Genomic DNA, 72089 nt, shown 5'->3' with positions numbered 1-72089 from the left:
CCACCTTGTTTAGACCAAAAGTCTTTTAAAATTTTAACCATCCCAGTGGTTATATAGTTAAATCTCATTGTGATTTTTTAATTGTTTTTTCCTGCCAACTAATGTTGAGCCTCTTTTCACATGCTTGTTGGCCATCTCTATATCTTCTTTGATGAAGTATCTTTGAATATTTTGCCCATTTTTCAGTTAGGATGAAATTAGGTTTTCATATTATTGAGTAGTAAAAGTTCCCTGTATATTTAGACACAAATGTCTATTTGATAAAAATACTGTCCTTACACCATTGAATTACTTTGGCGTTTTTGTTGAAAGTCAATTGAACAAATATGTGTAGATCTATTCATGGACTCTTCGGTTCTCTTGGTCTGTATGGTTATCATTATGCTAATACCACACTCTCCTGATTACTTTTATGGTAAATCCAATTTTTTTTCTTATTCAAAACTGTTTTGATTATCCTAAGTCTTTGGCATTTCCATGTAAATTTTCAAGTCACCTTGTTAATATCCACAAAAAATAGCCTCCTGGGATCTTGATTGAGATATCACTGAATCTATAGATAATTTTGAAAGAATTGACATTAAGAATTTGAAGTCCTCTGATCCATGAAGACAATATATCAGTCTATCAGCAATGTTTTGTAGTTTTCAGTGCAAGAGTTGTTGCACGTATTTTGTTAAATTTGCCTCTCAGTATTTCAAGATTTTTTCTGATGGTTTTGTAAAATAGTGGGTTTTTTTAAAATTTCTTTTTCCAGTTGTTCGTTGCTAGTATATGGAAATAACATTATGTGTGTTTATTGACTTCGTTAAATTCGCTCATTATTTCTGATGGATATTTAGTAGTTTCCTAGAGATTTTCTATGTAGATGATTATGTCATCTATGAATAAAGTGAATATCTTCCTTTACAATCTATACATCTTTTACTACTTTTTCTAGCCTTATTGCACTGACTAGGGCCCTAAATATAATATTGAATAAGTTTTAAGAATGGAAATTTTTGCCTTATTATGAACCTTAGGGGGAAAGCCTTCAGTCTTTCTCCATTAACCGTGATGTTAGCTGTAGATCTTTTGTAGATGCGTTTAATCACATAGGGTGTTTCTTTCTATTCCTAGTTTGTGAAGAATTTTTGATCATGAATGAATGTTGAATTTTGTAAAATGATTTTTCTGCCCGTGCTGAGATGATCGTACAGTCAATTCTGAAATAAATCCTACTTGATCATGATGTATTATTCTCTTTATACATTGCTGGATTGGACTTGCATTTGTGTCTCTATTCATAGGGAATATAAGTCTGAAATCTTCTTTATTTGAAATATCTTTGACTGGTTTTGGTATGAGTAACACTGACTTCAGAAAAGTAGTAGAGAAGTTTTCTCCTCTATTTTATGGAAGAATATTTATGTAGAAATGGTATTTTTTTTATCTTAAGTGTTGGTATAATTTATCAGTGAAGTCATCTGAGCCTGAAGTTTTCTTTATTAAGAAAGTGTTTTACCATAAATACTTTTTAAAAAGAATAGATGTAAGGCTATTCAGGTTACCTATTTCTTGAGCTGTGGGTCTTTGAAGTAATTTTTCTATTTGACCTAAAATATCACCTTTATTGACCTAAAAGTGTTCCTAAATTCCCTTATTACCCTTTTCATATATCTGTAGGATATGTAGTGATGTCCTCTCTTTCACTTCTATATTGGTGACTTGTGTCTTCCCTCCTTTTCCTTTATCATCCAGGCTAGATGTTTGTCAATTTTATTGATATTTCAAAGTACCAGCTTTTTTTTTTTCTTTTGAGAAAGATGAGCTAACATCTGCTGCCAATCCTCCTCTGGAAGACTGTCCCTGAGCTAACATCCATGACCATCTTCTTCTACTTTATATGTGGGACACCTGCCACAGCATGGCTTGTTGAGCGGTGCCATGTCCACACCCAGGATCTGAACCTGTGAAACCCCAGGTTGCTGAATGTGCAAACTTAACCACTGCACAACCAGGCCAGCGCCCAAAATATCAGCTTTTGATTTTACTGATTTTCTTTCATTTTCTGTCTTCAGTTTCATTGAGTTCTGCTCTTTCTTTATTATTTCCTTCTTTCTGCTAACTTTGGATTTAATTTGATTTTCTTTTTCTAGTTTCTTAAGGTGGGAGATGAGATGAGGAGTCAGCAAACTACAGCCAGGAGGCCAAACACAGTCCTCTGCCTGTTTCTGTAAATAAAGCTTTATTGGAACATAGCCACAGCTATCTTCTACAGAATCTTTATGGCTGCTCTCACTCTACAAAAATATAGTTGAGTAGTCGCAACAGGGATTGTATGACCTGTTAAGCCAAAATTATTTACTGTCTTGCCATTTATAGAAAAAATTTATGTTAGAATATTTGAGATCTTCCTTCTTTCCTAATATAATAATTTAATGCTATAAATTTCCCTCTAAGCACTGCTTTAACTACATTCTACAAATGGCATATTGTTTTTCATTTGCATTTAGTTAAAAATATTTTTTAATTACCCTCTAATTTCTCTTTTTTTGGTGAGGAAGATTGGCCCTGAGCTAACATCTGTTGCCAATCCTCCTCTTTTTGCTTGAGGAAGATTGTCACTAACATCTGTCCCAATCTTCCTCTAATTTGTATGTGGGATGCCACCACAGCATGGCTTGGTGAGCAGGGGGTAGGTCCGGGCCCAGGATCCAAACCAGTGAACCCTGGGCCACCGAAGCAGGGTGCCCAAACTTAACTACTATGCCACTGGGCTGGCCTCTGATTTCTCTTTTTGACCCGTGTTATTTATAAATGTATTGTTTGTTTTCTAAATATTTGGGTATTACTTCAAATATTTTCTGGAAAGATGTGTTTTGGTTAATAATTTCTAGTTACTCCATGGCATTAGGGAACATACTCTATATAAATTTCTTCAGTCTTTTTAAATTTGTTGAGGTTTGTTTTATGGCCCAGAATGTATCTATCTATCTTGGTAATGTTCCATGTGCAATTGAAAAAAATACTTATTATGCTGTTGTTGGATGAAGTGTTATATATGTGCCAATTATGTCAATTTGATTAAGTGTTTTTCAGCTCCCTCTTACATTTTCTTGTTTACTTGTTCTATCAATCAGTGAGGGGAGTTCTAAAGTCTTTAATTATAGTTGTGGTTAAGTGTCTTTCTCCTTTCATATCTTTCAGATTTTGCTTAAGAATTTAGAATCGTTGTGCCTTCTTGATGAATTGAACCCTTTGTCTTTATTCAATGTACTCCTTTATCTTTGGCAAAATTCCTTATTCTGAAGTCTCTTTTGTCTGATATTAGTGCAGCCTCTACAACTTTCTTAAAGTCTTTTTTCCTGGTATATCTTTTTCCATCCTTTTACTTTTAACCTATTTATTTCTTTATAAATAGGGTTCCTTGTACATAATATGCAGTTGGTTCTTACTTTTTATCCAGTCAACAATCTCTGCCTTCCAGTTGGAATATTTATGCCATTTCCATTTAATATAGTTGTTGATATGATCGAGTTTAAGTCTACCATCTTGCTATTTGTTTTTTGTTCGTCTCATCTGTTCTTTGTCCCTTTATTCTCTCTTTTCCTGTTTTGTTTTGGAGTAAGTATTATTTTTTGGTTCCATGTTATCCTAGCTCTTGGCTTATTATTTATAGATCTTTATTTTATTTTTTTGTGATTGCTCTCGGATCTCCCGTACACATCATTAGCTTATAACTGTGTTCCTTCAGATAAAAGTACACTTTACATATGGCTTAAGAACCTTACAATAATATATTTCGGTTTTGTCTTTCCTACACTTTGTGTTATTAGTGTCATATATTTTATGTCTACATATGACATAAACCCCACAATGCATTGTTAACATTTTTGCTCTAGACACTCAACTATTTTTAAAGGTATAAAAATAAGAAAAAACCCTTTATATTTACCCATTTTTTTTACCATTTCTAGCACTCTTCATTTCTTTGTTTTCAGGTCAAGTTTTCCATCCACTATCATATCTCTTCTGCTCAAGAATTCCTTTAACAATTCTTATAGCCCATGTCTACTGGTGATGATTTCTTTCACCTTTTATTTGTTTGAAATGTTACCTCACTTTTATTTTTGAAAGATGTTTTCCCTGAGTATATAATCTTGTGTTGATTTTTTTCTTTCAGTACATTAAAGATGAGCACATTGTCCTCTGGTCTGCAAAGTTTCTGGTGGGACAAAAGCTGTCATTCTTTGTTTGTATTTAATTCCTCCTCAGACTTCCCCCGGGCACCCCTCCCCTGCAACCTCTGGCTAACTTCAAGATTTACTTTTCATGTATGATTTTTAGTAGTTTAGTTAGAATGTCTCTAAATGTCTTTTTCTTTGTTACCCTGCTTGGAACCTTCTTAGCTTTTTGCTTATATGGTTTGTTTTTTTCCATTACTTTTGGAAAATTCTTGTCTTATATTATCTTCAAATTTGTTCTGCCCCCTTTCCTCTCTCTCTTCTCCTTTTGAAACTACAATTACATATATATTAGACTGTTCAATGTTGTACCAGAATTTGATCCTCTGTCCTGTGGTTTTGTTTTTGCTATTTTTATTCCTGTTTGTTTATAATTTGGATAATTTCTATTGAACCATCTTCAAGTTCATTAACTCTTTTTTTTTTTTTTTGAGGAAGATTAGCCCTGTGCTAACTGCTGCCAATCCTCCTCTTTTCGCTGAGGAAGACTGGCCCTGAGCTAACATCCATGCCCATCTTCCTCTACTTTATATGTGGGATGCCTACCACAGCATGGCTTGCCAAGTGGTGCCATGTCCACACTCGGGATCTGAACTGGTGAACCCTGGGCTGCCGAAGCAGAATGTGTGCATTTAACTGCTGCGCCACTGGGCCGGCCCCTCATTAACTCTTTCTTATGCTGTGTACAGTCTGTTGGTAATCCTGTTGAAAGAATTCTTCATTTCTAATTATCATGCTTTTTATTTCAAGAGAATCTTATATGTTTTTATTAAAATTATGAAATTTCAAGTTGCAAATTAGCTTGAATGTTTTATATTCTATTCACTTAGCTTCACGATAAGGGTAATCATTTTACAGATGAGACACCCAAAGTTTGCAGTGCGGTTTCGGTGCTTCATCTAATAGCATGCAGTAGATGAGTGAAAAAGCCGGATGTGAACCCCCACAGTCTAACTTTGGCGCCTACAATACTAAACGCTGTGACTCTACTGTCTTTCTGTGAATGAAAAGTAGCTCTATCTTTATGTATTATGAGATACCCAAATGCTAGGTGAAAGGATTCTCTAGACCTAAGATTCTAGCAACTACCAAAAATACTTGATAAATACACCATTGTGGCGAAAATAATATTGTATTTTAGGTTTTCTCAGTGTATTAAGCTAAAATTCTTAGTAAATAATTCTTTAAAATCTTGCTTGCTGCAAGCTATTTAAAATTTCCTAAAGATTCCAGTCACTTATCTGATTATCTTTACTCCACACTGTGAACCTAATTGTAACCTCTGTAAAAACACTCACATTTAAATCTGCTTTTTAATAATATGCTGTGTTAAAAACAACAGTATATAATTTGGGGGGTGAAACTTTAAGGAATATCTGTGGACTCACTCAAAAGATTATCAGTGATAAGTTATGAGGAGTTAGATGTGTATCCAATATTAACAGATTCTAAAGTTTTGACTATTGTCACCACACTTAAACTATTTTTTAAAATGTTAAGGTAGGCTATGGCAGGGCATAATAATAATTGTAACATGAAAACAGGTGGCACAGCAAGAAATTCCTTATACTGAAATAGACCACTGAATGTGGGTGTGGCTCTCTTCCAGACCAGTATTGTGAAAGGTGATTGTGCAGCTCTGAGCTCCTCTGACAGTGCAAGTCCCCTACTCCCTGTGGTTACACAGACCACCTCGTCATGCCTCTCCGTGAGGGGATGGCTGCTGGGTATTCATGTCCATTCACATCTTTGATCTTGAGTACATCCAGAACTGCTTATCGACTGATTTAGTAATAAATCTAAGTGATAGCAATGATAAACTGAGGCGATTCATCATTCTTGTCAGTCTTTTAACCATGACTAGCCTTTGTGATCTAGCCTAGCTCAATAGTTTAGGACTTGGAGCATTTTGTTTATTTGCACATTGCCTTGAGTATGAACTCTTTCTCTTAAGAATTTCAGGATGGATTTTACATGGACACAAGATACCGTTATTACATATGACATTAATTTTGTTCATCAACTGGGCTAAGCTATAGTGCCTAGTTGTTTGGCCAAACATCAGTCTAGATGTTCTTGTGAAGGTAGTTTTTAGATGAGATTAACATTTAAATGAATGGAGTTTCAGTAAAGCAGATTACCCCCCATAACATGGGTGGGCCTCATCCAATCAGTTGAAAGCCTTAAGAGAAAACGACTGAGGTTCTCCAGAGGGAGAATTTCTGCCTCCAGACTGCTTGTGGACTTGAGCCGCAACATCACTCTTTCTTAGTCTTCCACCATGCTGGCCTGATCCGCAGAATTCAGACTTGCCAGCCCCCACAATCATATGAGCCAATTTATTAAAATATCTCTGTGTCTCTGTATATGTATATACATATATATGAATAAGATATATATATCTTATACATTGTTTCTCTAGAGAACCCTGACTAATACAGTAAATTCTTTTTTAAAAAATTGAGAACATGAGAAAGAAGGAGATAAATTAACCATAAGAAATAAGAGAAGTTCTTACTAACATTACATTTTTATCAGAATTTCCAGGCAGGCAGCATCAAAAAGGATAATATAAATTGAATTCTGTAATTGTCTTCACCTTGATAAATTATATATGAAGAGAAGCCACATGTTAACTATATATGCATGAGTGTTCAACTCAATACATGGAGCTCACGAAGTAACACATGGTATGTGTATGCACAAAACACACATCCAACATGAGAATCTATTCACTAGGTATGATAATAACAGGTCAAACTCATACACCCACTCACAAATCATTAGCATTCAAGGAGATTCAAATTATTTTGAGAAACTAGTTGTTTTCCTCCAAATAAATGGAAAACCCAATTTCATTTAGAGGAAACTTCTAATATAATACTACAACTCGATGGTGTAAAATCTTTACAAGGATGTATAACAGAATGGTATGCTGTCATTGCCAAAGAAATGACAGTTTTCAAGATATTTTTCTATAGAGTTTCAAGACTTTTCCATTGAAGTTATTTTCTTATTTCTATAATTGTGAGACTTGTTTTCAACAAAAGGTGCACACCCTTACTAGGGTGGCACCTGTTTGTTCTTCTCTGTGATTTGTAGTGGGGACAAGAAGCATTGCATCTATGTGTATCTTTTATATCTAAATGTAAACTTCCTGGGTCTGAAAATCATGTTTATTGTGAAGGTAGACGTTAAAATAAACCATGCAATTTTACGAGATTTGATAGTGATTTAATAATTTCATTAGCAGATTTCAGTAGGTAAAGAAACAATAAACACAAACGCTCTTGTATACGTGTCAAAAAATCAAAGTAAATATTGTAACTGTGATTAATTCTCATAGGGAAAGGCAATTTATGCATTTCCAAGTACTTACTAAAAATGTCTACCCGCATATTCTAAAAACACTGTAAATTCAGTATATCCAAAGCTAAAGCCATCAACTTCCCCTCCACCCACAGTCCTCTTCTTAACTCGTCTGTGCATCAGTAGAGTTTTCCATTCTGCTTCAAAGAAGTGAGAACTGGGTATTGTGGGTGATGCTGTATGCGTGCGGCTTATGCCTGAACGAGGACAGGAAAGTCCCATCAGGGAGTGCTTACTGGTAGAAGAGCGTCTGGTCCTTCCTCAAGAAATTAGCCCAGGGATGCCTTGTTGTATACTTTAAGTTAAAATACAATGTTTTGTGACTAAAATTTTAAATAATCAACCCAATATTTTGATTAGAAAACCAAATCTGCATCCTAGTTGACTCAGTAAGAGGGCCTCTACTTTACAATTCACCCTCCCAGGCACGTAGGTTTAAAACCCCAAAGTAACGTTACTGTACTTTGTTTCAAATTGTGTTAATAGGTCTAAAATAGATGTTTATGTTACACTGGGCTTCATAAGTGCTGCCTGCTGTTCTTCTCTCTTGGACAATCATAATGCACGTTATCATATTAAAGGCTCTGAGAGGTCCTTCAGGAAAAAACAAAATAATTTAACTTTGTATATACTAGTGTTTTTTCAAAAAAAACATTTGATGATAGAATGCCCTCCTCCCTACTTTTTAAAAGAATGCCTGGTAAAACACCGGTTAGAGAATACATCCCAAGGGCTGGTTGGGAGTCATAGTGCTTAAGATCGTGCACTCTACTTCAGCAGCCCAGGGTTTGCCCATTCAAATTCGGGGCATAGACCTACACAGCGCTCATCAATCTGTGTTGTGGCAGCATCCCACATAGAAGAACTGGAAGGACTGACAACTAGGATATACAACTATGTACTGGGGCTTGGGGAGGAAAAAAAAGAGGAAGACTGGCAACAAATGTTAGCTTAGGGCCAATCTTCTTCACACACACACACCAAAAGCAAGCAAGAGAGAAAATACATCCCAGAGTCACCTTGCTTCTCTTCACTGCTCACATTGAGATAATTGTAGCCTGTGGGTGCTGAATTCTGCATTTCTGGTGTTCCTATTCTCTCCCCTGCCTGCTTCCCCCATCCTTGTTTAGGGCCTTGCCTGGTCTCCTAGAACCCCTGTCAACCACACAGTCCTCTCCTCTGTGCGCCTTCCGCAGCCCTACAACTGCCAGCAGATCAATTTTCTAAAAGCACGGCTCTCATCACGTCCCAGACCCTTCATCCAGCCTTCAGTCTTTCTCCTCTGTGGTCTGTCCTTCACGTAGCCACCAATTATCTTTTCAGAACAGTGCTAGGATGATGGTCAACTCCCAGCTCTCAACCTTCAATAGCTCTCCTTTCTTACAGAATGGTACAGTTAATGCCTGGCACAAGAAGCTGTCCACAGACACTCTTTGCCCTATCTTTCCAGCTGCTGCTTCTTCCATTTCCTCTACCGCTCCCCCTCCACCGGGCATGCACCAGACCCTCTGCTCCCCAGCCCCCAGAGACATAGTTGCTATTGCTAGAACACCTCATGCTCCTTCACAGCTGTATATCTCTGCTCCCATTGATCTTTGTCTCCATTTTCCCACCAGAGAGCACTTCTTTTTAATGACTGTTGTATTTGATATCACTCTTTCATGCCTCTTTTTCTGCCTTATGCTTAACACATCGTCTCTTTTTCTCCCACTGCAATCTTATTTTAGATAGGAATTGAGTCTTACTCATCTTTGTATCTATTGGATTGTCTTGTACATAGTACGTGTTCAATTACTATTCTTTTTATTGTACTTACTTTTCATTCAGAAGCAGCTGCACAGTAGTGAGAAATATTTAAATTCTGCTATTTTAGGCCACTTGTTAAAACATCCTCTCGGCTTAACCAAGCTCAAAGAGGGATCGAACAGCATATATTTTCTTATCCCTGCTTTCCCATCTGTTCTATTCACTCAGTTTGTATTAAATATAACAGAAAAACAAACCAATTATTCATTACTCATTCGTTTGAACATATGTGGTTGACTGCTTGATTGCTTTTAGCCGATAACCTGACCTGACCCCTTTGTATTAGAGACAATTAAGGTGAACTCACTTGATTCTTTTAAGAAGAACTTAGTAGCTGTCACTAAAGTCAAGAAAACATATTCATTTGTCTTTTAATTATCCAGCAAGCATGAAAAACCAGTAGTTTTCAGGGATACAAAAAGAGTGAATGCAGGCTGTCAGACCCATGCCACATCACAAACATATCACTTTCCTGGGAGATGAACCCTTTCTCTGAGAATCCGCCATCCTAAGTTCTTCTGGTGCAATAACAATAAGCATCTGATCTGAGACCTGGTAATAACTCATTTGATACAAATTTTGATAGACACTGAAATGGAAATAGTTGGATCCGTGGGGCAAATAGACAATTAAAAATGAAATAAAATTGGTAAAATCGGGGCCAGCCTGGTGGCATAGTGGTTAAGTCCACAAGCTCTGCTTCAGTGGCCCAGGGTCCGCCAGTTTGGATCCAGGGCGTGGACTTACACACCCCTCATCAAACCATACTGTGGCAGCATCCCACAGACAAAATAGAGGAAGATTGGCAAGAGATGTTAGCTCAGGGCCAATCTTTCTCATACACATACACAAATTGGTGAAATAAAAGAAGAAAATGTGTACTGGGATGAAAAATAAAATGTGATCTTAAAAAAAAAAAATAGGGGCTCTAAAAGAGAAAGCAAGACGAGATGACAAAAATCAATCAATGAAGAGTATGATTTTGGCTTATTTTAAAGCTCTGGACTATATCTCATATGATTTGTGCGAAAAGAATACTCTTTCATTAAACTATGAATTAAATTCTATTCATACATTTGTTATTTCATTTACATTTCTCTCACATTACTTTTTTTATGTAACTGTAATCATGTTTACTTTCTAGTTAAATTCTTACCTAATAAAGAACGATTTTTAGTGTTGATTGAAAATTGACAATTCATTTGTCATATTGATACTAACTGAAAACTATTAGATTGGCCTCATTTAAATACAAAGAGAACTTCGCTTATCTCCTCATTCCCTTGGGTTCTAACGATTTTAATCTCTTCTTGGACTATTATTTTTGACCAATAAATGCAGATATTTCTGTGCCAGCAAGTTTCCATTGGAAGTGAGATTCATTTATTTAGTCAATAAATATTTATGGAATAATTAATATCTACTAGTCACCATAATAGAAAGTGATAAACAAAAAAAGCAAAGTTTCTACCCATAAAAGATTTATATTTAAGTCTCTTTTCCAAGAAAAAGTAGAAATGTGTTATAGAATAGAATCAGAGCGTAAACTCCATGAGAGAAGAGACATTTCTCTTTTGTTCACAGCCACAGTCCCAGCAGTTCTTGGTATAAAGAAGGTGCTCAGTAAATATTAGTTAAATTAATGAATAAATGCTTTAAAATAGGTTTGAAACAAGAGAGGAGATCTACAAAATCTAGAAGTTTAGGGTGTTTTATGGTTTTTATTTATGTGTCTAATAGCGTCTGGTTTCTAGTCCCCAAACTGTAGAGAAGCACAGCCATGCTCTATGAAAAGGCAACCCCAACATGCATAAAGCACAAGATGACTGTCGGGTACTAGACTAGATTGGCTGATAATGCCAGAATTCTTTGGTTGAAGGAAACAGAAATGACCTGTAGCCAAAGGAAGTGTATTTGGGGATATAGATAGCTCACAAAATTCATGGGAAATGTGAGGAAACTGGCCTGGACATAGGCAGAGTTCAAGTTATCTATAGATTCTAGAAAAAGGACGTGCAAAAATAGCAGGAAATATTTGTTTAAGAAGCTGAGATGAATGAACGCCAATCATTTTCATTGTCTCTGTCATTCTGTTTAAGTTCCAGGGAGGTTAGCTTGGGTCATGCCCCCATCTCTTAGCTAAGACAGGACAGAACATCTCCTTACATCCCTGAGATAGTATCCAATAGGGAATCAGAGTATAATTAGGAAAGGGAAATATATGCTTGGAAACTCCAGGTAGAAAATGCCAGCTGTACTGCTTATGTTAACTGAGGATATCAAGAACTGTGACAGCTCTGATTCTACCTCACTTACAAGCTCACAGGTCTGCCTGCCACAGTTTCATAGACGCCAGCAGAAGACACAAGACTTTTGAGTCAGAGGCAAGGACTTTATTACTCATAGTGCAACAGGCAGCATGAGCTTCATATTTGCATTGATTCTCCTGTTCCCAAGCTCTACAGGGATGATGCAGAGGCAGGCCCAGAAGGATGCTACATGTGCAGTTGTTGAGTATCACAACTACGGAACCCTGAGCCTGGGGAACTCTCAATCTTGTAAAGGGCTGCTGGCAAACTTGCCTGACCTTTGCCCTGGAGAGAACCATTTGTCTATTTTCTTGGACAGCACAGAAACCTGCCCTCTGCGCTGAAAGGAGGTATCGTATTTCTAAGGTTATTTGCTACACAAACATCCTTGAAAAGACAGTCCAGAACAAAAGATGTCACAAGATGGGCAGATACATGGGAGACCTTTGGAGAACTGTCTACCAACAAGGCCAGAGGATGAGCTGAGAGGGGCAAAGAGATATTGATAGAAGAATGTCCGATTCAAACCAAAGATGAACAGAAAGCCAACCAATGTCCGAAACATTAGAACTCAGTTTCAAAGGGACTAGAGGATAAGATTAGGGACACATAGTTGAGAGATTTGGGTTTTGGAAGTTCAGAGAGAACGTAGGGTGGTGCTGGTGCTGGTGTTGGAGGTGTCCTCAAACTCCGATTGTAATCTCCCGCTGGTATGGTCAGGCAGGCTTACTACACCAAGAACAGGGCAGATGTTTTGTCAGTTTGTGCCTCCATTTGTTTGGTAGAACTTGAAGAATTATATAAACGCGTTTATGAAAAAGATGCAGGAATATGTGGAGATCAGGCAGAGCTCAGTTTGGGATTCAACCAAGAGATCAGCTTCATGCTTAGCGACGGAGGACTTACACTGCACTCAGTGGGCAGTTCTCTGGTGTCAGTCCCCAGAGTAGCATCTGGGCCTTTCACAGTTTCCTAAAAGGAAAGAAGACTGTGGCCATCCTGCTTTGAAATATTTTCCCCATGAAACCTTAGTATATATGATACAGGCATCTTCTCTGTCCAAGCTCACAGGTACTTCCTGGGAGGAAAGAAGCCAAACTCTGCCAGTGTAGGTCCCAGCCCTTCCCTCAGGGCAGTGATGAGAGTACAAGTGTGGGACTTGAGCCGAGAGTGACACCCTAGAACCTTAATGGAGAAGATGGGCAAGTGTGGGCAATGTCCCCAGTGATCCTGCCTGCATCTATTTCTCTTGCAATATACCTCTCAAGAACATTCGAAGAAACAGTTCTTGGTTTCTGCTTTAAAAACGTATCAATGGCTTAAGGGTAAAAATTAGCGTTAAAGAAAAAAATAGTCTGAAAATAAACTTTTTTTTTTTAAACTGAAGCACATGGTAATATAGAATGAAGTGAGAGTCAGAACTACAGGCAATTAGTCCCATGTGGATAGATGCTTCTATCTAAACGCTTTAAAATTGTTCTACTTAATTTAAAAAATATATTTTAAGAGAAAGAAAAACAGCCAGTTGTTGAAAATTAAGCAATGAAAAGCTAGTGAGAATATAAAATTTACATCAAGCAAGAAATGTGTTATCTCTGTAAAGTCACACAGAAGCTTTATCTGAAGTATTCCCTCCCTTTTTTGCAGTGGCCCAATTCAAATCGTGAATTATGAATTACTGACTACTGACGAAATACTTCATAACATCTCAAAGGAAATTTTGACTTCATTGCACTAAAGCTGCTATTTAGGATATATTTCAGTCAAACATACTGTCAAAGGGATGCTTAAGAATGAAGAATTGAAGGTAATCCAGAATTTCCAATGGATAAAAAGCAATTTTAAATAAGAATAACTATTTCTCTGAGGTCTGAAAATGCATCTATGCACTGGTTTAAGAACTCTCAATTTTTCAATCAATCAGTTGTTAGTTGGGAATATCATTTATCTCCTCAGTGGATGTTGTTATAGTCCTGCTTAAAACAATAATTTTTGATGTAAAATGTATCTTGGATCAGTGGACTTCCAAACCCAGCTCGCCATCCAAAGCACTTTAGCAGCTTCCTAGAATTTTCTGAAAATCAGTCATGCATGGGAAGGACTGCCTTGGGTCATCTAGCTCAACTTCCTTCTTGAACAGAATGACTCAGAAAACTTCGTCTCAATCATAAGTCAGATCTTAATCCAAGCTGAATGACTTCCCATCCCTGCCTCACCCTCTAAAATTTTACGTTTCACTTTTCACATTCATTATTCCGACTTTCTTCCTTCCCAATGAGGGAGTCCACAATAGCAGTGTATATCCCGGTTGTGAGCAATCTTTTATCCAATTTTTCAAGTGGAAAAATATGATCACGCTATATGAAAATACAACCATGAGATACATGAAACACATATGAATCTTGGATGTGCACAAACTAATCAATATTATTGAGTTTCCTACTATCTATAAGTATATCTAAATATCTAAAAGGTCTAATTTCTTTATGAAGAAATTGATCTAAGAATTAGAGCAAGAATTTGCTCAAGTGCAAGATTTATAGCTTGCAAAAATTATTTAGAGTTCTTTTGGATTCTTTACTTGGATTCTCCCAATAATAACATATTACATCACCATGGGAGATATACTAAAACCAGGAAATTGACATTGGAACAATACTATAAAAAACTATAAATCTTATTTGTATTTCCCCAGTTTTTACATGCACTGTTTTTTCTTTTTTTCTTATAGTTCTATGAAATTTTATCACACACATAGATTCATATAACCATGGCTACAATCAGGATGCAGAACTGTTCCATCACCCCCAAAAAAACCCCCTCACGCTCTCCTTTTATAACCACACTTTCCCCCAAACCAAGCCCCTGGCAGCTACAATGACAAAGAATTCACAAATAATTTGGTTTTAAAAACTCAACTCTATTGAGCTAAATGTATACATTAAATGACAAAATTGTTTAGCTTTGTGCTGAAAAGCCAGTGATTACTTCTAGTATAGACATGAAAAGCAAGGCAGCAGTTTCCCTTTTCTCTCTCTGGATATTATGCAAAAGTAACAAGACGAACACTAACAAAACCTGCTGCCGCCTTTTCAGTGAAATTAGAAGACAAACACAATTCGCAGACTCTTATCAAAGGCTAGGGTTTGCCATGAGCAAGGAAGAGTGTCTCTGGAGCTTGTTGGGATGAAAAGCAGCAAATGTTGTTTCAGGGGAAAGAGCTAACAAGATGACCCAATGGCAGCAGAACTCAGAAAATGAAAAGATGCAGCAAAAATACTTTTTCTTAAGTTTAAGGATTTACCTGAGTTGACCAACCTTTATCTGATGCACACCTCAAGAGCTGTTTAATGTTACTCAAATAAATCTGAAAACCTGCATGAAATGAATAATTTTCATGGAAAATATAATTTGCCATTACTGACCCCAGAAAAATTTTTTAAAAATCTAAAATATATTATTTCCATAGAAGGAACAGAGCTACGTTGGAGAAAACAAAAAGGAAGTAAGAGTAGACGGTTTCACAGGGGAATTCTATCTGACACAGAGCAGAAAATTCTAATGTTTTTAAAACTTTTCTAAAACATCGTGGAAAAAGAACACTTTCAAATACTTTGTATGCAGTCTTCATATTGCGTGGTTCTGATATGCGTGAATTTTAGTTATTATAATTTAGTTAAATAACACTAGTCCCTCAACAATGGGGTTCAAATTCCGGTCACTAAGATACATTAACCATGAATAATTGTGTAAGGTAAAAACTTCACTGCCAGCTCTTCGGTCCACAAATCACTATGTACATAGCAGATACACTTTATGATCTATGACCATAATGTCACCGATTTCCAAGTCTGCTACTGATTTGTCACTGAGGATCTGTTACTCATTTCATGCACAGACAGCAAAACATGCAATGCTGTTACTTCCTTGTCTCCTGGTGATAACCCCCTGTGACGTAACAAAAAAATGGATAATTGAAAGAGGAAATTGGCCAACAAAGATTAAAGTGTAGCAAAGACATGAAAATTGATGATGCTGGATTAAAATTGGATGTCTTTAGAAGATTTGAGAATGACAAAGCAAAGAAAGATAGGTTGTGATGCAGGCCTGTGTGAAGCTATGGTACAAACCGTGTTAAAAATGTTTGATGAATATAAAAAAAAGCTCAAGTTGCTCTAACATCTTTTAGTTTAAAATGTACTAAGGACAGGAAACCGCTATAGTTGAACTCATATACAGTGATTATGAGGAGACTGAAGAAAAAATCTTTTACTGTCAGTAAAGGTTGATTTCGTTGTCTCAAGGTTGCCATGAATTGATTAATCTTAAGCTATCTGATGAAACTGTTAGCACAAATAAGGACGCTGCTGTGCAATTTGCACCCAGATTCCAAGGATTATTAAGATTGCTTTGCATGATTTCAATAGGCATGGCCATTTTTTTCAGTTTCACACTACAGTGCAAAGCGAGGAATGCCTGTGTAAATTGACACCAAAACATGTTAAAGATTACATAAAAAAGAAAATAAGAGACCAATAGACTGATCTCACTTATGATTTTTGATACAAAAAATCCTAAGGAAATCTCAGCAACCAGAAGCCCACACCACATTAAAAAATATTTTATTATGACCAATGGGGTTAGTCCAGGAATTCAAGCATGGTTTAACATTGGAAAAGCTATTAATATAGTAGTTCTTTTCATTACATATCTGAAGAGAAAAGCATAGATACTTTCACTTCACGGATGCTGAAAAGACATTTGACAAACTACAACAATAGTTCTTGATAAAAACACCACAGAAAAAGGAAAAAATTTACATTTCTCGGCATAAAAGTCAGCTTTATGCTTAAGGAAGAAATATGTGATAGATCCCACTAAAGTCAAGAATAAGTCAAGAAAATTTAGTATCACCACTATTATTTAATATTGTTCTGAAGTTAGTAGCCAATGCAGTTAGAAAAAGAAAAAAAAAGGCGAGTTTGTAAAGAAGGAGGTAAAGTTATCACGCTGTGCAGACACTGTCATCGTAAACTTGGAAAAGTCCAACTGCATCAACTGAAAACCATCAGCAATGAGAAATCTCAATAAAGCAGTGAGCACACAATTAATACGTATTTCTAGCAGTTTTCACATATACAAACAATAACAAAGTGAACATACAACGGAAGAAATACATAAAAATGGCATTTCTTTTGGTCTATCAGAATGGAAAAAAACTAAAATCTCTTTTTTGAAAATCTGTGAGAAAATTGGCATGCTCATACACCACAGGTGGGAGCACCAGCTGCTACAATCCCCATGGAAAGCAATTTACTTACTATGTAAGAAAACTGCAAATTCATTTACTCTTTGATCCAGAAATCCCACTTTGATAGCTTACCTACAGATATGCCTATCTATACATGTTTAAAATGATGAAGGGACAAGTTTATTCATTGAAAGAGAGAATTACCCAGCACAAACAAAAATACAGTAAAGAAACAAAAATCGGAATGGCAAGAAATTTGAAAAAACATGTCCATCAGTAGGACGTTGATTAACTAAATTATTGTTTATTTATATAATGGAACACCACCATTGTTAAAGTAAGAATGAGGAAGCGCTCTATGTACTAACACTAGGATCTCCAAGATATTTTGTCATGTGAGAAAAAAGCTTGGTGCAGAACAATGTGTATCTTATGCTATTTTTTGCATAAGAATGATGACAATAAGATCTGCAGGAAACAATGGGTTACATGTGGAGGGGGAGGATGGGAGCTGACCCACTGGGCCAAGGTGCAGGCAGACTTTTTCACTGGGTATTTCTTATTTATTTACCACGTGAACTGAATTTATTCCCAGTTCAAAAAGAAATGCCAATGAAATGGAATAATTTGACTTTTTAAATTTACTTTTCTGCTCAATATTTTAAAACATGATTTATTCGTTAGGGGCCCATTGAATCTTTTTCCTGCCCATAAGTTGGCCCCATCTGCAAATTTGTACACAGGCGGGAGCCATGCCAAGATGACTCATGGCAGCGCCTCCTTCTCGGACTTTGGTTGCAACTCCATGAATTAGCTAAGGATATGAAACTGTTTCCTGCCTGGGCAGCAGGCCTCCGGGAAGGTGTGAAATTTTTTAGTCAGACTTAATTTCAAATCGAGTATCTACCATTTCCTAACACTCTGACCTTAGGCAAATTACTTACCCTCTCTTAGCTTCAGTTTCCTTTTGGAACAATGAATGTAATAATACCTTCACTGCAAGGTTGCGAAGATGAAAGGACTGAACGTGTACAACACCTGTTGAGGCACAGAGCAGATGTTAGTTGCCTTTTCTTTTTTTCCCACATGACTTGCTAAGTTTAGCAAGTGATATTTTAAATTAACTGATGCATCAAATATCTGTCCCTTATTCATTCATTAATGACTTTCATGGCCATTGATGATCTGAGTAAGTGTGAATAGTTCTGATTTCACTCTTTAGTCATAGAAGTTTTTTACCGTTTCTGGTATTGTGACTAAGACTACAGACACAGCCTAAGTACGTTCAATCTACGGAATGGATGTTTAAAGGAACAGCATATTCCTTCATAAAATGCTGACATTGCTGGTTTGTGGATTTCTTGGAACAAGTTAATTGCATCAAAACAGTTAAATGGATTTTTGTGTCCCGACAACATTTTTTCCTGACTAATCAGGATTAATTGTAGTGTATACAGCTATAAGCTTTGATTTAGCAACTAGAGGTAGCACAGTTTTATACCTGATCAATGCCATGTCAGTAAGAAAGGTAAAGCAGAGATAAATAAGAAATGGATAAAGCAGACTAAAAGCCAAATTAGCGTCAGCAATAAGCTTTCTCTTCAGACTAATAAATACTCTGAAACGTTCTATTTAGGAAAATAGACTGCAGGTTAGGTCCTCTGGTGGGAACCGTGGATTTGTTTGGGATTTCCCATGAAGAGATTGCTGAACTTGTAGAAACTAGTCATGAACTTTATAGCTGAAAGTCAAGGTTTACAGGTGAGACATCTGTACACACTTCTTCAAAGTGAGAACGTTTGGTCTCCCAATAAATTTCTGAAGAAGTCTTCTGAAATTTCATGTCATAAGCAAAACAGTTACCTTTGAGAACAATCTATAATGGAAATAGTATTGCAAGATTTGTAGTTGTGTTTGATTTACCACAGTATTCCAATTTGCAAAAGAGTCAGAGGAAAACAAAAATTGGAATATGGACCAAATGAACAAAGCTAGCTTCTTTCTCTTCTTCTTCTCATCTTGCCTTTATTGGATGAAGGCACTTTTCACCAAGCTCTGAGAAAGAAGATGTCTTGAGAACCACATGGATCAATATAACATCACAAATGGTCCCTGTCATTGTCCCTAAAAAATTATTTAAAAAATAGAATGGGTGCTGGCCCGGTGGCACAGTGGTTAAGTTTGCACGTTCTGCTTTGGCAGCCTCGGGTTGCCCAGGTTGGATCCTGGGTGCAGACATGGCACCGCTTGGCATGTTGTGATAGGTGTCCCACGTATAAAGTAGAGGAAGATGGGCACGGATGCTAGCTCAGAGCCAGTCTTCCTCAGCAAAAAGAGGAAGATTGGCAGCGGATGTTAGCTCAGGGCTAATCTTCCTCAATAAAAAAAAAAAGTTATAGATGGAAAGGTAAGAAGAAAAAGAGAAAGATTGGCATATAGTTTCTTACAGAGCACACTGTTGAAAGTGTAACCTGTATTTGTATTCTCTTTCAGTCCACAGGCAAAAATTTCCCTCTACCTTCCCGGATTAATGTATCAACTCTTTGGAACTGCTGGGAAGAAAGTTAGACAGAACCTATCAGTTTTCTACAACAAGGAACTGAGAATTTTTCTTTTTTCTTGTTCATCTTCCCAAATTTTAATATTTTTCCCACGAAAAGGAGACTTCCTTTAATACCCAGAGTTGATTATACTGGGAATCTGAGGGGATGATCAGCAGGAGCTGGCACCCTCACTGCGCCTCTCTTTGTGGGAAGTTAACCCTGTAATGGCTTGAGGGGGTGGAGCCATCTGGTTTTACAGTTCCTTACCCTTTCACTCTCAAGAGCAACACACTCTGTAAGGCGTTGCTCTTTGCTTGCTGAGCGGGTTAGAATAGAAACTAACAATGGGATTAAATTTATTCTGCTGCCCCGCAGGTTTTCCTCCTCAGGGTGCCCTCAATTTGAAGAAGAGCAACATCAGTTCAGGAGTTGGGGAAATGAGAACAGCAGGCAGAACACAGCGCTGTAAACCAATCAAAGGCTAAGTTTGCAAAGAAATAGCCCACTTAGGCCGAGGCCAATGGGCAAAGGCAGAAACAGGGCCTGTCCCAGCTAACACCTTCACAGTGGGTCGTTAAAGGACAGGCAGCACTTGTGAACGGACCAGACTGGAGAGAATACCCTTTCCTGGGGAGTCCATGAATTTTGGTAAAAGGCTCATTTAGTGGTTTTCTTTCTTTCTTTTTTTTTTTTTTAAAGATTTTATTTTTTCCTTTTTCTCCCCAAAGCCCCCCGGTACATAGTTGTGTATTCTTCGTTGTGGGTTCCTCTAGTTGTGGCATGTGGGACGCTGCCTCGACGTGGTCTGACGAGCAGTGCCACGTCCGCGCCCAGGATTCGAACCGACGAAACACTGGGCCGCCTGCAGCGGAGCGCACGAACTTAACCACTCGGCCACGGGGCCAGCCCCTTCTTTCTTTTTTTAAAGGGAAATATCTGGGAAGTTATAGACCTTCCTGATGCTCCCCTCCGCCTCGTCCCGGGAGCTGCCAGGAGTCTAGCCGTATGCCGGGCGCCGTGCTAAGGGCATTATATACAATTCTTTTTGCATTTAATCCTTACAAAACTTTATGAAATAAGTTTTACTACACAGATTTTATGAATTAAGGAAATAGCTTTAGCGAGGTTACAGTAACTTGTTCATTGTCTACAAAGTAAGTAAAAAGACTGAGCCAAGATTCTGTATTTGTCATTATTGCGTATTAAGTTGAAGGAAAAGCTGAAGAAATAGGTGGCAATTTAGGGTCTATGGACAAGAGTCAAGCAAACTGAGACTGTAAAATGTGGAAAATAAAAGGCGAAGCGTGACTCAATATTACCTCCAAATTTATAAAATCTGTAAGGAAAATGTTAAAGAGTTATTCTGTACCTTGCATATAGAAGAAGAAAAAAAAGAGGACAACTTACGTTAAAAACAATATTTAGTATTAACGAACAATTTTTGTAATAGGAAGAATTTAAGTTAAGGATGACAACCCTCAAAAAATTTTAAAAATAAAAACTCACATGTTGATGGAAAAGATCTGCCTGTAGGAAGGATTTGGAAAGAAATGATGTCTCCGTTATTATCTCTTATTATCTTTTGGTTATGAGATGGGAAAAGTTTACTAAGCCTGAAGATGCACTAGTGGAAGAGAAAGAAGGACCAGATGATCATGTGAGTTTCTTGTTTTCTGAAATTTGTGTGCAGAGACCTTCGGTGGCCAGGAAACCCTCCAGGAGGATTCCCAACATATTTCAGAAAGTGAGACGCTGGCTTGTTGTCAACAAAGCTTTGAATACGTAGCAAGAGGAACTGTTGCCTCAGGCATTTGGTTATCTTTGAATGTAGGAAAGAACTAAGATGAAAATATGATAAACTATTATATATAAACTGATTTGGGAACAGGGCCATGATACAAACTCGATATCTTTACCAAAACAAAACAAGACAAAGCAAAACAAACACAACAAAACACCTCTACAAACCAATCCACAACTGAAAGTGTTTTTATTCATTAAAACTACAACAAAAAAAATGTGTTCCTCCCTTTTTTCAGTGATCCATCAATTAGCAAGGCTAAATAAGGTATTGCTAGTAGTTGCCTTGTAGTGAAACTTGAGGATTAATGGCATTGTGCTTTCTGTTGGCATGAAACATAAATTCCATCCACTAAGGATTCAAATACTAAATTGGAAAACCTCTTGCACCTACACGTATGCTTTACTTCTGGCAAAATTATCTTTAGCATCAATATTAATGTATGTAGAACTCTTGAAAAATCAAAACAACGAAAACTTCATTTCATAGCTTTCTATAGGGACCATAGCCTTGGCAGCTTAATTTTTGGAGAAATTTTTTTAAATGGTGTTTGATAAGTTGTTACCACACAAGAGGGGATTCTCTTCCTGATGCAAATAAAAAAAGCCAATTATTGGGGCCAGGCCAGTGGCATAGTGGTTAAGTTCACGCACTCTGCTTCGGCAGCCCGGGGTTCGCAGGTTCAGATCCTGGGCTCAGACCTACAGACCATTCATCAAGCCGTGCTGTGGCAGGAATCCCACATATAAAATAGAGGAAGATGGGCACAGATGCCAGCTCAGGGCCAATCTTCCCCAGCAAAAAGAGTAGGATTGGAGGCAGATGTTAGCGCAGGGCTACTCTTCCTCAAAACAAACAAACAAACCAAAAAGCCAATTATTGCAGCATCAGCTTCTTTTTTTAAAAAAATTAGTTTACTAATTTATTTATTTTTGGTGAGGAAGATTGTCCCTGAGCTAACATCTGGCCAGTCTTCCCCTATTGTGTATGGGGATGCCACCACAGCTTGGCTTGATGAGCAGTCTGGAGGTCTGTGCAAGGATTTGAACCTACAAACCTTAGGCTACCAAAGTGGAGTGCGTGAACTTAACCACTACACCACATGGGGCCGGCCCCATAGCAGTAGCTTTTGAGAAGAGAATAGGCTTTATTTCGAGGTAGACCTGCAAGGAGACTGGAGGCAAAAGGTGTCAGATCTGTTTTCCTAATCCAGGGCTTGGGGCACAATTTATGGGATGAGGGGCAGGGAGGTCTGAAGTGTAGAGGTAGATGATTGGAGGTAATGTTACTGAACCTGAAGTGAGTTCGCTCACCCGTTGCACAGCAAGCCAATCTCTGACACCGGGTGTGGTGGAAGAAAGTAGGAATTTTATTTTTGCACAGCACTGAGCAAGGAGAGAGGGCAGCTAACGCTGAAATCCCAAACTCCCCGAAAAGCTAAAAGGAAGGATTTTTATTTGGGGCTTTAGGTAGGGGAGGGGGCATATGCTATATGGCCTTACTGGTCGGAGCTTTCCCACCAGCCTGTCTTTGGCCTTGAGACACTTGCAGAGAGGAGGAAGCCTGTGACCTTGCTTGTCAGCAGCTTTCCCACCAGTCTGTATCTCTTTGTGGGGAGGAGATAATCCAGGTGCTTGTCCTTGACGGTGTCTGTCTCCATGGAGGATAGTGGATTCTGGAGCCAGGAAGCCAGAGAGTAAGGAGGGAATGAGTGTTTTGGTTCTAACCCCATATATGCTGGTTTAATGTGGGGAAACTGATATCAGGGTTGATATCAGTAAGGAGAAGTGAGGTAATTGATGATCTGTGCAAGCATAGTCAGGCTTCATGGCTCTTCATAGGACTTGTTCACAAAATTAACATGATCTGAGGGTGGAGTTTTCGGTGCCTTGACGTCAAAAGGGTCACTTATCGGGCATTTGTGCAGGCCCGCTTGATGAGTTGGTGGTCTCAACCAGCCTGAGCTCCAGTTCAGGGGTCAACTCTCAGTTCCTGAAAAACAGCTCTTAATTACTCTGTTGATAAGATGGGGTCAGTTGAACTAGTCCTTTTGGGCCCGTGGTTATGGTAGTGGAAAGAGCTCGGAATTTCCAGGAGACCTGAAAAGTCACCTATCTTTTCTGTTCTTTGTTCCACATCACTTCCTGAGCCACTATTCTATCTCTAAATCAGAAACAATAATTCCTGTTCTTCTAGCTTTTCACAGGATTTTATGAAAATATTTTACAAAGCATAAAATGGGAAATATTGTATCTAGATTTGAAATACTGGCAATTGTTAATACTCGAGACTCAATTTAAAATTATCCCTAAATTTTAATAAAATTAAAATGTTCAGAATTAAATTTGGGTAGTCATCAATTCCAGCATATTCCCAATAACCAGGTGACTTGAAATCTCAAACATTTACAAAGAAGAAAGCAAGCAGGCCACAATGAAGAGAGAAAGTTTAAAAAACATTTGCAAATGTTGAAAGGGAATTTAATTTAATGACAGTAGTCGATACCCTGTTTGCATTCTGTTCAGGTCAGCCTCCCTATAGCCCTGGACCGTGGCAATAGTGCCTTGTGTTTTCCGTTCTGTAACTCAGTCTTTTCTCGACCTTTTGGAAGCCTGCATGATCATTTGGATCGAAGTCCACACCCACCCTTCACATTGTACCAGGCACCACCAAATACTTTCAAAACCCTCCCTAATTTTGATAAGACTGGAAAAGAGCATATGTTTCCAGAAGCAGCTCAGTCCAAACAGGAACAGGCAAAATCTTTAAATATAATCTTTTCCTCCAAAACTGCTTGTATCTCCTTTGCTATGAAATAGTATATTTTGATTAGCAACTGACACAGGACTCAAGAATATATGCCCCCAAAGAAGGTTCCAATGACATTTTCAATTTGTGAATAAAAGGGTGAGAGGAAAGTTGAATTTCTAGAACCTCATAGTCTTGTTTTTAATCCCCCCAATAAGCTTTTTCACATTGGTGAGGTTCTCTTTAGAGTAAATACATTGCAGGCAGCACAGAGGGAAAGTACATTAAAGGGAGAGAGACACATTTTGCCCCGGGCACTTTAATTGATCTAAACAAAGGCTGGGCTCCAAGCAAGTGTAACTTTGGAGATCAGAAGACTGCAGCTGCTGGCAAATAAGTAGGTTTTGGGAATTCACACTTGGGGAGGCCTGCTGTGGCTGCTCAGCCCCCTTGCATTTTGTCCAGCAATCAAAACGTTTAGAATTCTCATGGCAATTTGCCTGAAGCAGCCATGAACATACTGAGGTGTAAAGTAATTATTAGTTCATGACTAGAGGTGTTGCCCTGGGTTTTTTTGGTCTGTTTTGGCTTACCCTTAATGGGAGCAAAGAATACAAAAGATTTTCTCAACACATACAGAGTTGTATTTCTCCCACAACATTTGAACCATCTCCTTAAGTCAGAATCAGGGCAGGGGCTAGGCGGTGAGGCTGGAGCTCTGTGAAGTGAGCTGCTCAAAGTCCCTGGGTTGTAGACTCATTGCAAACTTCACATTCGAATTTACTTGGATATATGACTTGTTTACAGAACTGTCCCGTGCTCTGCCCTACCACTCACAGACATGCGTTCACCTTAAAGTTAATAATGAGACCAAAATGGCCCCTGTGCCTCAAACCCACTCTCATCCTACAGTTCTGAAACCATCCCTTTAAGAATGCGCTCTTATCTTTACCCTTATGCCCCAGGCTGATCTGAATAGAAGTCCTCTTCAATGAGGGCCCAAATTCAGATCAACTCTCAGGGACCTGGAAGAAGATGAGAGGTAAGGCCACTCACACCAGACCTAAAATGAACTCGCTGTTTGGCTGAGAGGATAAGGGTAACGTACATAGGTTCTTCATCAGAAATTCTGAGTACAGACATGTGTAAGGCCTTCTAAACTGGATGATAAAGGGCCAATTTTAGTTACAAATACCTTCTGAAAGGAAAAATTATTGTCTTGAAATTTCATCTTTGAAAACCTACTTCCTAGGAGACATTTTCACAGGACAACTGTGCTATATTTGCTTCAGGTGATTTCAGTAAAGCCTTGTAGTAAAGTCACGCTAAGCAAAGAGAAGCTGAGGCCTGACCAGGCCAGAATTAGGATCTCAGGAAAGGAAGGTGGTTCAATGGTCACAGGTGATGAATATATTAATCACGAGTCTTGGTTTGCAAGTAATAGAAATCCATTCAAATTACTTCCAGCAAAGAGGGGACTTTATTGAAAGGCTGGATTGCCTAACCACAGAATGGCAGCTTGCAGCTTAGCCTCATGGGTACTGAACTCAGGAACTGGACCCCTTCTGACTGTCTCTCTTCTGTTGGTAGATTAGCTTCTTTCACAGGTTGGGGTCTTCCAATCTCATAAAACTGCCACTAGAGAGGGACTTCCTCTCTTCCTAGGGAAGAATTCAGATTGGCCCTCTCTTGGATAAATCAACTTTGACCAGGAAGGTAGGATACTATCACTGTCAGTAGTCATTAGAAATTCAAGTTAAAGTAGAGAAAGATAGCCTTTGAAAATAAAAGGGGTACAATTCCCGGAAAAAGGGACTAGGACTGTGGAGCAAACAAAAGTAGAGGTAGATAATGCAACTTAGGATGCGAAGAGAAATGATCAGCTGTGCTCAAACTGAGACTCCTTGGCAGGAGGGACCAGGGCAAGGAAGAGAATGCAGACACTGGAATGTGGGAAGAGAGTTGGGACTGATTTTTCTGCTAGAGAAGAATCAAGCAGTATCCTGTTCAAGTGATCACAACAAAAGCCTAGGAAATTATCAGGCTACTGAGGTAAGAGCAAACAAGACTGATCTTTGGAAATCAAGGTAAGGCCAGTGAGCCATTCAGGCTTTGAAACTGAGGTGACTCAGGACTTCCCTGAAACCTCTCGTGGTCTTCAAAGGACCACAGCCTCAGGGCTAGTGGGGCCCTCTGCTGGTCCTAAAGTACTCAAGGCTGTGGTATTACTACTTACTGCTTAGCCACCTCTGTGACCCACCCCTGGCAAAGGGTGCTAGAATTTCCTCATCCATCATACCTAGGTCCATGTGATTTTTTTTCAGCTTTATTTTCAGCAAACAAAATTGAATGACCAATGCACAATTATTCTTCTTTTCTTTTATTAACCAGTTAGTTCTGAAGACAAACTAAAAGGCAAAACAAAGTTTGCTGTGAACTATTTCATGAATTCTTTGTATTTTGACACTAAACCTTACTAAACTTGGTGGGTTTTTTGAAGAATTTCTTCCATCTTTTGTTGAGAAATGTAGTGAATATATGAGACTGATAAAAAATTTATCTCTAAGCCAAGGACTTAGACATTTCTTGAAAGATGATATACAAATGGCTGATAAGCATGTGAAAAGATGCTCAACATCACCAATAATTAAGGAAATGCAAAACAAAACAATATCACCTCATACCCATTAGGATGGCTGCTATCAAAAAAGACCCAGAAAATAACAGCGTTGTCGAGGATGCAGAGAAATCAAAACCTTTGTGCATTGTGAGTGGGAATGTAAAATGGCACAGTCACTATGGAAAACAGTATGGTGGTTCTCCAAATAAATAAAAATAGGATTACCATATAATCTAGCAATTCCATTTCTGGGTATATATCCAAAAGAATTGAAAGCAGAATCTTGAGGAGTTATTTGCACACCCATGTTCATAGCAGCATGATTCACAATAGCCAAGAGGTGGGAACAGCCCAAAAGTCCATCAGTGGATGAACGCATCAACAAAATGTGATATATATATATATATATATATATATATATATACATACGTATATATATAAACAGACACAATAGAATATTATTCAGCCTTAAAAAAGAAGGAAATTCTGACACATACTACAACATGGATGAACCTGGAGAACACTATGCTAAGTAAAGTAAGACAATCACAAAAAGACAAATATTTATGATTCCACTTATATGAGGTATCTAGTTAGATTCATAAACAGAAAGTAGAATGGTGGGTGCCAGGGGCTGGGTGGGGAGGGGAGATAGGGAAGCGAGTTGTTGTTTAGTGGGAATAGAGCTTTGGTTTTGCAAGATGAAAAGGCTCTGGAGATTCGCTGCACAATAATGTGAATGTACTTGATGCTACTGACCTGTACACCTAGAAATGGTTAAGATGGTATATTTTTTGGTTTTATGTTATATGTTTTTTTATCACAATAAACTTGCAAATTATTATTAGAATTTGTTGATTTTAAAAATATTTGGATTATTTATCTAAATAGGAATGTTTCTATTATGAGTTGATTTGATATAAACAGGCCTTTAAATTTCTTGTAATTTATATTCCTTTATATTGTCTGATGTTTTCTTTATAAAATTACATTTGGGCAATTGCTGCTATCTTTATAATTATTGCATTTTAAAATTGAATTTTTCCTCTAATTCAGCTTTTAGGAAATGAAGAATAATGCATTTTAAGCAATATTTAATAAACTATAATTAATTATATTTCTAGATACCTAGGCTAAGCTGGGCCTTACAATTATAGAGGTAATTATGCTGGAAATACAATTCCACTATCCCCCTAGGCTTGTTTAGTCATTTCTGTGCACTAATTTAGACATGCGAGTGTTTATTTGCCGCTAGGCAACACCTGATAAAAATATTTAAGTACATGCAAAGACAATTATATACCTATGAAGACATGCAAAAAATAGTTTTATGTGAGAAAGATGATTATCTAGTTGAAATTTTGAATATCTTCTTTGATTTTTATATGTCTCTATTACAACCAGGCAATATAGCCCTTCCCACAAGTCTAGACTGCTGGAGACACTAGGTTTTGACAAAGTGAGGTTACGGTCAAGCTTTCCTGTAGAACCTCTGTGCCAAAGCAGAGAGAGATAGGGGCTAGGTGGCTGCCACTGATTAGGTTGAGAAGTTAAGACATCCGATTAGAATACTTAATGCTACACAGAATTAAGTAGCGTCAATAGCTAATTCTTACGGAGAAGAGGAATGCACTGGGTGTGATCCAGAACAAGTAGATCTTCCAGGAGCTGGCTTCATGTCTCTGATTTTGATTCTGTGACAACAAATCAGAGAAGTTCTTTAACTTTTTTGAATTCTAGTTTCTTCAAGCATTAAGTAGAGCCAACACCTGCTCCATATGTTCTTCCAGGGACACTAAATAGTGACAACAATGACAACAGCAACAACTCTCAAACAAGACCCTTTTGTGTATCTTCTTAGAAAAAAGCAGTTATTTTAGGAATATTTAGGATTTCTTTTTATTAGCTCAGAGGCAGTGATCTACTGTGCAGAGCCATCCTTTCAATGGAATGGCAAGAATTGTTTCTTTTACAGTGTATTACAAAGAGGCAGGCTGTTAAGAAATTACAGGCAAAAAGAACTTCTTCATAGCACGTGTGTAAATTGAATTTTTGTACATTCATTTCTGAAAATCGGGACCTCTCATAATTGTATTTATGTATCTTTGATAGAAGTGGACTTATACCAAGTAAAGCAATATGGAGAAATATGATAAAAACACAAAGAAAGTATATATACTAAAGAGACTAGAAATGAATTTGAGATGAGTCAATTCTTTTTGATTAAATGTAGAGCCATAGAATCAACAATAATTACATTTCTGTGATAAACATTTCATATACCAAAGCATTGTTATAACTGCTGGTGCCAAAATGTCCCCTAGGATACTCTCCATAGAATTATTAATTCCAAACAGGTTGAAAATCTTGAATGTTATACTTCAGAAAAACAGAGATATTAGGTCAATAAAATAGTCTGTATTTTTTCTAATTCCTTTGGAATTATAATCAACTTTATCAAAAGATATAGATATTGAAAATATATTAGTATATTGGATTACAAAAGTCAAATGAGCCACTCATTGTTTAGACTTCTAATAAACCAAAGAAAGCTTATTGGTAATCTTATTAGTTTATTCACATCCATTGATTATTTCTGCTCTCTCAACACTGAGAAGGCTAGGAATTATTTTTAGATATAGTGACAATTATAATATTTGAAAAATTATGTTCTTTGATTGTTTATGTTTTTCTACTGAAAGTAATCTTCCAGGCCCAAATGTGTTAGTGAAAAAAATGTCACTTACTTGGATGTTTACAGAGTTCTAATTGAAAACAGAATATGGACAATCCATTTTTCCCTTTTCCCTCTCTCTTTAAATCTATTCTCATGTACTCGGTTCTATTTTCTTCATCTCTAAGCTATTTTGTCAGGTATATGGAAGAACAATGGAAGCAAAACTCTTCTCTGGTCATTCTGGGCCCAATTCTGCTGTGAAGTTCTCATCAATGATAGCAACGATGAGAAACAAACAGCAAGATGTGGCCAAGGACACAAGAGTCTAGTCCTAGAGCAACAACTTACAGAGACGTACTCTTGTGTTAATTGTTTTATCTCCTGGTCGCTGGCTTGTTGTCACCAATTCTACATTCTTTATCCTCCACCACTCTACTCCTCAAAACTAAGGGAGATCTGATCCCCCTTGTGCCTAATTAATGAAGCTTTATTTAAAAAAGTATATCATTACGGTAGATATATATTCAGATAAAATTCATTTATATTATTCTGAGAATTTACAATCAGCCCCTGCTGATTATAAACACAAGAAGAAAGGCCATAAATAACAGGAATTTTGAATAGTTTTGCTGTAGTGCCAAGAGATTTAGCTTTTGAAGGACAAGTGATATATTCAGGAATTTTGAATAGTTTTGCTGTAGTGCCAAGAGATTTAGCCTTTGAAGGACAAGTGATATATTCATGCTTAGAAAACACATCTCATTTCACTGACAGCTATACAATATATATTTAATTAATTTAATATATCTTTATTGAGCACCTAATATAGCCATAATACCATTACACATATTGTTATAAATACCTTTTGCTATACAAGAAAATATGATTTTCAGTTTAAATCTTAGTGTGATATAAACACATGGGATATTTAGTAATATGCTGGAAGTAAATAAAAACTCATGATTGCAAAGAAAACTGCATATTGAATCTCCCAAGAAAGTATATCATTACATTCTGAATGAGTGGAATGGCAACGGCCCCTGAGAGAAAGAAAAAGAGCATTATGGGTTGAGTGGTTTCTCTTGGAAGCGACAAACCTTGAGAGGCATGAAGGCCATGGCCTCAACGCACCAGCTCACGATGCTTTCTCTTGCTCCCTTTTCTCCAATCAATGGCCTGCTTTCTATTCTCTTCTGCAACCCTTTTTCCTCCCCACTTCTCTGAGTTAACTACTATTTCCCTTTCATACCTCAGCTCAGTCATGGCTTCCTCAGGGAATGTTTCCCTTGCTCTCACTCACCATGGTAAGCTAATAGGGCAAGATGATGATGGGCTTTTATTTTTGTTATCTATTGCTGCAAAACAAACCACCTCAAAGTTTAGTGGCTTGAAACAACAATTTATTCTTCTCTCTTATGGTTGTGTAAGTTTTCTGGGCTCAGCAGGGCGGTTCTCTCATACCATCTGAAGGTTTGATGGGTAGATATCTAAGATGACTTTGCTCACACATCTGGAGCCTCAGTCCTCCTTGGCCTCTTGGGCTCTCTTCATGATGTTTTATCCTCCAGGGTCTCTCCGGGTAGCTGGGACTATCACAGAATAATCATTTCACTTCCTGTGGCAGCTAGCTTCTAAGAGTTAAGAAACAGAAGTTGTCATGGCAGTTAAAGGCTGCCCCCAGAAGAGGCACAGTGTCATTTCTGTGATATTATATCAGTCAAAGCAGTCCCAGGATTTAAGGGGTGTGGAAATACACTCTACTATTTGATGGGTATGTGGAGAAGTCACATTACAAGAAAGTGCATAGGGCAGGAATTCTTGTTACAGTCACCTTTGGAAAATCTGATATGACACGAATTTAAGGTAAAAATATCAGCCACATATATTTTAGATTAAAGAGTAACATACAAGCATGCTGCTTGGAGAGAAGGGATTGATAAAGACGAAAGGAAGCTCTGGTGAAAATGTGAGGGCAAAGCGGATTGTACCATTTGGTTATTACAGAACAGGAAGTCAGAACAAAGAGAGTCAAGAATGAGTTAAGGGCTAATAAAAATGCCTGTGAGAAAAAATTGAAAATACAGGAGAAAATAAGGGGTAGAAAACAGGATTCTTGAGCAATAGCACTTTACGGCACTCACTGAAGTAGCGAGAGAAGCCATGTGTTCATCAAAAGTCACAAAGAAAACCTATTTCACTGGCTCCTCGTGTGACTAAGATGTAAGAACAGTCCTGGGCTGGAGGATGGACTGTAAGGATAACAGAGCAAGTACAACTGCTTTTCTCAAAGAAAGGCCTAGAACGACTTATGGACTAAAAGCATTGCCAATCCAGGGTTGAAAGGGACAGTTAAAGGCTTTAATCACCTATCTTGGTTTGAAATGTATTGCAATTGTGTACAGTTTGGATTCTCATAAGTCTTTGTTTTAGCCCCCAAAGTCAGATGTTTAAGAAATAGATTTTTAAATATTTTCTCCAACTCACATATCTAACATGAACTCTAATCACACTAGGTGGCCATTCCTCCACCCACCCAAAAAATTACCCGCTCTCCTTTCTCTGAGGTTGAATCTATAATATTTCAAGGAGTCTACATAGCGCCAGGTGGTTAAGGATGGTGTCTGTTCCAGGTTGCTGCTCTCTCCACCCTGGCATCTCCTGCAGCAGGCTTGTTTAGTCTGGCTTTCAGTGCTTACCCAGGCAGACTGCACCTGTGACACCCTTTAACCTTATCCAGAGATTAATCTTGTCCATGTTATGACTTAGTTAATGCTTGAGCCCCTCTTGGGTGCACAGAAATCACTCTGCTCTTCTTGTCTATGCTGAGACCACAGAAACCCAATGAGGCTTCCCATGGACTCTCCACCGGTTCCTGATTACTAGGGAGAAAGGAAACAATTTACTCCTGATGTAAAGAGTTTGTGTGAGGCTTCCCGGACATATTTGAAACCAGTCCCATTCTGAAGACTTTTCTCTTTCTTCATCTCTACCAGGAAAAATGAGGCAAAGAATCCTTCTATACTCATTTCCCACAAAATATCTGGGGTCCTTCTGTTCCTTAAGACAGAAGTCCCTGAAGACTTTCCTCAGCCGAGCATGAGTGTCTGCACCTCAGAACTCACCTGTCTCCTCCCTCCTAGAGCTCCTTCCCACTGTTTTCTTCCCCCCAGCTTTTGGTGCTACTTTTCATCTTGGGGCAGAAGGAGTAAAATTTCACTTGAGACAACTAGTATCTTTGTGCCTTGAGTTCCCTTGTTGGCTAGATTTTGCCCATAGGAAATGTAGGCTTCTGATCTTCAATAAAGTAGTCTCTGATTCTATGAGTGCATTTCTTCCAGGAGCCAATAGTTTAACTGCCCTCATGCCAAGGGATCCAGGGGGGCATAAAATGTAGAGGATACACATTGGTTAATACTTCAAAATATTATTCCACCACAAGACTGAATTCCCCTACCCATGGGTGACATAATTTTATGCTTTAATATAATAAATAGGGCAGGAAAAATATTAGTTTGAATCATATGAAATTGCTACTAGTTGACCATTTTAGCCAGAAGAATAGAAAAAGATTTCAACTGAGAAGCATGATGTCTAGTGCATTTTTCCTCAGAGTCTGCTCCATGTTCTAAGTGCTTCAGAATTACATGTGGTAGATGTAATGGGTGTAACAAAGTTATTACAGTTGTGTTAACCCCATCCTACCCCAGGCTTTCTGATCAGAAACTCTAGAGGTCAGCTTTGTGAATTTGTATTTAAAACCAGCATGCCAGATGACTGGTTATTCTGCACACATACCAGCCCCTCCTTGGGAGTTTCCATTTTTGGGTAGTGCCAGTTGGATGGTTGAATAATCAACTGAAGTCAGCAGCAGATGAGATGTTGGATCTTTTTGAGGGAGCCATCCTTCTGTATCATTGGCCTCAGCCATGATGGGCTTTTGTCACTTTGTCACATATGCTAACTAAAAACTTAATCTATATTTTTGTGTCATATTCATTTTGCTTGCAGAGAAAGGGACACTGTTATTCCTTAGTAAAGCATATTTTACACCAAAATACATAGCAGAATGGAGTAAAGAGAAACTCAAGACTATTTTCTTAACCATTGTTTATTTAAATACATAGCGATTGTGTCTACATTTAGCCAAGGGAGACAAAGGAAAAGAAAAATTGGAAATTGTACGTTGTACTTATGTAAAATAATACTAGCTTTGGAATTTCTGTCCCTAAAGCTGAAATGACTTATATGGTATAAAGCGAAAGCTATAACTATTGATAAAAGGATTTGAGTTTACATTAAATGTGTCGTCTGACAAATTAGACCTTTAGGAATGGATGGCTAACTTTATTTTTTATATTAAGACTTTAAAAATATAGAAAAATAACTAATGGAAAATTTCATATACTTAACTGCTAATTATAAGCTATAGGTTGGGGGCTATATTTACTTGAATTTAATTACAAATGAGAGATAAAACCAACACATTACCTGAAACAGCAAACCAAGGTGCTATATAAGTTGGTCACATATCGGCAAACAACAAAATGCTGAAGAAATTGAAACTTACAATTAAAATAATATTGGCAAAGAGAACTGTCATTTTTTTCATGGATTGGTTATTTAACCACTGACTTGAATGCAATATATGGCTTCAAAAGAAACAAGTTAACCAAGTTTATGTGTGTCATTTCAAGAATTTTAGTTCCAGTACAGTCAATCCTGGTTAACTTTAACCCATCTAGCTGGAACCCTTAATTAACTATTTTTTTCTCAAAAAGCTGAAAAAATGAGGTGGGACACAAAAAATAAGCTTACATCAAAGTTTTACTTTAAGATCTTTACCAGAAACTTTTAGAGCATATGTTGATGTTATATCTATTCAGAAAAATCCTTTCCACCCTACTATTCTCTTTAGTTTATAATGATTACATACCTGCCCTAACTAGTGATACTAGATCATGTAAACTTCTCAAAAACAAGAGTCTATTTTGTTTAATATAGTCTACTTCCTAAGGCAGCAAAGTAAACTAACCTTCATTATATTATAAAAAATAGAGTGTCAAGAATTCTTTTATTTGCTGTTAATGAGAGCATTGAACCAATCTGGAATAATCCACTTGCTGAACTTTTTGATTTATTAAACTTAAACTTTAATAGCTGAGACAATTTATTGATAACTCTCAGATAGATGCCAAAGAGAACAATGAAAGATGATCAGACAATAGACACTTAAATTGGGTGTCAACAATCTCTGACCCTGAGCACACGTAGGGGCATTGAAGCCACCCATGTGTATTCTAGCCAAGCCAAGGTTTAGAAAGGGAGAAGAAATAAGGGGGCAATATTAATGAAAGATATTAAAAAACGGAAGCTGAAAAGGAGACGGATAAGCAGATGAGAGAGTGAACGTATGTGCTCAGAAATTGCCCTGGGTCCCATTCAGTGCTATCTGTGGGCATGGATGCTTAGATGTATTCCAAAAATACACTGGTTCCTAGTGAGAAGTTGTGATTTTAGGGCTGTCTGTGATACTTATTGTCATTATAATGCAGTGACTTATCTGGCCAAATGTTTTATTAAATCATTTAAAATATCCCTTTTTGTATTATAAACACACTAGGCAAGAAACTTGTTGCTTTTGTCATGGTTCCTACTACACTGTGATGTACCGTGGGTGGTATTAACTGAGAAAGGATGGGCAACTGACAGAATTTTAAACAGTCTGTCCTGTGAGCTACCACAATAATGTTAAACAATACAGCTATCTCTTCTCTGCTTCTAATAAAACTGATTTACATAGCTTCTAGGTAGGTCATTGAAATGTGTAGAAGAAAGGACCGTCTTCTAAATAACTTTGTTTTATTATTTATATAAATGAGACAAATATTTCTGCACTATCAATAAAAACCCTGGAAGAAATTAATTTCAATTTATTGAGCAACTGCTACTTTCAAACCCCTGAGGTAGGTATGTTGAAACCTAGAAAGATAAAGCTCCTCTCCACGTTCCACAAGAGCTCGTAGACCACTTCAATAAAACAGAGCACTCATACGTAAGATGGAATATAGTAAGAAATACAAAATAAGTAATACTAGAATTTGAGGAAGAGAGAGATTAATGGAAAAAAGCATTGCTTGGTTGCAAGAGATAGAGTTGAGGGGGGAGAATTCAACAGATGGAAATGGTGAAGGGGGAGGTGTCATTTTATGAAGAGAGAATAGATTAAGACAAGCCTGGAGGTACTGGAGTACATGCGAAAATGTTTGGCGTACGGTGAGTGATGACTGTGGCTGAAACTACAGAGGGCTAAGCCTCATCAGGTAAGTAGAGTTCAAAGAACAGAAGGTTTGATTGCTGTGAGCTCTCATGATCAGATTTGTGTTAACAGGAGAATTTAGTGGGATTGCTGAATCTGAGATGTTATTATCTGTTTAGGTAGAGAGATCGTGAGGTAATTAGGTATACAAATCTGGGGTGGGTACATGTTGGAGATATATAAATTTGGGAATCTTCATAATATAGATGGTGTTTAAAGTCACCATCTCAAACATGAGAGCACTAAGGAAGTGGGAATATTGATCGATACATTGATTGATTGATTTTTTTATGGTAACTCTAAGTTTAAATTTTCTCTTTATTTATTTTTTATTGAAGTAACATTGGTTTATAACATTCTATAAATTTCAGGTATACATCATTATATTTTATCTTCTATATAGACTATATCATGTTCACCACCGAAAGTCTAGTCGCCATCCATCACTGTTCAGATGTGCCCTTTTACCCCTTTTACCCTCCCCAATTCCCTTCCTCTCTGGTAAACACCAATCTCTTCTTGTATCTAGCTGTTTCTTTGTTGTTGTTGCTGTTTTATCTTCCACATATCAGTGAAATCATACAGTGTTTGGCTTTCTCTGTCTGACTTATTTCACCTAGCATAAATACCTTCAAGGTCCATCCATCCACAAATGGCAAGATTTCATCTTTTCTATGGCTGAGTAGAATTCTGTTGTGCATATGTATATATATACACCATTGTGTACATGTATATATACCACATCTTCTTTATCCATTCATCTGTTGATGGGCATGCAGGTTGCAGTGTACAAGCGTTGCCTTTTTTCCACATCCTCTCCAACACATCATTTCTTGTCTTTTTAACAAAAGCCATTCTGACAGACATAAGGTGATATCTCATTGTGGTTTTGATTTGCATTTCAAAGTGGGAGTATTTAGACAAGAGAAGAGACTCAAGAAATGAGCCACATTGCTCTTAGAGGTTAAAGAACTAGAAAGGAAACAACAAAAGAGAAAAACGAAGTGTAAAGTATGTCAGTCATGTCAAATATTGATGATAAGGCAAGTAAGATGTGAACAAAGATTGGACAATGGATTTAGTGACTTGCAGGTCACTGGTGAACCTGAAAAGAACTATGTCCATGGACTGGCACAGGGAATAAAGCCTGATTAGAATGAGGTTTGGGGGGAAGGAGAACAAAGAAATTGTAGAGAGAGGGAAAAGAAAACCCTTGAAGGGGTTATATTATAAAGAAGAACGGAGAAATGGAGTGGTAACTGAAGGGGAATCATGATCAAGGGGGTTGATATTTCAAGATAGGTAAAATATTTGTATATGGATGGGAATAATCCCCCCAAAATGGTAAAAATGATGATTCAGGAGAGGACAGGGAGAGGAAATGGAGTTGTGTCTTTGAGTAAGCATAATAGAATGCCTGGTGCTCTAGATAGAGTGATTTTAAATTAGAGTACGTAACTTTCTCAAAAGAAAGCCATATATTTAAGGAACTATTAAGTAGAACTCTGATAATATGTGTCTTGTGTATGTGTAGGTAAAATTGGATAAAACAATCTTAAAATTTGTGTGGAGAACAGATATTAAAGATTAGTCTAGAACATTTTGAAAATCAATAACAGAAAGACATGCCCTCCCAGACTTAGAACATACAAGAAAGTCACTATAAACAGATCAATATGGTATTCACCTGGTATTAGACTCAGCAGAATATAATAGAAAATCCAGAATTAGATCCAAGATATACGAGAATTTAAAGTATGACACGTGGTAGTTAAATTCATTGGGAAAAGATTTATTGTTTTATAATGAATGCTTGCAAAAGTAAATTTCCACTTGGATAAAAATACTATTAACTCTTATCTTACAATAAATGAAGATAAGTTGCAGAGGAATTAAAGAGGTAGGTGTAAAATTAACAGTATAAAAGCTTTATGAGAAAATGTAGTAGACTAGAGGTACAATTTAGAGATGAGGTTGAACTTCTTAAGCAAGACTAAAAACTGAGAGGCTAAAAGATAAAAAATAGACATATTTATTACATAAAAGGATCTTAGAATACTGTCAAGAGTCTTGTTGAAATGATGCACCATGGAATCCATGTGGAATGAGGAGGAACACGGGTTGTGAAAGAATAAAAGGATCAAAAAGCTGGAGGACTCAGTTCACACCCAATGCTCATGGTGGGCGTTGTTGGACAAGCAAGGAGAAGAAGAGGAAGATGTGGTCTTGGAAGTTTGTTTGAGTGAGGGATTTGGGGAGTGGAGCAGTTAGAGGTGACGATAAGATCCAAGGCGGCATCACCTGTACCTTGGGAAGGTGGGAAGAGTGAAGAAGGATGAATGAGAAAACCTCAAAACCTCTTCATATCAATCTGTTTTTAAGATTCATAAGCACTTACTTGGGCTTACACAAGCCTCCCCCACAAAGAAGGGCTTATGTGCACAGCCATGTATCCGGAGCTGATTAAGGGGTGGACGCAGCCTGGCAGCTCCCTACGCTTCCATCTATAAAAGTTGCTAAGTCGTTGTTGGAGCACTAATCATTGCTGGAAACATAAGGGTGTTAAGGATTTTCTGTTAAACATAATTCCTCTCAGAGAGAATGACAGTAGAGAGAGCCTCCTTCCCCCAACAGTTATGCTCTAGTAACCACAGCCAGTTGCCTGCCTCCAGAGGGAGCTGTGTCCGTTTAACTACAGGCCTTCATTTTGCTGAATGTCCAAATTTGGGGCCAGGATTTTTCAGAAAAATAGAGGAAATGATAATTGTTCCCAAAGAACTTCTACTCCTTTTGGGGTTTAAAATTATTAGTTTGAAAGATCACCAAACTCTCTATGCCTTACCCCCATCCGCCCCCACCCCTGCCCACATATATTTCATCCCAACAATGTTCCTGGATTTCATCTTCTTTTCTCTCAGTCACCCTCTGTGAAGAGTATTTAAATTGAGCTCTCAGTGAAGACAAGAGAAAACCTAATGATACCATGAGACCTAGTTTGTGAAGGCTTAGAGAAAATGAGAAATCCGGGACCACTCTGGCATCATCTCTGCCATCTTTCTAGGGCGGACAGAGAATGCACATTTACCAGGTAGTGCTTCATCCACCATCTTCAAAGGCAGCCAGCTGAGGCATTGGGGCCGATGGTGACAAAAACCGAAAGGGGTGTCTGGCAGTAATGGGCAGACTATGGTAGGACAGAGGTATCTGTTTTTAATCCACTCCTCCTTCTTATTTTCTAAGGAGGATTCACCTTTTAGTCTGATGTAAAACACCATTTTAACTTCTCTAATTTTGGATCTTTCCAATCCGTATATTTTTTTCTTTTTCTATGTTTGACTTCCTGTACATTTCTGGATTTGCTTTTTTAATGGCAGCCTACCTGTATGTGCCTCTTATCTAATCGTCTTACCACATCCTTGTTGGAGCAGCAAAATCTAAGGCACACTGTTTGTCTAAGATGTGTCATGAAACTATAACTCCGTCTTCTTTTGAGGTGGCTGTGATTACGATGGGGACACTTGAGCTTGGAGTAAAAAGAATAGGTTGGAATCTCAGCTCCTGCACCGAACCATCTGTATGATTGTGGGACACTTTGGTAACTTGTTTTAGACTCCATTTATGACCTGGAAAAGAATGAGGGTGAAATATTCTTCATGCTGTTGAAGAAGTTAATCATTTGAAAGTGCCCGTGACTTAGGAATGCTCCTTAAACTATATTTTTTATTTTCTTCATTTTAGACAGTGAATTTAGAGAAAACTTACTTGCTTTCCCAGTTGTATGTGATATTAATCACGTTGTGCATCTGTAATGGCCAGAGTCTCCAATCTGCTAGTAGACACTGCGATGACGTGACCGAGAGGAGAGAGTTCCTATGAGGGCTGTCCGGGAGAAGGCAAGATACTTCTTTCAGTGTCTATGTGAGGTGTGTCATCTTGTGGCTCTTACACAGAAAGTATCCAGTTTCCTGAGAATTAAGCAAAGTAATAGACCTTATTTTTCCAATAGGAGACTTTTCTTTTTTTCTGATGAACCATGTCAAATACCATATTCCTTCAATGTCCTCCTGATAGTGGAGAGTAATTCTATATTGAGGTGATGCAATCTCTGTTATAGAAAAAGTGGGGAAAATCGTGATAATCCTATGTACTGATTTGTTCATGCTCCCTGGATAAATTACTACACCAGGCAGAATGGGTGTGCTTCTGTGTGTGTGTGTGTGTATGTTTTGGGATGATGAGAAAAGAAAGAGAAGAGATCAAAAAGAAAGCATGAGTCGTGCATCTTTCAGAGCGTATGCCTAAGAAAATAACAGAGAGAACAAGAACAACACAGTGTCATGTATCCAAAATGACAAAACAACATCATTCAGACTGCCCATGTGTGTTGCAGCAGTGCACACTTTGTGAATGATCCGAGTCTCATGGAATCAGTCAGCAAACTCCTCTAGAGAAAATACATATTGAATAAACCTTTAAAAGGGGGGTCTTCTGTGGGTTGAGAGAGACAAAAAGAGAGGGCTTTCTAGATAGGAGTCTTGGAAAAAGACTGAGTGTGTGGGAACTTAAGTACATTTGTTTGCAGGAAAAGAGGAGCGATGACAGAGAGAGAAAGGAATGATGCGATTGGAGAGTTAGAGAAGATGCAGTCAGTGGAGGACCTTTCAAGGTTTGTTCTTGACCGAAGGAGAGGCAAGAAACTTGCTGTTGGTGACGCTCCTGCCAAGCTCTTCTCAGGAAACACCATCTGGCTCAGCCTTAGGGGAACCATGCATAGAGACGCTGTTTGCTAGCCCAGCGCAAGTGCTAACAGATACCAGTAATTCCATGTGTCAGACCACACAAGATAGTGTGAGTGGTGTTAATATTTTTTTTTCAAAAGGGAGAAACAAAAATTCGGGAAGGCTGCAATCTCCTAATCCAGAGGAGTCCCTGAAATGTTTTTAAAGAAGAGTGTGCAACTTTGCGTGTTTAGCTATCTGTTTCACACAAAGAATATTCTCTTTTCCTGGCAATTAAGTTTGCTATTAGCAAAATATCTGTAATCTATGTGTCATGGAAAGATTTGGAATGATCTGTATTGGCACTCATGAAAGAAGTTTCCTTTCTTTCCGAGCATTTGCCCTCACCCAGCATTTCTCTGAAGGCAACGTGCTCTCTCTAGCAAATACTCTTCTGTAGCCAAAGCATATGATATGTGCCAAGCTATCTGCCAAACCTACTTTTTCTTTTTCTCTTTTTTCCATTTTTTCTTTTTTTGAGTTCATTTATTTCCCAAGCAATCTGTTCTTTATTGTTCAGTTTAGCCTTTCACTTCTCTCTTCTTCCACTCCTTCATTCCTCTCTCCTCCCCTCCTTCCCTCCCTTCCTTCCTTCCTTTTCCATTTTGAATTATTGAGTCTTGCAATTGTGCACTTTCCTGCTCCAGATGTGTCTCTGGTAAGAGACAGACAAGGCTGACTCTGGGTTTGTAAAGCCTTGGTCCTCCAGGATGAAACCTTTTTTGGAGACTTGATTTGGTCTGTAGTTCCACTTTACCTGACACCTTCTGCATTAGTCAGGCTTCTCCAGAGAAACAGAACCAATAGGAGAAATATATATCTCATCTATCTATCTGTCTATCTATCCATCCATCTATCTATCTATCTATCTATCTATCTATCTATCTATCTATCTGTCTATCTAAGAGACTTACTATGAGTAATTGGCTCACAAAATTATGGAGGCTGAGAAGTCCCATGATCTGCTGTCTGCAAGCTGGAGACTCAGGAAAGCCAGTAGTGTAGTTCCAGCCCAAGTCTGAAGACATGAGAACCAGGGGAGCTGGTGGTGTAAGTCTCAGTGCTAGGACAGGAGAAGACCAAGACTGATGTCTCAGCTCAGGCAGGAAGGCAAAGAGGCAAATTCTCGCTTCCTCTGCTTTCTACCCTGTTTAGGCCCTCAGTGGATTGTATGATGTCCGCTCACACTGGGGAGGGCAATCGGCTGTATTCAGTCTCCCAATCCAAATGCTACTGTCATCTGGAAACACCCTCACAGATACACCTGGAGATAATATTTAGCCAAATATCTGGACACCCCCTGGCCCAATGGAGTTGACACATAAAATGAGCCATCACACATTCATAGTTCTGGACCAGTGTTATCCAAATTCTGTAGCCTGACTTAACTCTTGAAATTCCAGCTCAACATATCTGTAGGTCATCCATTTGCCCAGGTCCAGAATTTAGTGGACGCTGAAAGTGCTGCCTGAGCTGTGCACAGTTCAGGGGGGCTATCACTTCCTGTTTTCTAGACACATTCCAAATATTCATAAGCTCTAAAGATTTGTTAATTTTGAGCAACCAGATTACACTATTGACTCATATTGAACTTGTGATTATGTAAACATCCAGATTTATTTTGTCAATATAAATCACCTTGCCATGCATTCTTCTTAACTTCTTTAAAATAATAATTCATAGAACTATTAAGCCAGGGGATGTTAGAGAATATTTAATTAAACTTATTTAACACTATCATCCCATTTTATTAGAACTGGAAGCCTAAGTGAACTAAGATCATACTTCCTTATTGTTGGAGCCAGGGGTAAACCCAAGTGTCCTAACTCGGTATGCTTTATGGTTTATGGAGCAAGCTTTGAAACTTGCTTCTGCTTTCTTTCTCAGCCTCTGCTTTCAGCAAAAGCTACTACCTTTTGTGAGAAGAGTTCTGGAGCAGTGGTTACAACCATGGTCAATGGAGTCGAATCAAACAGAGTTCTACCCTCATTCAACCTGGCCACTTACTGGTTGTATGATGTTGGGCAACCCAGTTAACCTAGCTGAGATTCAGTTTTCCCAGGTTTAACATGGCATAATTTGAGGTCTGATAAGATTTTTGTAGAGATCAACTGAAATAAAGTATAGCACCTACCATTCAGGGAACAATAAAAATGTTGCATCATCTTCAAGTTTAGTGAGGATTTCAACTACAAACGAATCTAAATTTTGTTGAATAATATAAAGCAAAGGGCCTGTCATTATAGTTTTCAGTAGAACATTCTTTCCTGTTTAATATGGAAGGATTAATCAACACTTTTTGGGTACGTAGTAGTTGGCACTAAGACACAATTGTCTGAATATCAATAGAATCTAGTTGTATATGGGACAAGAAAAAATTTAGAATTCATTACTATTCTCAAAAAATTAAATTATGTTCTAAAGAATAAATTATAGAAAAAAGATACAGAAAAAAATTTTAGCAGATATTTATTCTGCTTTCATTTTTATTTCAGTAAATATTTTAGGATTTTCTATTTAGATTTTTATATATAAGTAAAACATACAATAAAGACCATTATACACCTCCAATGAGGAAATTTACATAGCTGTATTCTTTGTTGACAATCACATATGGTGGAAGCACATTCTATGGAATTAAAATTAATTTTCCTAGTCGTTATACATAAAAGAGTATAGTCTATTGTGATTTTTAAAAAACACTTTATTGAGGTATAACTGACGTACAAAGAAGATACAATTTGTTGAGTCTGGAGATTTCTATTTCTTGATTGTCTTTTGAAGTACTCAGCTAATGCTCCTAAAACAAATGGTGAAGAAAACCTAGGATATTTCTTATCTCTTCACTGAAGTTGTTGATAAGTAGAATCAGATGATGTCCTATCATGGACTTTGAAAGAATACTAGGATGTATGTTAATTTTTTCATTTAATAATTCATTATCTTTAAGCACTAATGCATGCCAGGCACTGTTCTAGACCCTGGGATACAGCAGTGACATGAACAAAGTCCTTGCCCTCATGGAGCTTACATTCCAGCACAGGTGCAGCAACAAACAAACCAATCAACGAAGCGGGATAAAGCATTTCATATAATGATATATGTGATAGAGAACAGTGAAGAAAGGTGAGGGGAGTGTGGTGTCTTAGCTAGGCGCTTATATTTTTACCTAGGATGGTAAGGAAAGACATCTCATGTAAGGCGACATTTGAGTAGAGAATTGAAAGAAGTAATGATTTGAGACACACAAATAACTGGGATAAAAGCACGCTAGTCAGAGGGAAAAAACATGCAAAGACCCTGAGGTAGGAGTATGCTTAATATGCCTGACATATGACAGGAAGTCCTTCTCAATTGTAGCACAGAGAGCGGGAGGAAAGAAGTAGGAGATAGAGTCTGAGAGTTGGTGCGACTGTGTGGGTGAGAGTGATGGCAACAGGTTGGGTATGGTCTTGGAGGTCCAAGTAGGGGGTTGGCCAAAGAAAGGACATGATCTATTTTATGTTTTAAAAGAATAACTCATTACCATATTGAAAACTAGACTGCAGCACTGAGATTGGTTAGAAGACTTTTGCAACAATCCAGCCTAGAGATGATGGTGGTTCTCAGTACAGATTTTTGAGAAGTGGCTGGATGCTGATGTATTTATTCTGGATGTGATGTGTAGCAATTGATTGACTTATAACAAGACTAATTATATCAGAGAAAGAGCAAATTTCCAGGTGTTAGGCAATCATATGAACACTTTTGCTGGGAAGTTTCTACAGTTCTTTTATTACTGAATTTTAATTCAGTATCATGCAATTTGATGAAATGTGTAATAAAGTGCTAGATCACTGGTTACATAAAACACACATATAACTAATCTTAGGCCAAGCTTCAGGAGGACATGGTGGAAACACACGCCCATCCATTTACACAAACTATTGTTACTCAAGGGCACACATTTACACTCTGTCCAACATAGGGGTGATGTGACAATAATGTTACTAAAATAAACTCAACATGATTTCTGTAAGAAAAAAATCCTTTTTATTTCATCATCTGGACCAGTTTTGGTAGGGATAAACATATATACAATGCCATATAATTAATGATTACTTCTGAGTAATAAATCATCGTTGAAATGGGGGAGGGAGAGTTTATCATAGATATACAACAGACCTACAGTTAACAAGCACAGAGTGAAGTGGCTGATATTGCTGATTGTCATCTGATATTTATTTTTCCCTTCCTTGGTTATACAACTGATTTTTACGAGAGCACATGATTGTCTGGAATAAAGAATACATTTTCCACCCTCATCTACAGTTAAATATCAACATGTGACTTAATTTTTTGGTATGAAATGTAAGCAGAATTTGTAGGCAGCTTCTGGGAAGTGTCTTTAAATGAAAGAAGCATGTCTCTCTTTGTCCCTTTTTCCTTTCTTCTGGCTGAAACTAGCTGTGATTGCTGGAGCTTGAGGAGCTATCTTGAACCATAGAATGGAAGCCACTTGTTGAGAACAGGAGGCAACAAGATGTGAAGCGCCTTGCGTCCTGGTAATTGTGGGTCAGGACTGCCTACATCCAAAAAGAACCATCTTGTTTAATCTGCTGCTATTTTGAGCTTCCTGCCCCTGCTGCTGAATCTAATCTTACCTAATACGAGTAGGAATAAATAGACCACTTTGATGGAGAACTAAAAATTGGCGTGGATTAGTCTTAGAACTACTCTTTTAATATTTTAAATTGAGTTTCATCTGTTCGGTGGAATCTCAAAATATTCAAATTATACTAATGCTTTTTGTAAAATAAAAAGTTTACCTCAATGTAGATCAATTATAGAGTCTTTAGTTTAAGTTAAAAAGAACCCTAATATAAAGCATTCTAATAAAACTGGGTGCTCATTCATCAGTCATGATCCCAGAAACGTTCACAACTGGTGAAGGTGGCTGTCATCGTCAATATATCCTTCCTAGTGACTGAAGGGTTTTGGGCTCTACATTGTGAATTCCAGCGTGGTAATTATTATGTTCTTAAGTGAATGTGCATTCAAAGAGTAAATATGCTTTCTTAGCTCCGTAACTGGTACACTGGTAGAGTCAATTATGTTTATTTTTCTGATTTCTAAGAAAATTCCATCTAATTTTCTCTTTTCAATTATCTCTGAATTGTTGAGTCCAAAGACTAAAGGTCATTAAAAGTTCTAGATTTAGCTCATTCATAATAACTTCCTTAAGACATAAAGATGTCAATTTAACAACAATATTTTAAGTTAAAATATTCCAGTGTTTGAAAAGAGTTTAATTAGATTTTGAAGGGGAAAAAAGAAAAAAACAACTTTTGGTATCCATGCGTGGACTATTTCTAACTAATTTGGAGGGATTAACTGTTGAATAATCTGGTTCCTACAGTTTTCATCTATATTTCTAGATGAAAGGGCTTCATATAGTTGAATAACCAATAAGTTTTGTGTGCTTATTCTTGGTAACCATTTGAGGTTATTCCCACAATGTCATTTACAACCCCGTAATTAAAAATCTAGATGAAGAGAAAAACTTCACTATAAATACACTCACTTCTCTCCGTATGCTTCAGGTTGCAATTTTTCCATTAGATGAAGTAGAAGGTTTGAGCTAGAGGGCATAAAGGCCACATTGCTTTTAAATTACTATAAATACTATAACTGGTACGTGTAAGTAAAAGGTAAGTGCCACTTAATAAAAATGTAAACATGAGGCAATTTCTGCTTTTGAATTAGAATTTGAGTTATGCTACAATCTCTTTTGCATCGACTGCCTGAAACTGTATTAGCTGAGTATTCTGAGAAAACCTTATTCTTCTGTCTGGTGTGCATCTCACAATCACAAGTTTTAACAAAGGCGTCGAACAAATTGCCGCATTTGGTTCAGTAACGAGAAATCACAATAACTCTTTATGATCATGACAAAATTGTCAATAATTTTGCAACAAAATTCAAGCACTAAATAGGAAATGATTTCCATTTAAAGGATTTGATTTATATTATGCCACAGAATCATATAAGTTATTACAGTAAAGTTGAAATCATTGAAGAATAAAGATGGTCACTAAACATAGATAGGCTGTACTAACAAGAGAATAAGCCTTGAAAAATCTTTTGAGAAAAATTAGGATGTAAAAATTCATCTCTCTATATATGATGTATGTGTGCATAGGTACATACTTATGTATAAAATAAACCTATTACAAATATATAAATTAAACCCTACATTTAAAATTGATGCTCAACAGAAGAAGATAGATGAAAGAATTTTGGAGAGAGAAGGGTAAGATGCTTTCTCTCCAGGTCCATGAATTTAAAAGGAAACTGGTAATATAGGGTTAAGAAATTATTATTCATGATCAATTGGAAATTTGATAGCAGAAATTACATAGTAGTGCTTCTCTGACTTTATGATTACAAATGTCCCTGTAAGAAATTTTAGTCTCTTAATGGCTTATAACTCATGGTGGTTAAAAGCATACACTTGTTTCAGAAAGATCTGGATCAATTTTTGGCTTTGATATTTACTAGTTGTATAATCTTGGAAAAGGAACTTCTTTACTCTTCAGTTCTCATATGTAAAATTGTCGTAATCACATTATCTATTTCATAGGGTCATACTTAGAATTAAATGAGATAAATCTGTAAAGTATGGAGCATGCTGCCTAAGGAATAATAAATATTAACCATTATTATTATTATCTCCCTAGAGATAATCCTCAAGAATTTTTTGCTTCTAGTATGCAACTAATTTAGTTTAAGATTCACCATCTATTTGAAAACAGCTTTTGTTGGAAAAACGAAAGCATTATTATGTCAAAAATGTAAACATAAATTGCAAGACACTGATTTTGAAAAGTTGAAATTGTAAAAGGAAATTTTAAACTCTAGGAAATATAGCATGTAACGTTTGCATTTGAGGATGCTTTTAGTGCACTTCCACTTTCAGGAATTCATATACCCCCAGCATTTAGCACAGCATTGTCAACATCCATAAAAATGTAATAATGTAATACACAGTGATCAAACAAACAATAGATAGACAATAAGTTTGACTTTTAGCTTTAAAACAATATAGAATTGAATGAAAGAAAGTAGGTTGTGGAGTTTTATTTTTTGTTGTTTTATTGATATGCACAGGTAAAATCATTAGTGCTTTTAGGATTTTTTTTTCAATTGTATTGAGATATAATGACATATAACATTGTATTAGTTTTACGGGTTTGGCATAAAGATTTGATATATGTATATACGTATTGTGAAATGATTACCATAGTAAGTTTTTTCAATATCCAGCACCTCACATAGTTACAATGTTTCTTCTTGTGATGAGACTTCTAAGATCTACTCTCTTAGCAACTTTCAAATATACAATAGAGTCATGTTAATTACAGTCACCTTGCCACACATTTCATCCCTGGAACTTACTTATCTTATAACTGGAAGTTTGTACCTTTTGACCTCCTTCATTCCCACCCCCCTCCCCCCAATCTATGCCTCTGTAGAGTTGTTTAAATGAAGAAAACACCTGAGGGCAGTCCCACAACTGTTAATCTCATCTATGTGCTGATGACTCCAAAATATACATCTCTCACTCAGATACTATTTCCTCTTCCAGACACATATCTAACTGCTTGTTTGCCATGCCCATAGGTCAACTTTACATATCCAGGAGGTAGGGAAGGAGCATTCGATCTTCTCTGTCAAATCTGTTCTAACTGAAGATTTCACCATATCATTTGATGGTTACTCCATTCTTCCTGTTGTTCTGGCCACAACCCCTCAGTTCATCCTTGATCTCCCAATTTCTCTTAAAATTTAAGTGCGGGAGATTCTGTTGGCTCTGTCTTCTAAATACACCAGAATCTGACCACTTGTCATCTTCATTGCTACCATCCTGGTCCAAGCTGCCACCATCTCTCACTGGATTACTAAAATAGGTCTTACCCACTACAATCTATTCTCATTGTAGGCTGAGTGCAAATTTTAAAGCCAAAGTCAAATCATGTCCTCTTTTCATTTAGAGGAAAAGTCATGGTCCCTACAGTGGCCTAAAATGCTCTGCATCCTCTGGCCCAAATCATTCTCTGCTCTTCTCTCTCTTTCTCTTTCTGTTGCTTCCTCCAGTCCAGCTACACTGTGTCTTTGTTATTCCTCAACACACAGGCATGCTCCTTAGAGTCTTTGCCTGGCTTTTCCATGTTCCTAGACTGCTCTTCTTTCCATATTTCTTCCTGGATACTTCTCTCACAGCCTTCAGGTTTTTGTTCACATCTTACTTTTTCTATAATATCTACTCTGGCCCCTCAATTTAATGCTGCAGCTGATCTCATCCTTCATGCTTCTGACATCCTTCCTCTGCTCTATGTTTATTCTCCATAAAACTTATCAATTTCCAAAATACTATAAAGTTATTTACTCATTATAAATATTGATTGCTTCTGTCTCCCCTCAATAGAATATAACCTCCACATGGGCAGAAATCCTTAACCATTCAGTTCAGTGACACATTCCAAGTGCTGAGGACAGTCCCTTGCTGAAAGTAAGTGTTTAGAAAATGTTTGTGGGATGAATGAAGAGATGGCTAGCACCCAATCACAGAGCGGTGCTAGTTTCAAGAAAAGATTGGTCGACAGTGCCAACTGTTACTGAGCAATAAACTACAAAAAGCATTTTGTTTTTAACACCTGTGATGTCATTTATGACCTTGATCAGGTTCATTTTAATGGGAGGGTGGAGGCAAAAGATTGAGGCCCAATGATTAAATTGGAGACAACAAGTATAAATATTTGTTAAGATAGGAGCCACATGTTTGCATTTATATATGTGGAAGGAAGAAATCCCACGCAGAGCAAGGTGTTGAGCGCCTAGAGAGGGAAGAGGTACTTTATCGTCAAGTGTCTGAGGTACAAACCAGAAGGGATCCCACTAACCCTCAGTGGGTGATGTTATCTCTGTCCCTCCGACATTCAGGGACACCAGGTTGAGAGTGGTGAGGACAAAATCACTATTTTTAGGTAGGGGACAGGAATTTTTATGCTTTAGCATCAATTTTCTCAATGAATGACAAACTCTGATTTTCTCTCTTAATGATAAAGAAGTTTTGTAGGGAACATGAGTAAAGACGTTACATTTTTAATAACCGTGGTGGACAACAGGACATGTGAGAGGCATTAGGGCATCGCTGAGGAGCCTGGCTCAGGTTAAAATCATGACTCAGTACTGACTTCACCCTTTACTTCTCAGCAGCCTGGGTGTAAACATAAAGGTGTTGGGATACATGTTGGGAAATATGAAAATAAGTCAGAAGATCTGGAATTGAGACATTCCTCCTAACCCCCATTTAAAGAATAATCATGCATTTTCTAAAAGAAAAATGCAACCTCCTTTCCTAGCTCAAGTTACTGGCTCAAAAGCAGCTCAGCTGGTTACACTGTACATGTTCTGTCTATTGGTCACAACATCTGTCTGTTCAAGTCCAGCTGCAAACCTCAGACAATTTCAAGTTAATCAATGAGACATCATTCGTCTTCTTTTAAAAATTGTAATCAAAATTTGAGTTGCACATGTGTGAAAATTCAGCTAAATCACATGATATGTGATGTAATGAAATCTAAAAGTGCCTGCTTTTTCTCTATAAAAGCTGTGTCTCGTTAACTAGTTCAGAGTTTGCTCTGTCTTTACTATGATGGAGAAACTCTCCCATAGTTCTATAGTAATAATCTGTTTCCAGACTGATTTATGTTGTATGTTGCTCAATCTCAAAATTTCTGCAAGGGGTTACAATTATGGTAGAGAGACAAGGGGACAGGAAATTTAATCTGCTTGCAAACACATGAGTGAAGTAATGTACCATGGGGACAAGCTTAGAAGTTACAAATAAGAGTTTAGATAATAAAGAGAAGGGTCAGAAATGTATGAGATCAAAGAAATCCAAACTGATGTGATGACTTTTTACACATAGAATCGTTCAAGAATGGAATGGGTTACTTATGAAGTAGCACATTGCTGGACACTGAATTGAGAGAGATGAAACACAGGCTGTCTGGAATAGGAACTTGTCAAAAGATAATATATGAATGAGGCTGGATACGGCCATCTGATCTCTGACGTCCCTTCTCAAGACAAGATTCCATGACTCTCTACTGCCCCACAGTTTCTCATTCTCTGGGACACCATTTGTCAGCCCTTTCTAATATTTCAAATTAAAATACATTTGCACCTGCTACCTAACACTCAGAGAGATGCTCGGCCAGTGTACTGACATCCTTGAGCTACCAAACTCCTCCTCCAAACCCATCTCTAGCCCTAGTCCTCTTGTTATGTAAAATAATTAAATGTCTGTATCATCTAAGAACCGTTAGGAAGCTAGTGTGTCATTTGAAGTGGAAGGCGTCCTAATAAATGAGATGGATCGCTCTGACCTGGCACTCACTAGGCTATAGGAACAGAAAAGTGGGCAGAACACGTATGGTCTCTACCCTCCTGGTGTTTTCAGAGCAATGTGGAAGACCAGACCTTAAACAAAATAATCAAAATAGAATTTAACAGTATGAAAGTCGTGATTAAGAAAAAAATTGTGTGCTATAAGATTGAATAGCAGGGAAACAATTTAAGAATGGATTACTAAACTCATTCTTTGATCAGTCACAAAGACAAGACCTCTTTTGCAGTGATCTGTATAATTGTGGGAGCCCAGCCATTTTCAGACCCTCTTTATAAATCTTTTAATTTAACAGAACTACTTATATTATACAAAGTTTAAATTTGGGGAAGTAAGGAAATATAAATGCTAGAGACACACGGTCTCTTGTGAAATCACTTCTCTGATTCTGACCTGGAAAAGTGACTTAGCCCTCTTAACCTAAGCTTTCTCGTTTGTAAAATGAAATGAGTAATATAGTACCGATGTTACAAGGCTGTTGTCAGATTTAAAAGAATAATATATTTTAAAAAACCCTTATCAGAGTGCCTGCCACAGTATTAAAAATGGTTTTATTACTTTTTATAAATTCTGGAAGGCTACAGGATAATGTAAAAATGTCCTTGACTAACAGCAGCATAGAATCTTATAACATATTATGAAACTTCTAAGATTCACACTTCTGCTCTTTAAATTCTAAAAACATCCAATATCAAATGGTATAAAAGCTGCATTTTGAAAATACGCCTTCAAAGAAGATCTTCAAAATGAATGTTTTGGTTTGTGTGTTGAAATAAATATGCATCTGGTATTCAGAACTTGACCACTGTTTTAGTTTCTGGTGTATAAATAGTATGGCAAAACAGTGAATGCAGTTTAAGAATTGAAATATAATATATTATCCCAAGTAAAACATGCGCACAAAGGTACCTCTTCCAGATCAGAAAATATGAATAGAGGCCCAATGATTTAAAAATCACAGATTTGAGGATGTATTTTTGGCTTGATTTAATATTTTTCTTGTTTTATTCACTATATTTTTAAGTTGACTATAACCGAGTTTTCCCTACGATTTAAAAATACAAGAATATTTTGGAGATTACAATATTATTTAGTAGAGCAGTAAGGTTGTAGTTCAAAGTAACCACAAATGTTTTGGTGTCTATAGTAAATAAAACCATCACTGCTTCTGAATTTTTTCCAGTCTTAGTTATTCAGAAAATGAGTTTAATGTAGTTTAACTCAAGTAAAAAATAAAAGAAAAATTATCTTAGGAAACGAAGTCATCTTTATTTTCAAGAATCATATGAAATAAAATTCACTTGTGAATGCTACCATGATCCTTCCAGTTCACTTTATTCCTATTGAAGTTTTCAAAAATAATTTAGTTTTTAAATGAACTGGAATGACTATTATTCAGCCACTTAATTTATAATTATAAAGGATACATTGGGGGCCTGCCACGTGGCTGAGTGGTTGAGTTTGTGCACTCTGCTACTGCGGCCCAGGGTTTTGCCAGTTGGAATCCTGGGCACGGGCATGGCGCCACTCATGGGGCCATGCTGGGGTGGCGTCCCACATGCCACAACTAGAAGGACCCACAACTAAGATATACAACTATGTACCGGGGGGGCTTTGGGGAGAAAAAGGAAAAAAATAAAATCTAAAAAAAACCCCCCAAAATCTAAAGGATATATAACAACAAAGAAATGCATAATGTAAGTGAACAAGCTAGACATTTCTAAACTTAAGACAACCTTGTAAATATATGCATATAAATAAAAACTGAAAGAAACAAGGAAAAGGGATGTCAGAAAAAGTCAAGGAGGAGATATTTATTCTATTTCATTTAAAATAAGCTTTAGTGTCACTATATTGTGATCTTGCAATAAATAAAATAAAAATATATTTATAAAGATTTTAAAAATCACGTAACAAGGAAGTGTTAAAAATCTATAGCAAGAAGACATAATTTTTAAGTAGTTTGTCACATAATTAGGATTTTCCTTCACTGTGGAGTACTCTGACTTCAACCTTCCCCAGAACTTAAAAGCATTTTGTTAGTTTCGCTCTGCTCACCCGGTCAAATGATCCAATTTTTTTTTTTAACTAATAGACTTTATTTTTAGAACAGTTTTAGATTTAAGGGAAAATTGAGAAAATAGTGCAGAGTTCTATATACACATTTTCACTTGTTATTAACCTTTTACATCAGTATGCTACATTTGTTACAATTAGTGAACAAATATTGATACATTATTATTAACTAAAGTCCACAGTTTATTCAGATTCCCTTAGTTTTTTTTCTTTTTTTGAGGAACATTTGCCCTGAGGTAACATCGGTTGCCAATCTTCCTCTCTTTTTTTTTCTCCCTAAAGCCCAGTACATAGTTGTATATCCTAGTTGTAGGTCGTTCTAGTTCTTCTATGTGGGGTGCCACCACAGCATGGCCTAATGAGTGGTGTGTAGGTCGGTGCCCAGGATCCGAACTGGTGAACCCCGGGCTCTGAAGTGGAGCACTTGAACTTAACCACTTGGCCACAGGGCGGTCCCTCAGATTTCCTTAGTTTTTAGTTAATGTATTTTTTCTGTTCCAGGATCCCATCCAGGATACAAAATTACATTTAGTTATCATGTCTCCTTAGGATGTATTTTGACTGTAACAGTTTTTCAGACTTTCCTTTTTTTGATGACCTAACAGTTTCTACTGTTTGGATGGAAGTCACTTTTGGATGGAAGCACATGTTTAGAAAGTAGGAAGTCATGCTCCACCTCCTTTGTGGTGAAGTATCTGTATAATTTGTTTGAAAATCTTCTTCACGGGAGATTGTCTCTTCTCCTTCATTTATTAATTTATTCAATCATTTATTCATATTAGTATGAACTCATGGATATTAATTTTATGCTTTGCATTATAATCTAACACTATATTTTGTTGCTCAGATTCTTCCAGCCTTGGCCATTTGGAGCTCTTTTAGTTGGCTCCTGTGGCCTTTGACATACCCCTAGCCAAGTGTTTTTAAAGGACCTATTTTTTAATGTAAACTCAACTCTAATGCTGTAACATGCCTAATTTTTCTGAGAGTGAACCACTGAAAAGACATGGTATGAAAAAAACTCTCAAATCTTTACAGCATTAAAACAAGAAGTGATCATTTTTTCAATAGCCAAACTTGAAAATGTGTGGCAATGAAAAGACCGAGTGACAAAATATGATCCAAAGCATCATGGACACAGTAAGAATCTTTTACCATCAGAGAATTTGATGAGTCACAAAACTCTCTCTGAATCTTTTACCCATTTTACTATCTATATTTAGCAAATTAAGATGGTATTAACTTTTGTTGAATGCACACATTATAAATCCTGAAAACTATATACATCATTTTAGGATAATGCATAACAGTAAGCCATCTGTATAATTTTTTTTTTTAAATTTCAGGTGTACATTTTATCGGTTTCTGTATAGACTGCATCATGCTCACCACGAAGTCTAATTTTAACCATCACCATATATATGTGCCCTTTACCACTTTCACCAACTCCCCAACCGCCTTCCCCTCTGGTAACCACTAATCTGTTTTATCCATGTGTTTGTTAATCTTTCACATATGAGTGAAATCATGCAGTGTTTGTCTTTCCCTGTCTGGCTTATTTTGCTTAACGTCATACCCTCAAGGTCCATCCACGTTGTTGCAAACGGGACAATTTTGTCCTTTTTTATGGCTGAGTAGTATTCCATTGTTTATATATACCACATCTTCTTTATCCGTTCATCACTTGATGGGTACTTGGGTTCCTTCCACATCTTGGCTATTGTGAATAATGCTGCAATGAACATAGGGGTGCATAAGTCTCTGGATTGTTGATTTAAAGTTCTTTGGATGACTACCCAGTAGTGAGATAGCTGGATCATATAGTATTTGTATTTTTAATTTTTTGAGGAATCTCCATACTGTTTTCCATAGTGGCTGCACCAGTCTGCATTCCCACCAGCAGCGTATGAGGATTCCCTTTTCTCCATATCTTCTCCAACATTTGTTATTTTTTATCTTGGTAATTATAGCCATTCTAACAGGTGTAAGGTGAGATATTGTAGTTTTGGTTTGCATTTCTCTAATTATTAGTGATGTTGAATATCTTTTCATGTGCTTGTTGGCCATCTGTACATCTTCTTTGAAAAAATGTTGGTTCATATCCTCTGCTCATTTTTTGATCAGGTTATTTTGCTGTTGTTGTTGAGCTGTATGAGTTATTTATATATTTTGGAGATTAACCCCTTGTCAGATATATAATTTGCAAATATTTTCTCTCAGTTGGTGGGTTGTCTTTCGTTTTGTTCCTGGTTTCTTTTGCCTTGCAGAAGATCTTTAGTGTGATGTAGTCCCATTTGTTTGTTTTTTTTCTTTTGTTTCCCATGCCTGAGTAGACATGGTATTCAAAAAAATGCTGCTAAGACCAACGTCAAAGAGTGTACTGCCTATATTTTCTTCTAGGATTTTTATGGTTTCAGGTCTTAACTTCAAGTCTTGAATCCATTTTGAGTTAATTTTTGTGTATGGTGTAAGATCATGGTCTATTTTTATTCTTTTGCATGTGGCTGTCCAGTTTTCCCAATACCATTTAGTGAAGAGACTTTCCTTTCTCTGTTGCATGTTCTTGGCTCCTTTGTTGAAAATTAGCTGTCCACAGGTGTGTGGTTTTATTTCTGGGCTCGTGATTCTGTTCCATTGATCTGTGTGTCTATTTTTATGCAAGTATGATGCTGTTTTGATTGCTATAGCTTTGTAGTATATTTTGAAGTCAGGGATTGTGATACCTCCAGCTTTGTTCTTTTTTTCTCAGAATTTCTTTAGCTATTCAGGGTCTTTTGTTCTTCCATATAAATTTTAGGATTCTTTGTTCTATTTCCGTGAAGAAGAATGTCATTGGGATTCTGATTGGGATTTCATTGAATCTGTAGATTGTTTTAGGTGATATGGACATTTTAACTATATTTATTCTTCTGAACCGTATGCATGGAATATCTTTGAATTTCTTTGTCATCTTCAATTAATTTCAATAATGTCTTATAGTGTTCTGTGTATATGTCTTTTACCTCCTTGGTTAAATTTATTCCTAGATATTTTATTCTTTTTGTTGTAATTGTATTCTTGAATTCTCTTTCCTCTAGTTTGTTATTATTGTAGAAATGCAACTGATTTTTCTAAGTGGATTTTGTACCTGCAACTTTGCTGCAGTTGTTGATTATTTCTAGTAGTTTTCTGATGAATTCTGTAGGATTTTCTATACATAGGATCATGAAGTCCACAAACAACAGGAGTTTTACTTCTTCCTTGCCTGTTTGGATACCTTTTATTTCCTTTTCTTGCCTAACTTCTCTGGCCAAAACCTCCAGTACAATGTTGAATAAGAGTGGCGATAGTGGGCATCCTTGTCTTGTTCCTGTTCTCAGAGGGATGGCCTTCAGTTTTTCCCTATTGAGTATGATTTTGGCTGTAGGTTTGTCATATATGGCCTTTATTATATTGAGGCTCTTTCCTTCTATACACATTTTATTGTGAGTTTTTATCATAAATGGATGCTGGCTATTGTCCGATGCTTTCTCTGCATCTATTGAGATGATCATGTGATTTTTATTACTAATTTTGTTAATGTGGTGCATCACATTGATTGATTTGTGGATGTTGAACCATCCCTGCATCCCTGGTATAAATCCCACTTGATCATAGTGTATGATCCTTTTAATATATTTCTCTATTCAGTTTTGCCAAGATTGCGTCGAGGATTTTTCCTCTATGTTCATCAGCAGTACTGGCCTATAATTTTCCTTCTTTGTGTTGTCCTTATCTGGTTTTGGGATCAGGGTGATAGTGACTTCAAAGAATGAGTTAGAAAGCATTCTGTCTTCTTCAATTTTTTGGAACACTTTGAGAAGGGTAGGTGTGAAATCTTCTTTGAATGTTTGGTAGAATTCTCCAGAGAAGCCATGTGGTCCTGGACTTCTGTTTTTTGGGAGGTTTTGATTACTATTTCAATCTCTTTGCTTGTGATTGATCTGTTCACATTCTCTGTTTCTTCTTGATTCAGTTTTTGGAGGTTGCATGAGTCGAAGAATTTATCCATTTCTTCTAGGTTGTCCAATTTTTTGGTGTATAGTTCTGCTGACTTTGGCCTTTATTTGTTCTTCTTCTTCTAGCTCTGTTATGTGTGGTTCAAGATTATGTATTTGAGACTTTTCTTTGTTGAGGTGGGCCTGTATTGCTATGAATTTCCCTCTTAGAACTGCACTTGCTGCATCCCATATGAGTTGGTATGGTATATTTTTATTTTCTTTTTCTCCAGATATTTTTTGATTTCTCCTTTGATTTCTTTTTTTTTCTTTTATTTATTTATTTATTTATTTATTTTTAGATTTTTTATTTTTTTCCTCTTTCTCCCCAAAGCCCCCGGTACATAGTTGTATATACTTCGTTGTGGGTTCTTCTAGTTGTGGTATGTGGGACGCTGCCTCAGCGTGGTTTGATGAGCAGTGCCATGTCCGCGCCCAGGATTCGAACCAACAAAACACTGGGCTGCCTGCAGCGGAGCGCATGAACTTAACCACTCGGCCACAGGGCCAGCCCCTCTCCTTTGGTTTCTTCATTGATCCAGTGATTGTTCAGTAACATGTTGTTTACTCTGTGTCTTTTGATTGGAGAATTCAATCCATTTACATTTAGAGTGATTATTGACATATCATGGGTTAATACTGCCATTTTATCTCTTGTTTTCTGGTTGTTCTATATTTCCTTTATTTCTCTTCCCATGTATTTCTGATTGTCATTTCAGTTTGGTGATTTTCCATGATGCTTTTCTGTTTTCTCTTTATGATTTGTGTCTTTTTTCTGATTTTTTTTGTTTAGTGGTTCCAATGAGGTTTGTATAAAAGATCTCGTAGATGAGATAGTCCATTTTCTGGTAGCCTCTTCTCTCCATTAACCTAAGCAAGTTCCATCCCTTTCCTCTTCACCATCTAAGTTATTGTTGCATAAGTTATTCCTTTCTGTGTTGTGAGTTTGTGATTAAAATGAAGTGTTTATAGTTATTTTTGATGCTTTCCTTCCCTTTATCTTGTATGTATAATTAAGTGTTTGCTAACTTGTTCTAATAGAGAGCTGCAATTTTCTGATTTTGTCTGTTTATTTAACTCTTTGCTGGAGGCTTTGTAAACCTTTGCCTTTTTGTTTCAAGTATGATGGCATTCTTGATAATTTCTTGTAGGGGAGCTCTAGTGTCAATGAACTCCCTCAGTTTTTGTTTATCTGGGAAAATTTTATTTCTCTATCATATCTGAAAGATAGTTTCCCCAGATAGAGTATTCTTGGCTGGAAGCTTTTGTCTTTCAGTATTTTGAATATATCATTCTAATTTCTCCTAGCCTAAAAAGTTTCTACTGAGAAATCTGCTGAAAGCCTGTTAAGGATTCCTTTGTAGATTACTCTCTTCTGCCTTGCTGCCCTTAATATTTTTTCATTGTCATTAATTTTTGCCAGTTTTACCATTATATGCCTTGGAGAAGGTCTTTTTGGATGCATGTAATAAGGAGTTCTACTGGTTTCATACACTTGTAATTCCATTTTCTTACCCAGGTTTGGGGAGTTCTCAACTACTATTTCTTTGAAAAAGCTCTCTGCTCCTTTGCCCCTCACTTCTCCCTCTGGAATACCTGCAATCCTTATGTTGCATTTCCTAATTGAGTCAGATATTTCTCGAAGAATTTCTTCATTTTTTTTAAGTCTTAGTTTTCTCTCCTCCTCCACCTGAAGCATTTCTATATTTGTGTCTTCTAAATTAGTAATTGTGTCCTCCATAACATCAACTCTGTTTTTTAAGGTTTCTAAATTGTTTTTTTTAACTCATTCATTGTGTTCTTCAACTCTAGAATTTCTGTTTTGTTTTTTTTAGAGTGTCAATTTGTTCTGTGAAGAATTCCTTCTGTTCATTAGTTTTATTCCTGATTTTATTGAACTGTCTTTCTGAGTCTTTTTGCAACTTGTTGAGTTTCTTTATGATAACTATTTTGAATTCTCTGTCATTTAGATTATAAATTCTGCAATTTCATGATTGGTTTCTGGAGACTTGTTGTTTTCCTTCTGCTCTGGATTGTTAATGTATTCATACATGATATTTGATGAAGTGGACCTTTTCCAGTGCATAGTGGTAGTATCAAGTCACAGATGCCACCTACCACCACTAGGGGTGGCAGAAGCTATGTTTTTTTTTCTTTTTTTAGGAAGATTAGCCCTGAGCTAACATCTGCCACCAATCCTCCTCTTTTTGCTGAGGAAGACTGGCCCTGAGCTAACATCTGTGTCCGCCTTCCTCTACTTTATATGTGGGATGTCTACCACAGCATGGCTTGCCAAGTGGTACCATTTCTGCACCCGGGATTCAAACCAGTGAGCCACCAGCTGCCGAAGTGGAACATGCACACTTAGCCGCTGGGCCACTGGGCCATCCCCAAGGATCTGTGATTTCTAAACCCATCAGGTCCACTGGAAGTTGTACTGATAGGCCTCATCTGTTTTTGCCTGGTGGCCACATGCTTAGGGGGTTGCACCTGCAGGCACAATCACTCTGGTGTGGATCTGCTGCCCTGGCTGGGGACCAACTGAGCTGGTGCACCAGGTGGGGGAGGGGTTGCTTTCTTTTGCATGTGTGTGAGCCCACTCTGCACTCATGGGCAGCCTGCCTGGGCTTCTGGGCTTGGTTGGGGGGGTGCCCACACAGTGGCTGAGCTGTGCCTCTCCAGATGGAGCATTCCTGCAGGCTGGGATTCAACTGTGAAAGCAAAAGTGTTCATGCAGAGGCCTGCCTGTTCACTTACCTCCTCTTAGAGTTGTGCAAAAGCTGGTGTGTGAGGACCCATGACCTAGATTGCTGCTACTGGGGATGGGGAGGGGATCTGCTAACCTCCTTCCACTGCTTCCTGGGGATCCAGTACCCCTACCTTCAGAGGTATGGCTGCATGGATCTCTCAGATGTCCTGTTGCGCTGTGTGGCTACCCTCTGTTGGTTAATGAATGTCCTTTTAGTTGTAACTTAGGGTGGAGAGACTAAGGGAACAGCTCACTCTGCCATGATGCTGATGTCACTCCTTTGTATCATTTTTTAGAAATTATAAGAGTTCTAGTTTGTTTATTAGCTCCACATTCAGAAATACTTCCTCTCTTTGGGAATTGGACTACCCACATTTTGTAAAACTCCACTAAGTAAAATTCTTTCTAGATTTTTAGGGGATATTTCTAAAGGGGAATAGTAGGCCTGCTTCCTTCACCATTTGAAATGAGTTGCATAAGACCATTTCTTGAAAATTCCCAGGTTTTCAGGAAAATAGATCAAAGCTCCAGTGGTCACAAATTTTATAGGAAAGAATATGATTCTCTGTACTGTACAAATCCACAGACAAAAATATCTTCCAGAACTCCTCAGTACTCTAATGTGGAAGCATGCTATTACCAGATGAAAAAAAATCAGATCTAAGGGTAATCTTACATGCCCTTATTGGTATATTGAATTAACACTCCACTATAAACACCAATCCCCATGCCACTTCTTAGGAACAAAAATACCCTATAAAAGGCCAGATAGTGTTAAAATCATCGTAGTTCCTCAGATTATACTGGTAATTCTGTTTATTCACTACTTTGCAAGGTGGATACACTTGGAGGTAACAGTTGCAATTGGTTATTTACACTTGCCAGTTGTGTGACTTGAGCAATCTTATTCGTCTCTGAGTCTCACTTCTTTTTTTTAACCTAATACTTACTTCTTTAGGTTGTTATGGAAACCTGGACATGAAGAATCATGTGAAAAGCCTAAAGTTAGGAATACCAATATCTCTATATAATTCAGCTCATAGGTTAGAAATACCAAGTGATTCAACTGACTAACATCTAATCAGAGCTTAAAATATTGGGGGATCACGATCTAAGTAGCATCCATCATACTTTCCTCCCCTAAGGTACACTCCAGTGAGTTCAAAGTGTTGTTTATTTAATCTTCTTGATAGCTCTGTGAGGTGAGTATGTTGCATGGCTTATCATCTATTTGTAATGGAAGGAAATTGAAGAGAGAAGTTGTGAGTCATTCGTGATAAATCACTAACTGAATGAAATAGCACCAAATTTCTTGAATGTACTACAGGATTCTGGTTGTACTTCCTTATCAACTTGTAAGACTAGAAAATCATAAAATTAAAACAAAAATCAACACTTTCCGATTCACTGCTCTAATCACCACACACATAGTCTCTTATATTCCAACAGTAATGTCTCTTATATTCAACAATAATGCAAACACTATTTTGGGAAGTTCTAACATACTGTAGTTTTAGATGGTATCAAAGTCAATTTGTGTTGCTTAGGATGTATTTCTGTTGCTTGTCTCAAGCAGGCATTGACTTTATTTCAGTTCATGATTTGTCTTTTAATGCCAAAGTAATATGGCCTGAACTTTGACTCACAAGGAGGTAAATAGAATTCCCTTTAGGCAACAGTTCTAAGTACATCTATTCTATTGTAATCCATTATTGTCTTTTCGATAAATGAAATGGGATCCCAAAGTTAGTAAATTAGTAAAAAGGGGCTCTTTTGCTTTCTATTTTATTTTAAAGCTGTAGAAATGAGAATGCTACCACATAGATAGTGGATATAATCTCTAATAAAATACCAAGAAAATAAGTGTGATTTATTGTTTTCCTTGGATCCTAAGAATAAAACACAAGAGTAGCCTACGGGTTTATAAAGGCATGAGTCTTCTTGCTGAAAAGCTGTGTGAGGAGAACATATTTATAGGAGAGAAAGACAAAGAGAAATGCAGGGAATAGGAGACTATCAGAAAAGAGCTCCTAAAGGACAACCGTATCTAGAATTTGGCAACTGAAAACAGGAGAAGCTAATGAACCGTGCCTCCAGGAAATCCACGTGTGAATGGGTGGGTTGGGGGGGATTAGTGAACGGCAGGTTTGAATTCTAAAAGCCTGCTTCATACAAGTTATCATTACTGTTAATCTCCCAGCTTCTGTTATTTTCAGCATCAAATACAAATTATAGCCCTGTTCATTTATTCATTCACTTATTGATTCACTCATTCATCCATTTATTCTTTCAGCAAATTATTTATTGAATGTCTATCAAGTAAAATTTTTTTTTCCCCTCTCATGTGTGTTTCCAGAAAACGACACTTACTAAAGTGCTTCACATGGACTAAATCGACTCACAGCACTCTTACATCTGTCAGCAAATGAGCCGGGAAAACTGCATGCATTCCTGAGCGGGCATCTGAAAGCTCTGGGCTCCAGGCACAACCCCATGCATCGAACGTGCTGAGAGGGAAGAGGACAGCTGGAGCAGTGAGAATCTCACAGGACCACGTTGCGCTTAAGATGGTTCAAATGAAAATCCTTTGAAAATCCTTTCATCAAGCTCCGTGTCTGCTTGAGCTTTTCAGACTCTTCCTTATCAGCGTCCCAGGAGAACAGGGACGCTTTCTCCTTTCTGTGTTTGAGCGATTCTTTCCTTTCTAGTTGCAAGAAGACTCATTTAGACCGCCTAGGATCTTGATAATTTATGTTAAGATATGCAATTTCCCTTCTCCCGTGTCCCAACTTGAGCTACAGCCATTTTTTTCACTCTTATTGTTAATCACATCAATCTTATGGGACAGATCCCGATTTTTAAAAAAATAAATGCACTATGCCTGTAATAAACCTTTCATCAAGGGCCATGTGAGGCTCTTAAATTTAGCCCCTCTATCATCCATGTGTATTTTTATTTTGTATCAATATTAATTTTTTCTGATATTGATTACATGGAATCAGTCAATCAGATCTGTTGGCTCAGCTTTAAAACTCTTAATTGAACCACTTGACTTATACACATGACAAACTTTTATTGAGAACTTTGCTTTTGTCAGACACCGTGCTGGGCACTGGGGTGCAGGGATGAGGGAAGCAAGATCTCCTCTTTCCCGGAGCTCAGTGTTTAGCAGAAAAGCCGAGTGAGTACAGTAACTATGTCCTGGGATAGATCTTTGTGAACAGGACTAACTTGGATGCCCATTCTATATGTTCCAATAGTTTATTTTTAATTTAAAAAATTATGATATAATTTATATACTGTAAAGTTTTCCATTTTTAGTGTACATTTTTGTGAAGTTTGGCAAATGCGTAGATTTGAGTAACGGTCATCACAACGATCAAGATGATTCAGAAGAGTTCCACCGCCTCTACCAAATTCCCCTATGTGGCCTTGTGGCCGCCCCTACCACACACACACACACACACGCAGTCCCTGGCAACAAATTATATGAATTCTGTTCTAATAGTTTTACCTCTTTCAGAATGTCATATAGTATGAGATCATATGGTATGTAGCCTTTTGCATCTGGACTTTTTCACTTAGCAAAATGCTTGGACTATTCATCCATATTGCTGACTATATCAATCGTTCTTTCTTTCTTATTATTGCATAGTAGTCAATTACACAGATGTAGCACAGTTTATTTATTTCTCTTTTGAGACACATTCAGGTTGTTTAAGTTTGGGGATATTATGAATAAAACTGCCACAAATGCTTATATACAGGTTTTGGTGTGGACATGAGATTTCAACTTACACGGTGAACACCTAGGAGTGGAATCACTGGGTTCTATGGTGCATATGTGTGACTTTATAAGAAATTGCCAGTATTTTCTGAAATAGCCATGGCATTTTACAATAATATCAGCATTGTATGACAGATCCAGTTGCTCTGCATCCTGGTGAACAGAGTAACTTGGTATTAACCTCCCCTTTTTTCACATTCTCCATTCTTCTAGGTATATAGTAATATCTCGTTGTGATTTTAACATTTATATTGCCCTAATAATTAGTGTACTTATTTTTTATCCATATATCTTCTTTGGGAAAGTATCCAAACCTCTTGCCCATTTATTTATTGTATTGTTTTCTTATTATTACATTTTGAGAATTTTTTTTCCTTCTGCTTTATCTCCCCAAATCCCCCCGGTACATAGTTACATATTTTAGCTGCAAGTCCTTCTAGTTGTGGCATGTGGGACTCCACCTCAATGTGGCCTGACAAGTGGTGTCATGTCTACGCCTAGGATCCAAACCAGCAAAACCCTGGGCCACCGCAGTGGAGTGCAAAATCTTAACCACTCAGCTACAGGACCGGCCCCCACATTTTGAGAATTTTATAGTTTATTTATATATGTATGCATATATGCTACATACGCACTTATTTTCTGAGAATGTTTATCATGAATGGATGGTGAGTTTTGTAAAAGCTGCTTTCTCAATTGAGAATTCATATGTTTTTTCTTAATTAGTCTGCTATCTGGTGAATTAAGTCAATTTATTTCAGAATGTTGAACAATCCCTGAGTTCTTCCGATAATCCTCATTTGAATATGATGTATTCATATCATATCCAAATCATTGAATAGGATGTATTATCCTGTTTATATATTATTGAATTTGTTTTAACAGCATTTTTTGAAAGATTTTGCTTTTATGTTCATGAGGGCTGTCGGTCTGCAATTTTCTTTTCTTATGATGCCTTTGCCTGGTTTTGGTATCAGGTAATGCTCACTCATAAAATGAGTTGGGAAGTGTTTCCTCCTCTTTATTCTGGAACAATTTGTAGAATTACCATTACTTCTTTCTTAAATATTTGGTAAACTGTCAGCAGAGCTAAATGTGCATGGGGTTTACTTTGTTTAAAATTTTTTAACTACAAATTCAATTTATTTTATAGATATAGGACTATCAAGGTTACTTATCTCTTCTTGTGGGAGCTTGGACAGTTTACGTCTTTTGAGAAATTTTTCCATCTCATTTGAGTTGTCTAATCTGTGGGCATAATGTGTGAAATGGGTTGTATTATGTCTCCCCAAATTTGTATGTTGAAGTCTGTCTTGGTCCACTTGTGCTGCTATAACGAATTACCACAAACCGGGTAGATTATAAAAAACAGAAATTTATTGCTCATAGTTCTAGAGGCTGGAGACCAGCATGGCCAGGTGAGGGCCCTCTGCAGGGTTGCAGACTTCTCCACATATCCTCACATGGTGGAAGGACGTAGGGAGCTCTGTGGGGCCTCTTTTATCTCTTTATAAGAGTACTTATCCCATTCATGAGGGCTCCACTCTAATGATTTAGGCACTTCCCAATGGCCCCACATACTAATACTGTCACCTTTGGAGGTTAGGATTACAGCATATGAATGAGGGGGACAAAACATTCCGACTATAGCAAGGGCCTAATCTCCAATACTATCAAATATAAGCTTATTTGGAAATAGAGTATTAGCAGGTGTAATTAGTTAAGATGAGGTCATGCTGGAAAGGATTAGGCCCCTAATCCAGAATATCTGGTGTTATTATAAAAAGGGGAAATTTGGACAGAGACACACACACGGGGAGATGGCCATGTGAAGATTAGAATTATGCTGCCACAAGCCAAGGAACCATAAAACTAGGAGAAAGCCCTTCCGTAGCACCTTCAGAAGGAGCATGACACCTGCTGATACCTTGACCTTGAACTTCTAGCCTCCAGAACTGTGAGACAATACATTTCTGTTGTGTAAACCACTCAGTTTGTAGTACTTTGTTATGGCAGCTCCAGCAAACTAATATAGGATTGTTCATTTTTTAACATCTGTAGAATATCTAGTGATTTCATCTCTTTTATTCCTGGTGGTTGTAATTTATGTCTTCTCTCTTTTTTGTTCATTTGTCAGACTAGAAGTTTATCAAAGTTATTGATCTATTTCAAAAACCAGCTATTGGTTTAAATGATTTTCTGTATTGTTACTCTCTTCCCAATTTTCTTTTTGTTTCTATCTTTATCATATCCTTTCTTCTGATTTCACTTGCTTAATTTATCTTCTTTTTATAATTTCTTAAAATAGAAGTTTTGCTCATTGATTCTTCTTTTTTAATAGAAGCAATCAATGTTATAAATTTCCCTCTAAGCACTGCTTTAGCTGCATCTCGCAAACTTTGGTACGTTGTGTTTTCATCTTTATTAAGTTAGAAATATTTTCTAATTGCCTGTGTGACTTTCTCTTTGACTCAGATATTCATGGATGTGTTATTTAATTTCCAAATATTTGGGGATTTTCTAGTTATATTAATTTTTTGTTAAAATCAGTTTTGTTTCAAGTTGTTCTTTTAATTCCTTAACATTTTTTTTTATGGTCCAGAATATGGTCTCTCTTTTATGAATGTTAATTTATATGTGCAATTGAAATGAACTTTCATGGTGATGATGTTTAGTGGAGTGTTCTGTAATTGTCAATCAGTTCAGTTTGGTTGATAGGTTGTTCAGGTGTTCTACATCCTTGCCTAACTTCTGTCTAGCAATTCTATTGATTCTGAGAGAAAAGTGTAGAAGTCTCCAACTGTAATTGTGGAGTTGTCTAATTCTCCTTTCAATTCTTTCAGTTATTGCTTTATGTTTTTCAAAACTGTTGTTGAGAGCATGCACATTTAGGATGTTTATGCTTGCTTGTTTAATTGACTACTTTTTCATTATGGAATGTCTTTATAACTAGTGATATACTTTATTCTAAAGATTATTTTAACATTAATATTGCTGCTCCTGCCTTCTTTTAGTATATCTTTTCACATTCTTTTATTTTAACATCTTTATATTTAAAGTGGATTTCCTATAGAAAGCCTATATTTGGGTCTTGATTTTTTTTTTTTTTTACTAACTTAACAGTTTCTCTCTTCTAATTGATGTCCTTAGACCATTCATATATAATGTGATTATGGACATGGTTGGATTAAAATATACTAATTTTCTCGATATTTTCTATTTGTTTGAGCTGTTCTTTGCCTCTTTTTCCTCTTCTATTTTCTCTTAGATTCATTAATGGATCTTTATATTTCCATTTAACTCCACTTTAGGTTTACTTATAGCTTTTTAAAAAATACTTCTTAGTTGTTCTTCCTCTGTCTTATGGGGATAAGGGAAAATTTGGAAGGCTATCTCAGGTAGATTATTTATACTCTACTCTTCCCATCACACTATCTACCACAGTGTGGGAAGATAATCCAGCTCTTGCTCTTCACCAGATTCTATTTAAATCAAGGCAATTGGGCTTCTTTTTCTCACTTTTTTCCCCAAACAATTTGAGCATACCCCATGAGGACAGGTGGAGGGCTCAGCTCCAGGGCAGACAAGGGTGAGGGCCTCCTCAGGGATTCATAATGTCTACTTCCTCCTAGATCCCTCTCAGAAAACTTTAGCTAGGCTGGGAGAAAAGGGAATTCTTCTCTTACTCCTTTTACACTCTTTGTATTTTAACGCTTCTCAAGGCCTAGTTATTTGACATTAAAATAATTTTCTCTGATTCTGCTGCAATATCACTTCCTTGATGTAATGGATGATGTCTGGACTGTAGGGAAGGCACAGACTTACATGAAGGGGGAAAATGCCATGACTGATATATAACAATATTACACCAAAATATTATCTTGCCAACTCTTCATAGCCTACACTGAAGTGTAAGTTCTTTTATGGTAGAGACTATGTCTTTTTTTTCTTTGTAAACTTAAGGAACAGCACCAGTCACACAGTAGAAACTGAGTAAATATTTCTTGAATAAATAAAAACACAGAAAAGGGAAAACAATTGAGAGGGCTAGGAAGGAAGGACTTATAGGGAATATATCACAAAGCATATTTGCCAGATAGATAAAGAGGAAAAGATAATGTTCAAGCCAAAGGCAACTGACGTTTTTACAATTGATTTATTAAAGGTCAAGAATATTGGTCATGATACCTTTAGCAGAGATTTCATGTCATGGTGTTTTTATATCATTCATCCAAATTCAGAGTCTATAAGACCTACACCATGCATTTAGCAACAAATATATTAATGGGTTCCAGGGACAAAATAAATATGCAAATTTCAACATGCTGCAACTGTTTCTCCTTCTTAAGCTTAAAATGCATATGCTCCTGGGTCAGGCAAGAGCCACACCCAGAACTGTGGTTGGGACCCTGTTCAGTCCATGGCTTGAGTGTTACAAAATGTGCACGGCAGACTGATGAATACGGATGAAAGATCTTGGAGGCCGAGAAACATACAGTATGTCAGAAAGTGAATCAAGTTAGATCAGAGTTTTGTTGTCTTATATAGCACATGCAAGGAAAAACATTTCTTCATTTTACATGGGACATAATATCCTGCAATTTTATCCTCATTTCTAAAGCTTCAGCAAACTATAATTCACAGGCTGGCACGACTTCAGTGGGTGCTGACTTACTGCAGAAGAGATTTTTTTTTAAGTTTTATTTATATTTTCTGCACCACACTGCGAAGTGCCCCTGATGCTTTGTTTCTAAGAGGCAGGATTAGAGCACAGATGGGAGAAGAAAGGCATGAAATTCTATACTTTGAAACATTCAGTCAAGATTTATATTGTAACTCCAGTTACCTGGCGCCTCCATAATATCCTTCATTGGAGAATTTCAAAGCCTGTGAAGCCTCACAAATATATAAGTTTTTGAAACTATTATCTGTGAGAAGATTAATCAAACTGCATTGAAGGTGAAATTATAATAAACAAACAAAAAGATGAGGTCCTTTTTGTTTGTTTTGTCAATGAAATGTATCGTCAAATGGACCTAACCAAGTTTAGGGAGCATCAGTCTCAGTTCTTTCTCTTTGCTTCTTCTTGGCTCTGGTCCAGTTAGACCATTGACAATTAAGGGAAAATACTACTTTCTCCCTCATGTGTGTTACATATGCATCCATAGTACAAAATACTCTATACCACAACCACATCAAATACTTTTATTTTTGGCTGACCTTTTTATACTTAACATTTTAGCAAATTACAATCTAACTGTTTTATAAACATACTCTAAAAATACAAACCAGCAACTGTCTTCCAAAAAATAACTTTGCCAAATAGGTCACATTTTCCTTCAAAATGCAATCCATTGCAGGAGACAGATATTTTTCCAGAAATTAAAATAATATTCTTTTAAAAGTAAAGATTCTATTATATTGAAAAATTATCTCTGGGAAAGGAACAAGTTATATCATAAGCCATGTGAATTAACCTCTTGTTCTTAAATATTTTATGCGACCAAATTAAATACATTTTGGATTACATGAGTAAAAAAAAAACTGATCAGTTACGTCACATATCTCAGCCAGGTTTGGTTAGGAAAACAGAAACTAGTCTGTGTCAGCCAGAAATTAAAAGTTTAATCTAGAATGAAGTGCTTACGCTATTGTTGGAGGAGCTGAGGAATCAGGAAAGCAATAGAGAAGGTCAGATGTTGATAGTAAATATTTTAGACCAGTGGTTCTCAAATGAGGGCAATTTTGTCCCCCATGGAACATTCGGCAAAGTCTGGCAATATTTTTAATTGTCATGATTAGGAGGGGGAGGGGTCCTCCTGGCTTTTAGTGGGTAGAGGGCAGGAGTTTTAAACATATTTCCTTGGGTGAGGCTTGGCGAGGACAAATGCAGATCAAGAGAGAAGCCAGAAAGAGTTGTTCTACGGTTTTGTTAAACTCACAGCTTTCTGGGAAGAACTCAGCAAGCCACACAGGGCCGCTCAGGGGAAATTTCGAGTTCAGTCATAAGGCTGAGGAAGAAAGCAGAACTGTGTGCAAGCGCCCTGGTTGTGGTTTCTGGGAGAAGGAACAGATGAGGCGGGTAAGCCAGTGATGGGGTTCAGGACACATTACCCCAAAATATGACACGTTGGTACATTCAGTATCTTAAACTGAAGGAGTTTGAGAAAATGTCAGAAGCAGGAAGAGTACTCCGATCTTCTCCCTGCCCCCCATCCCCCCACTTCTTCCTTGAAACAGGTTATATGAAAGGTACCCTCCCTGTACCAGAAGGAAAGAAGACATTCACGAGAGAGTGGAATTTGGGGTCAAGAAATCAGTACAAAGAAACCTTGTTAAACTAGCCCTTATTTTCCTAGTTAACACTTCATCATTTACTACCCCTAGCCCAAACCCCTTTGTCTTGTCAATTCTTTACAAATTTATTGTTTCTTTGTCTAAAAGATACAGAAACTTCTTGCTCTGGTCACTTCCTATGAAGTAAGATGACATATAAAATAAACACATCTGGTAACTATGGAGAATGAGATGGCCTCAGGGTGTGGATGAAATCTACTAATCTTGTTAGAGAAAAATGTTAAAAACAGACAAATCTAATCAATGGATGGGGATTCAGGATATTAAGGAGAGCATTTTAATTTGAATACTCTATAGAAATGTATGTGATAGGAATAATTTGGGAGAAAATATACAAACCAATAGTTCTACTAGTGGGATTTAAAGTAAGATATTCCCTCAAATTTCAGTTCCATTGTTAGTAACTGATGGATCTTAAGCAAGTGTCAGACTCACCAAATCAGTTTCCTTATCTGTGCAATGTAGTAAGTTCTGATAATTTCCTCCGATTGTTGTTGACATCAAGTGACACACAGTATAGAAAGCATCCAAGTGATGTCTAGTGCAAAGCTGATGCTCAATAAATCTATTTATGTCCCCTCGCCCAACACTGCCTTTGCCGGTCAATGATGACAACAATGAAATCCAATTCAATTCCTCTTGCAATAGAGCAAGTTGTGTCTTTCTTTAAAATTCAAGGAAGCAGAAAAAAGGAAGTAGAGCATAATAAGATTTAATGACATGGGTATTGAAGTGAAGTAGGAGTTGAGTTGAGTCTCATCTGAAATGGGACTAACACTAATATTTACTTTATATCAAGATTATAAAGATTAAATGAGATAATGAAAGTTACTTAACAAATAGTTTATAATATAGTATGTACTTGGTAATTCTTAGTTGATAAAGGATCATGACAGAAACAATGATAATAACACTAATATTTGAATTTTCCTGAAAAAAACATAGTAAAAAATTCTCTGGAAAGAAAGAATCCACTTAACAAGTCGTCTAGACTCTCGCTAATTTATTCTAGGTACAGAATTGGTTTCCACATTATAAAGTAGAAATATGAGTTTTTTTATAGTTCTCAAGTAGTACCCTTATTCAGAAAATGTTTTCTCTCTCCCACCATCTATCCTGTCAGTGTTATTGCCTCTCCATAATTATTATACCTACACATGATGGAGAGTGATGGATTTCCTTGTTCTCAGGGTCAAAATCAACTGCTCATGCTGTCTTCGTGGCCACTTGGGGTGGCAGAACAAGGGTGCTTCGTCACACTATAGGAAGTCAATTTGCCCATCAAATCTATCCAGATTGAAATATTTCTGCTTGAGACAAAGTCTGATTAGAGTTCTAAAACTTGGACTTTCCACAAAAACTGGTTATTAGGCATAAATTTAATCTATTCATGGGAAAATTGAAGAATAGACTTCCCACACACTTACGTTAAATCCGAATAGATTATTAGATTATTCAGATTTGCTTCATTTTGAGCACCAGTCCCTCCTTGCTGTAAGATTTCCCATCAGCCGGTCAGGCTCTTCCGGTCTCTTGGTGTGCTGTCTACGTTGCTTTCACACCCTCCTGGGTGTGCTGTGGTTGGCTTACAGCCCCTCTAAAATTCTGAGTGTTCTCTTCTGCTAGGACTTTGCTGCTCCAAGAATAAGTCACGATTACACATTTCCTTTCCCTCCAGCTTTCTTTCAGTACTCCTTTCTTTGTCTCTATTTTTTCCTCCTTTTAACATCATTCCCTTACTCTAGGCTTCCCACCCTCACTCTATGACATTGTCTCCTCTACAATTTCTCCTTTCCTCGGGCCCTACCAATGCACTTCCAGCAAGCAAGTACTCATTAAACACCTACCACGTGTCTGACACATATGTCTGGAAAGACATCTTTGCCATTCTGTGGCTTCTTTTTTAACTTGTTCTAATATGTGCTTATCCGGCAGCCCTTGGTTTCTGTTCTGTCCTGCAGTTTCTTCCTGTTTCTTTGTGTGGTGGGAGGAGGGATTTATTTTCTGGCCCAAATTCTGTTATTTTGGAGGGAAGGACACACTTAGTTTCCAAACACAGTACCTCTGACATGACCATCTCCACAGGACACTGAAATGTGACCGCAGCTTTGGTCTCCTGGTTTCAGGTTAGCAGGTACATTTCAAAGATGGTTGGAAAAAACACCATCATCGTCTGACTCTTTTTGTAACACTTAAAGTCATTCTTG

The sequence above is a fragment of the Equus quagga genome, chromosome 3, assembly GCF_021613505.1.
Source record: "Equus quagga isolate Etosha38 chromosome 3, UCLA_HA_Equagga_1.0, whole genome shotgun sequence".
In the NCBI taxonomy this organism is placed as follows: Eukaryota; Metazoa; Chordata; class Mammalia; order Perissodactyla; family Equidae; genus Equus; species Equus quagga.
The sequence above is the reverse complement of the archived record's forward strand: the minus strand, read 5'-3'. Positions refer to the sequence as shown.